Below are 69,242 nucleotides of genomic sequence, written 5' to 3'. Positions count from 1 at the left end.
CTGAGCAGTGCTGGATTCCTGCTGCCCCTGACTAAAACCCTCCTGCACCACTGCAAGGAGCAAATAAGATCTTGATGTGCAGGGTCACAAATAATTGGAGTTTTCAGAAGTCTCATTCCTTAGTTCTTCAGGTATTTGAAACCACTACTAGCAGGCAATTAGTAGACCAGTAATGAACACCTCCTTTATTTTCTTTTGTGTAGGCAGTATTGTCACCACTTTATTTGGGATATTGTTTTCTCTGTGTTGATCTGGGAATACAGGAAGGTGCAGGAAGCTGGGTGTTTGATGGGTTTATTAATTTGCTGTAATGACCCTTGAGCAAGCTGTAATTAAGCCCCAGCTAGAAGATACTCACAGCATGCATCATGATGCAAGAGATAAGTAGGACTACTTCTGTTCCAATGATGGATCTTGTCAAACAATTCTGTGTCAAACAGGTTGCAATTCAAAGGGTTTGATCTGTTTTGCAACATGCTGAATTCTCCAGCTGTCTATTGCATAAATGCATGTTTAATTAGGACAGTTAGTACCTTTGAAGGCTGGGGGTTTTTTTGGATCATAAAAGAACGTTGTATTTTGAATCTCAGTTTATGTAGATGAGCCGCTTTGCTTTATAATTGCTTTCATTTCCCCCTTATCCAGTCATTTTATCTTAATTGCCTTTTTTTTAAAAAAAAGAATATTTTACCAATATTCCCCTCCTTTAAAATTCTAGGCAAGTATGTGTTGCCCTAACATTTCCCTCCCAGAAGTCTGTTGTAAACCTGGCCCAGCAGAAAATGTGAACAACTTTAATCCAGATAGCTGCACTTTAGCAACAACTCTTGATTTTATTCCTTTTTTTTCTCTCTCTGCATTTCAAGAAATAAGTGATTTTTGGATTTCAGACCTGTAGCTAAAAGCTGTTTTCAGGGGTGAACAAAGTTTGCTGAGCAGTGCTTTTCTCTCTGCAGCAGGAGGAGGAGGAGCCCCTCTCCCCCCCCAGCGCGGCGGCGACGCTCGCCCTCCCCGGCCCCCCCTCCCCGGCGCCGGCGCTCCCCGTCCCTGCCCCGGCGAAGGTACCTGCTCGGAATGGGGGGCTGGGTTCAGTGCCTTCCCTCTGGGAATGGGACAAGGAATGCCCTGCTGTCAGTTCCTTGGCTCACAGCTTGCTGAGGGCACTCTGGGGTGGGTGGTGGGTGCGTGGCCTGGGTGGCGCTGGGTGCCCGTAGCAGATCCTGAATCGTGGAAGGGCAGATCGGGGAGTGCTTTGGGTTGGGAGGGACCTTAAAGCTCATTCAGTCCCACCCCTTTCCACGAGCAGCGACACCTTCCACTAACCCAGCTTGCTCCAAGCCCCATCCACCCTGGCCTTGGACATTTCCAGGGATGGGGCAGCCACAGCTTCTCTGGGCAACGCATTTTAAATTATTTTAGTTGAAATTTTTAGAAGCCTTGAAGGAGTTTCCTTCTAAATTCTTAGAACTTTTGAAGGATTTTAGTTGAAATTTTAAGAAGTTTTAAAGAATTTTAGAAGGGTTGGGTTGCGATTCACCTCCTTGGGTGAACTGCAGGACTGATTGTTCATTCTCTCTCTCTCTCTCTCTGCAGGTCTCCCTCCCCGCCCCCTCGCAGACGCTCTCCCTCTCCCCGGAGATATTCCCCCCCTATCCAGAGGCGATATTCCCCATCCCCACCTCCCAAGAGAAGAACAGCTTCCCCTCCTCCCCCTCCCAAACGCAGGGCATCCCCTTCCCCGCAGTCGAAGCGCAGAGTGTCCCACTCGCCGCCGCCAAAACAGAGGAGCTCCCCCACTGCCAAACGGCGCTCCCCTTCCGTATCTTCCAAGCACAGGAAGGGGTCTCCCCCCAGCAGGTCCAACCGGGAAACGCGTTCCCCGCCCCAAAACAAAAGGCATTCACCTTCGCCACGGCCTCGAGCTTCCCACCCCTCTGGCAGCCCAGCGCCGGCGCGGAGGGGAGCGTCGGCATCGCCCCAGCGCAGACAGTCCCCGTCTCCCAGCTCCAGACCCATCCGCAGGGTGTCCAGGACGCCTGAACCCAAGAAGACAAAGTAAAAGCATCCGTCTTTGCTGCTTTGGGGTTTCACCGGGGTTTGGGGTTTGGTTTAGTGCGGTGGGAACAATCCGGGAGTCAGCTCTGCCCCCCTGCATGGTCCACTATCCCAGGTTGCTCCAAGCCCACTTCAACCTGGCCTTGGACGCTTCCAGGGGTGGGGCAGCCACAGCTTCCCTGGGCAAACCTGTGCAAGGGCCTCACTACCTTCTGAGTAAAGAACTTCTTCCCAATATCCAATGTAAGCCTGCCCTCTGTCAGTTTAAAACCATTCCCCCCTTGTCCTGTTACTGCCTGCATAAAAAGTGTCTCTCCATGGGGTCTCTCTGAGGCTTTAAAGAGAAATGAACTTTATCTTTAAACCTGACTGTGGAAGGGAACCAACACTTCTCATCAGCTCATAAATAATTTTGGAGGTGGTCATCTGAGAGAAACTACTAAAACTTGGAAATCTTTTTGTGTGTAGTGTGATGCTGTTGTTAGGAGCAGATAGTAAAAAATACAGTGCTGGCTTATTGTTTTGGGAAGATGGAGCTGAATGGAAAGCCTTGCACTCTTCACTGGGTGATACAATAGCATTGCTGTTCTCTTGACATTTAATGGATTAGTGATATTAGGAAGGCAGCAATCACTCCTGAGCAGCAGCAGGATTGTTTACCAGGCTCTCAGGCTGCATTATCCTTCTGCATCACAGACCCACAGTGCTGCTGGATTGTTTGGCCTTTCGTATCATAGCAGCAAAGCAAATAATAATCATTCAATTGGCAGCTTGACCAAGCCATAAGCACCCATATTCATTTGGCTCTTGGGTTAATTTTCACTCGTGTCTCATCCCTGACTGTGCCTCTTCTGTTTTTCAGGGCTTCCACCCCCAGCCCCCGGCGCGTGTCCTCGTCCCGCTCAGCCTCGGGCTCACCCGAGCCAGCCCCCAAAAAGCACCAGGGACCTGCATCTCCTGCTCGCTCTCGTTCTCCCTCTGCCAACTGGTCACCTGCAAAAAAGGCCAAAAGCCCAACTCAGAGCCCCTCACCTGCCAGGGTAGGTGTTTGCTCGTAAAGCCATGCTGGGTTATGGGGTAAGTTACATTCCTGAAGGCCGAGATTGTTCACGGGAGGGGTGGGGAGAAAAATCCTTGGGGTGTTTCTCGTAGTTAAAAACGGTTTGTAACGTCAGTTTTTCAAACTTAACATCTCAGAGTGTGAATAAAAGTGCTATTTATATAGAAATTCTGGAAGAAAAGCCCCATTTTCTGAGTCTACATGAGTTTTGTGATGTCAGGGTTTATTTGTGCTTAGTTTTGCATGCAAACTTTAGGCTGTTCCTGGCAGGAAGAGAAGAGATTGTTTGGCATCCTCACCTGAGGTGTTTCCCAGGGACTCTTCCATTCTTTGCCAGAAAATCTGGAAAACCTTAGGGATGAGCTGTAATAGGATGCATTGTCTCTTACAGAATTCAGATCAAGAAGGGGGCGGCAAGAAGAAGAAGAAAAAGAAGGATAAGAAGCATAAAAAGGATAAAAAGCACAAGAAACACAAAAAACACAAGAAGGAGAAGGCGGCGGCGGCCGCAGCGACCGCTGCTGTGGCTGCAGCAGACACCACCTCAGCACAGGAAGACCAGGAAGCGGAGACAGAACCCAAAAAGGTAGGAATTTGGTGCCTGAGCTTTCCTTTGTGAGGGTTCCAGAGTAAGAAAGCAGGTGGGGCTGGGCATGACTGACAGTCGTGGTTCCAGAAGGAGCCTCGAGGGCCTGGCTCGGTTTGGGTGTTTGAAGCAAAGCTTTGTGCTTGTTTGTTTGTTTGAAGGAGACAGAAAGTGAACCTGAAGACAACCTGGATGACCTAGAGAAGCACCTGCGAGAGAAGGCCCTGAGGTCCATGAGGAAGGCGCAAGTATCCCCACCATCCTAGGCCCAGCCCTTTGATATAATGTACATTTTATTTGGTTTGTACTCAGAATTCAATTTCAAATTGCTAAATGTGTTTGAGCTTTAGAATATAACATTTGTTGTAATAATTGCTAGGTTGAGGTTCACCATGTACAAAAGGGCATGGATTTACATTACAAAAGGTGTCCACAGTGTACTAGTGACATTCTTTCATTGACAGCATAATTTCATTTAGAGTGAGACTTCTTAGAAGCAGTAGGAATTTTGTTTTGAAGGTTTGAAACATGACCGTCAGTCCCCTCGTTTCTTTGAACTCCAACAAAGCCCTGAGCATAATTTGTGAGGGTCTCATTTGACTTCTTTTGTATCCACTTACATGATGCTACTAACCCTTGTGGTTTGTAAGCTTGCCCAGGAGTAAAACCACTGCAGAATTCCAAGGAAGTGCATCTCTATTTTAATGCTCTCTACTGTTGCCTGTATAGTCTCCATTTAAAGCCAATCAAGAATAGCAATTTAGAGTGGTACAGAAAATGAAAGCATGTTGTTTACCAGGACACTGTGGGTTTATCTTGATGTTAACATGTTGATTTGGAACACTGGAATTTCATTTGTATTTTTATGTTCTTTTTTTTAAAGGGCAGTTTCCATGATCAGCAGTCCCAGAAAACAAACAAACAAACAAAAATTTCCTTCAGTTCCATAAATTTTGTTTGTGAGCTGTCGTTGCCCCAATTCATAAATCTTGTCTCGTTACGGTTCTTCGGGATGGTCAGAGCAACTTTCAGAGATGTGGTCTTTGAAAGTTTGAGGAACCTGAACTTTGGATATTGTCATGTTTTCACTGTTCTTTGTTTTTGTTTTTTTAACTAAAGCTATATAAAGCTTGTGGATTAAACAAAAATAAATTTCTAAATTTAAACAGATGTTGGCTATTTTTATATGGGCATTTTGCATTTGCTAATCAGCTTTCTTTTGTACAGGCTTAATGAATACTCAGAGATGAAAAAGTATTTGATCCAGTGTGCTGGCTCTGGAAAAATTGGGGCTTTTAACTGTCCTGAGGGAGCAGGAAGAGCCCTTTAATTAGTGATGCTCCTGTTGTGTTTCTTGCAAAGCAAGAGTCAAACAGCCTTATCTGCTCAGCACTGATAGGATGGAGAAGCTTAAACCAAACCAGATGTGTGCTGTGGAAATGGCTTGTCAGAGCAAGTAAAATGTTTTCAAAGGTCCTGCAAAAAAAATGAACAGCAGGTTTGACTTGACTTAGTGCAACTCCAGCTGTGCTCCTGAAATCAAGTCAGCTCTCAAGTCTGGGGCTCCTCTGGAAGGAGGAACGGGACGTGCTTTTAAATAGGTTTTCATGTCCTGCATCTGAAGGAGATGTGATGTGTACAGTGCAGTGGAGATATTTTGATGAGTCTTTTTACTTGCCATCCTGTAGGGTTCTGAACTAAAGCAGGGCTGCTGTAGATCTTGGGGTGGAAGGGGATATTTCCAAGTAGCTCCTGCACTTCCTTACATGCTGCATCTTTGTTTCTCAGCCTAAGTGTCATTGTGTGCTCCAGTGCTTGTAAACCTTTCAGCAGCTTGAATGTCAAGTGTCATCTGTTATTAAAATGTCTATAATAAATTCCAAGAAGCTTCTGGACAAAGACATTTCTCAAAGTCCATCTGAGTGGATTTGGTGCTTCTGAAACCACAGACCTGGACATGGGACGTGCTGATCTGGGGCTCCTTCCCTTGGATTTTCCCTGGGATGTTCCTGGGAGGCACATCCCGGGGCTCTGCAGCTCCCCAAGGGTTAATGCCTCCTCCTTTTATCATCCCAATCTTGCTTCCACCTGGGTTTGGTGACCTCCCAGTGCCTTTTAATCTTAGCACTAATAGAAGTTCTTTAAATATGTTCAGCACCTGAGTCACTGCTTATCTTCCCTCACACCTCTTTCCATCTCCTGCCTCCAGGACTCTGATAAAGGGCCTCACTGCTGGTTTTGGATGTTCCCCCACCTCTCTCCTTGGGAGCTTCTATTGTTGGTGCTCCCTCCTCTTTTTTCATCTATCCCTAAAGAGTGGTTTGGGTTTAAAAAGAGCAATTAAATGTGCTCTTTAAGAGGAGTGTGACTGCTAAGTTGTGTTTAGCTGAATGTTTTAATTCCTTCCTACTTAACCCATTCAAGTACTAACATTTAAATACCACTCAAGGAATAAACCAGCCCTCTCCTGAGCTCTCACTGTTCTTGCTGCTCTCAGGGCTGCTGCTTGGATGTTTTTCAGCACAGAATCTCTGCTGGGCTGATTTCCATTTGTGTCCATGCTGCAAAGCTTTGTCCTGGGAAGCTGCTGACTGACATCACCGAATTCACTCCTCATCCCCTAATTGACATCCCATCATCCAAACCCAAACTTGTCTGATCCCTTCACCGCTCCAGCTTCTTGGTTAAAACCTCTTCTCTCTGGTTTTCACCCTTTGATTTGTAGCTGCTGTAGTTGAAGAAGTGGCTGTGCAGGTGCCTGGTGTGACGGGGCAGAAGCTGCGTGGATCTCACTGGCTCTTTTTGTGGTGGATCTGCTGAACGTTGGGGTTTTGATCCAGGCCATCTTCCTGAAGTGACAGGTACAGGGTTTAGAGGAAGGGCTTGCTGCAGGGATTATATCTAACTGCACAAAAAAAATAGCCTCACTCAGGTTTAGCCGGCTTAAATAATTTAACCCAAGATGAGTCTGCACGAGCGAGGCCGGAGTGAGTCATGGACAGGTCAGTCTCTGTAGCTCCCACAAAAGAAAGATGTGTTTGTTGTGTCAACAGGTGGGACAATGGCAGGTGTGTGTGTGTGTGTGTGCAAGAGTTCAAAGTTTATAGAAACTCGGTGCTGGATTATTAAATTTTTCCACTTGTGTGACTTTGGCAGTTGGCCTGGGAGTCCTGTGTGGGTTTACATTGAAACTTGGGTGGTGAATTGCCTCAGGACACAGAACTGTTCAGCTGCTGCTCTGGACAGGGCCTTGTGCTTCCTGCTGTGATGTCAGAGAGAAATGGCAGCACTGAGGCAGAGCTCTGTGCTCAGAGCCATCACTAAGCCTGGCTCATCACTAAGCCTGGCTCATCAGGGCTCCCTCATGCTCAGCCCTACCGTGTGTGACCCAAATGAGGCTCCCCAGCCCAGGGCTGGGCAGGGAGGGCTGCAGGGAGGGCTCTGGGCTGGGAGGAGCAGCTCAAACATCACAGTGCAGTTTTGCACTCTGATTTACTGCATTCCTCAAGCACCAAACCTCCAGACATGTGAGTTGTGGTATAAAAAGCAGCTCCTGGAGGAGCAGATCTCAGCAGGGCACAGAGCTGTGTTTTGACTGAGTTTCAGCTGCTGTGTGTGGTAACTTATGATTTAGCACAGGATCATCCCATAAACCCTTGAATTGTCTGCTCAAAGTCCATTGTCGGTGTCACCAACGTATCCAGCGAAGCAGTCACTGCCCTGACAGTTCCAGTGGAATTCTGTGTCTCTGGATCAGGCCTTACTCATTCCAGTAAATTACCTGGATATCTCCTTGAGGACAATAAAAAGCTGATTAAAGCTGAGCACAATGGAACAGGCCATTGTGCATTTCCAGACTTTAATCAACAGCCTGACTTTTGGACGGGTGGTGTTGTGTGGATCCCGCCTGTCTCCCAGGCAGGGAAGATCCTGTGGAATTCTTCCTTGGCTGGGAGTGTTGGATTTTGCAATGGGGCCTGGGCAGCTCCCGGGGCAGGTGAGTCAGCGTTGGACACCCCAGGGTGGGTGACTGAGGCTGGGATTGGGGGGCAGGTGACTCTTGGGGATGGCAGCCACGCGGTGCCATCCACGCCCCTTTGTGCCATGGCATTTGGCTGATCCCAAAAATCAGCACTGCGGGATCTTGGCTCCCAAAGCAGGGCTGGGGTCGGTGCTGGGCCTCGGGTCGGGGTTGCCAGAGTGGGGGGTGATTGAGCCTTCAGTGCAAGAAGGTGTTTTCATCATCAAATAATCACCTGTAGAGTTCCTATTGTGGCAGATTCTGGTTTTGCTCGTTTGGGATCAACCCCTTGGGAATTGTGTGTTGGACACCTGCCAGAGCCAGTGGGGCAGCACTTGACCTTCGGGCCACGAGCCAGGACTGGGGGAGGCCGCCCAGCCCAGGAGGGGGTCAGGAATCATTTTTAACTCCCCTTCTGTTTCCCCAACCAGGCCGGGCTGTGTGTGCTGGGATGAGCCAACACAGCAGGGATGAGGAGCCGGAGCCTCCTTCCCCCCACACCAAGGCAGGATGATCCACCCCACGGATCCCTGGCACCCACGGCATCAATGTGGCCTTTGTGCGTGGGATGGAGCTGGAGCTGCGTGTCCCGAGCAGCGGCCACGGCTGGAGAAGGGGCAGGACACGACACGGGAGCAGCGGTGCCTGATGCAACCCCCGGAGCCAGCTCTGCTGCTGCAGTGAGGTAACCAGTCCAGGGAGCAGCAGGTGCTGGAGAAAGGGAGAAGGACGTTGTCCAGCAGATACTGGAGAGCTCAGGTTGCTCTTTGCAGTGGTGGGAGAGGAGCGGGGCTGGTCCCCCACCGGGCAGGGTGGGTGACACTGCGGATCCTCAGCGTGGGAAGCTCGGGATCCTCCTGTGTCACTTGAAAGAAAACACGGAAAACGGCTGTCTTGGGAAAGCAGCTCTGGGGGGGGAAGGGAATTGCTGGTTCCTCCACACAAAGGCTTTGTGTTGGGCGCAGGGGCAGAGCTGCAGCTTGTGTAAATTGTTGTGGCTGTGCCGGAGCGAAGGGAGCTCTGCTGCCGACTCAGCGCGGGGATGGCCCCTGGAGAGAAGGGTCAGCCCGTGGGGCCGGACTCTCCACGCACGTGCATCACTTATCTGCTCAGCCAGAGCTTCCTTTCGGGATTTCTCCCCACCCTTGACCTGCTCCAGGCTGTCCCCGAGCTCCCAAAGCTCGGCTGCCTCTGCGGTGCCCCTGCCCTGACCCAGCACGTGTGGTGGGAGGAGGGAATGTCTGTGATGGGACAACCTGGGCCTGGGCTCTGGGTGCTGCCTGGGAAGCTCCTGGAAGGGTGTTTGCCTGGGAGAGGGTTGCTGTAATCCCTCACTTGGGTTTATAGAGAATTGTCTACAAGCTTCACATGAAACAGAAGCCAGCAGAACGTTGTGAGAAATGCTGATCCCTTTTATGAATAACCCCCCCAATGCTTCCCCTTTCCAGGAGGGAGGAAGCTCCCATTAAAAATTGATAGTCTCCCCGTCAGCTGGATTTTAATTCAGCAAGTGGATTTGACTGCTGATGTGAAAAAACTACCTTTATCACCGGGCTGATATTTTTTTAATGAGACAGAAATGGTTTGGCGCCTTTCCAGCTTATTAAAATCTCTGTGAGTCCACATGCACTGGCACAAGGGGATGAGGAGGGAAAATTACACTGAGTGCATGATTGGCAAAACAAAATCAAGCTCTTTTTTATTTATATATTTTTAATCTGTTACAAGCCTGTGAATGAATCCTTCTATTATTTATGGGGGAGGATAAAGGGAGCCGTCCCTGTGGCTGCAGGAGGAGGCAGACTCCGCTTTCAGTCCAACTCTTCTTTCCAGACAGGCAAGTGAACACCTCCCTGTTATCCAGGGCAGAGAGAAGTGAAGGTAGTTGTGTGAAAATGGAGGAATTCACGTGTTCTGTGGGAGAACAGGGCACTGCCAGGAGGAGAGGATCTCCACGGGGACGGGGCTCCCATCAGCGGTCTGTGGGTTCCCTGGATTCCCGCAGGGTAAATCTCTCTGCTGAAAAAAAAGCCTTCCACCCTCCCCAGAGGATGAGATCGTTTCAGCCCCTCATCCCAGGAGTTAAGGCACCCCGGGGTCTCCACCCTGCCCTGGATCAGCTGAGGGAGCTGCTCTCCAGGGCTTTGCTGCATCCTCAGCCGAGGGGCAGCATGCACAGCTCCTCGTCCCAAGGTCGGCCACGTTGCCAGTGGGGATTTGGCCCTTCTCCAGCTGCTGCTTCCTTCCTCCCTGCCCTCAGCCCAGCACAGCAGCACGGCACAGGCACTGCAGCAAATGTTAATCTAATTTCCTGCTCGCTGTCCTTTCTGGGTGATTTTTGCCAGGGGAGGAGGAGGAGGAGGAGGGGGCTGGGTCTGCTGACACTGCAGCTCATGGGACCACCCCCTCCTGCCTCAGTGTCCCCAGCGTTCCCTGGTGACTTCACCAAGACTCCTGGTGATAAAATGCTTGATGAAGCTCATGTGATTCACATTGTGTTCTTCTGGCACTTCAGGAGGAGCATTTTGCTGCAGAGAGGCCAAGGAGCAGCAAACCTGCCAGTACCACTGGGCTGTGCCAGGGATACCCCGGGGCTCCAGGATGAGTTCCCTCCTGTAAAGCTTCTCCTCATGTTCCTCCAGGCACCCAGTGCTGGGCAGATCCCAAACCTGGATGAAGTTCAGACCTGAGAGAAATGAATCTTTGCAGCTGCAGGGATAAGAGCAAGTGGCAGAAGAAATGCCCTCTTAGCCAGGCCATTCAACCCAAAAACGTGGGACAGGCCCTGCCCAGGTCCTTTGCAGCTCCCTTTGCCCTGCTCGGCCTGGCTTTGGCACCAGCTCTGCTGGGCCCTTCCCCAGGTCCCTGAATGCCTCTGTTGTGAGCCCTGCAGGTGCCCAGCTCTGACAGGGAAGGGGCCCCAGCTCCCTGGATTTTTGGGTGAAGCCAAAACAGTGCTGCAGGTTAAAATTCCCAGGCTGAGCCGATGATGCCCAGTCCTGCATCCTGGGAGCCCCACACTCCCAGCTGCCCTGAAGCTCTCCAGGTTATAAAAGCTCCACTTCCCCCTGGCTGGAGCCAAACCTCACACAGGTTTGCTGGGCCAGAAAGGGGGACTTGTCCTGCTGGGCTGAAGTTGTGCAGGTTGAACTTTCCCCCTGGATGGTGCCCATGGACGCAGAGCAGGCGCATTCCGAGGTGCCGGGTGGGTGAGCAGCAGATGCCAAGGCAGATGGTGGGCTCAGGGCTGCAGGGACCTCCCTGAACACAGCAGAGGTTTGCCAGGATGCTCTGGGAGCCCCTGGGATGAGTCCCCCTAAAGCAGCCCAATGTTCCTGGGCACATCCCCCTATCCTCCTGGGAGAAGGGGATTTCTACCTTGGATTTGGGTTTATCATCTGGAAGCTGCACATCCCGCTATTAATGAGCAGCCAGGGTATCATTTGAATTTAAATGACATCACAGATGCAGCTCTGCTAATTGCTCATTTGCTTATCCAGGGTAAGTGGTACCTCAGTAAAGGAAACCTGAATCACAGAAAGCTCTTTGTGCAGCTCATTAGGATGGGTCTAGGGAAGTGTGTTAACCCCTTCCCTGGCACTGGCTCAATTTCCATCCCATTGCCCACCTCGCTGCAGGGATTGGATGCAGATCACCTGGAAATACTGGGATTCATGGCTGGGATGGAAGTGAAGGATTTAAAAGGTGTTCAGGGCAGGCCTTGTGCTGGGCTGGGCTGGGCTGTGGGGCAGAGGGATGGCTCCAGTGCTCTGTTATCTGTCTTGGTGTTGTGCCTAAACTTTTGGCTCCAAATGCCTCTTATGGTTACTTAGTGGGAGCCCAAATAGTGTTTCAGAGTGATCATTGCACAGAAACGCCACTGGGGTAAAGAGGTGATAATTAAACTTGCAAAATCCAATAACCCAGCGATCTGAAATACCAGAATTTCAGCCTGAGCAGGTCGAGCGTGTGCTGCAGATAACCGGGGAGGTGGGAAGGTCTGGGGAATCTCGGGCCCTGCCCCGCAGGATTGTTGTTCTCCCCATCTGCAGGGCACGAGTGGCCTGGCTGAGCACTGCAGCTGCTCTTTAAATGGGTGACTCAGGGGGTTGGGGCTCAGTTCTCCCTCCTGCTGTGGCCACACCGGGGCTTTGGGACGTCATTCCCTCGGCCCTTCCCGTGCTGCCTCGGGCTGTGAGGTTTGGAGAAGGTGGAGGAGTTTCTGTGCCCGTGTTTGGAGCGCTGTACGTGCAGCCGCAATGCAAATAACTTTATCAAAGAGATTACTTCTAAATCCTGCTAGAACTGAGAAATCTTGGCTTCTGTGCCCTGATCATGTTTCCTTTTCTTTCCCGAGTCCTTTGAAAAAAAAAAAAAATTAAAAAAAAATAAGGTCTGGCTCCTTCCCCTGTGAGTCAGAGAGGAGGGAGATAAACCCCACATTCCTCATGTCCCTGCCTGAGTCACACCGGTGCTTACGCCACTGGAGCAGGTTGGCTCAGGGAGGGGTGTTCACTCTGTTCCCTGTGAGGAACATAATTCATCTTAGACGTGGACTTTGCCCAGAGAACCACCTGGAAAGCTCCAGGGAACTGGGATGCCTCCTCGGTGGTGCACGAGGCCCCTCGGTGGAGGGTGCAGGGCTGAGCTGGGGCAGCAGCAGCAGCCTGGGAGGGTCTGGTGTTGCTGCAGGGGTAATTCCACATTCCCACTGGGGGATCACTCCCTGAGCCCTCCTCCATGGGCTGTGCCTGGGATTTAAAGCCTCTTTTGCAGGGCTGCAATAATCCTGCTGTCCTGATGGGGTAACAAGACAGTTATAAAGGTGCCATCCTTGCCTTGCTGCCTGCCAGGCCTCGAGGGGCAAACACCTCCAGGGAGGTAATTTGGGGCCCTCAGTGATTCCCAGAGCTGCCTCATCTGCAGAGGGATTCAGTGGGTGCTTGTCTGATGGTGGAGGCTCCGTGCTGGGAGCACCCAGAGCCCAGGGAAAAGACGGGAGAGGCTGCAGGAACAGCATCACCAGCACAAAGGGCTGCTGTGCCCACGGCAGGAGGGTGTTCAGCCGGTGCCACGAGCAGCTCTGAGGCTCAGAGCAGGGGGAGCAGGAGGAGGGCAGGGAGTGTTTTCCTTACCTGGGGCAGGACAGAGTGACAGGGACTCATCTTCAGCTGAGCTGTTGGCTTTGTTCTCTCCCTCCTCTTGCTGGTGTGAGGTAGCACCACAACCCTCACCAGCTGTGCGTGTCTGGGAGCCTCCCAGGAGCAGAGAGCAGCCCCCTCCTCTCCTCAGGGGCTTCTGCCACGCTTGAAGCTTTGCTGTGGAGCCAAGAACGTGAGCGGGGAGGAGAAAACGTGGTTGGTATTTGTGAAGGTGACGGTCTTGCCGTAAATTGGGAGGGATTATCAGGTGCCTACACTGATGGAATCCGAAAATCATGGGACAGTTTGGGATAGAAGGGACCTTAAAGACCATCCAGTTACACCCCTTGCCATGGGCAGGGACACCTTCCACCTCACCAGGCTGCTCAGAGCCCCATCCTTGGGCTCTTCCAGGGATCCAGGGGCAGCCACAGCTTCTCTGGGCAACCTGTGCCAGGGCCTGCCCACCCTCCCAGGGGCGAATTTTTTCCTAAAATCCATGGGTTTGGATTGAGTCAGTCTGGGAATAGAGAGAATTGGGTGTTGGATTTGGGGGTCTGTGTTGTGTTTTCTCTGTCTGATGTTGCCCTGCACCCCGGAGAGAAGCTGCAGCATCTCGGTGTCATTCCTGTAACCGGAGTGATCCCCTGCAGATCCATTTACAGGGGATGAAAGCTGGGAAGGAGCTGCTGCTTCCCCTGCCTGTGCACACACAGAGGAACCCCAGGACACGGAGGCTGCTCTGCCTTTGCACCCCCACCTTCCCCTGGGGTCACACAGAACCTGCAGATCATTAACCCCCCACATCAAACAGCGCCTCCTGCACTGAGGCTTCGTGACAGAAGCCACTCCACGGTGTTGAAACCCAGCTGGGATCTAATGGGCCGAGTTCATTATGACTCCCAGCAGCTTCCAGGCTTTCCAGAGGATGGAAATGCAGCAGGAGAGCTCGGTGGTGGCGTTTGATTGCTGCACTTCAGGGCAGCGTGGCTGATTTAACCACTTAAAGAACCACAGCCAGGCAAGCCTGGGATTGTCATTTTGGGAGAAGCAGCTTGTGGAGGTTGTTTTTTTTTTTCTTAGGGAAATCACTTTATCAGTCCAGGTGTTTGAATCACCTGCAGACAAACCTTAAAAGAAAACAGCCAATACCTTTATTTATTTGCTTTCAGGCGACTTCTATACATAAAGGTGGGGAAACACAGATTTTAATCAGGAACAGGAAACTTTTTTTTTATTTTTTTTTTTGATCCCCCAAATAACTTTTCAAAGCAGAATTGCACTGGATTTTGGGTTTTTCTTGAAGGAACTTCATGTGCATTTGCACAGTGCTGCAGTGGGGATGTGCCCAGGGAGGTTTCCCAACACCCAGACTTGACTCCCAGCTTCCTTCCCAGCAGCTCAGGCTCCAACTCTGCCTCTTGGTCCTTTCCAGGTCGCTTTTTACGAAAGGGAGAAGCCAAAATCTTCGTTTGCTGATGCTCCCAGAGGGAACAGGCTAGTGTCTGGATCTGGAAAGTAGGGCAGTGAGAATCCCCAGCCAGGCAAGCAGAGCTTGGCAACAACCTCCTGCTGCAAGGGCAGAGCGGGCCACTCAGTCCCTCCCGTTGTCTGGGTGGTTCTGGCAGCCAAATTCCCTTTGCCCCTCCGTGGATGTCACCTCCAAGCACAGGGAGGTGACAGTCAGAGTCACTTCCCTGGGGGGTTCCAGGAGGGAGGGAGGGGGAAACTCTGCTTGAGTCAGCATTCCCATAAAGCTGCCCCCCACGGTGCCTCCGTGGAGGGGACCCAAGGCAGCAGACCCAAACCTGCAGACAATGCCTGCTTTGTCCACCTCCCTTCTCCTCGGGGCGCCGGGAGATGCCGAGTCCAAACATTTAACCACAAAATGCATTAATTACCATCCAGCTCCCCCGGGGTAAGGCCCATATGCCAGGAACCAGGGAAGGGAAAATAAAAAAAAAAAAAAGGCACGGAAAGTCCATTGATTGTTAAATGGCTCTGACTGCAATTACTGCCGTTACAAGTTCTTGATGAACATTTCCTAGAAACATTCACTTCTCCGGCCTCTGTGCTTGGAGCGGCGTTAACTTGGGCCGTGCGAGAGAGGAGTGACCCAGAAACTGTGGGATGAAGACAACTTCCCACATAATGGCATGGGATGTGTCCTCTGCTCCTGTAATCCTGCCTCAACCCGCAGCAGAGAGCTGTTTTCCACGGGATTTTTCCCACCCGTGGCAGACGCCAGGCTCGGAGGAACACGGTGTGTCCTCAGCTCTCACTCCAGCTCCTGAGCTGATGGGTGATGATGAAGTTTGGCATCCACCCCGGGTGGAAATGAGCCATCCCAGGGACAGCTGCTTGGGAACTACAGCAAACTGCAAACAGTCTGACAGCAGCAGAAGTTTGATTTCCCCCGCACTGCCTGCAAATCTGGCGGGCTCGCACCTTCCAGCAGCTCCAAACCCTCTGCTCAGAGCAGGGGAGGAGAACAGGAGGGAGCAATGAGAGTGGCTGAGGTGGCAGGTGACGGATGGAGCCGGAATCCCACTCGGTGCCTGGATGGGGGGAAGGAAATGGGAGCTCCATGGGGTAGCTCTGTTAAGGGGGCACCACCTCAGCAGAGCCCCAGGGACACACCAGCTCACTGCCCTTCCGCTGGAAGTCTCCAGGGAAGGGCTCTCAGCATCCCAGCCCGGGATCCCGAATTAGCATTGGAATGGGAGTGCTGGTATTTTTAAATCAGGGTGTGGCATTCCTGCCTTTCTTTTAATAGGTGTCCGTGGGCAGGTTCTTCCCACAGCCTCATCCAGCACTGCTGCAAGGAGCTCTGATGAACCCCGGGGTCAGGACAGGCTCTCACTTCCAGCTGGCACGGGATGGTCTGTGCCTTTCCAAACTTCCCCAGCACCTTTCTCCTCACAGCGCTTTCATTGCGCTTAAACCCCAGGATGTTCATGCTGTGCTCCTACTGACCCGTGAGCTGAGCTCCTCCAGGGCCAGAAAAATTCCCTCTAGAAATAAAATTCCATTTTTGGAGCCCCCTGGGGTCGATGTAGCAGCGAATTCCACTCCTGGAGCAGCGAGGGCCGGGGTGGGAGAACCCCTGCTTTGATATCTTTAACATCTGATGCCTTCGCTTTCGACAGCACTTGGAAAGTTTGAGATGGAAAATCGCCGCAGAAAGGCCAAAAGTGCTGGAGAAGTGAAACAATAATACGTTGTTTTGCTGCCCTGCCAAATGGAAATGAACCTCCTCAAGGCAGCATGAAATAATATCAAGGGAGTGACCCACTGAGCGCAGGTGGGGGGCCAGAATTGCTTTGTTCCCACTCCCCTGGCTTGGTGCAAATTCAGCTTTGAGTAAGTCACTTAACTCTCCTGACTCATTCCCCACCACTGTCAAGGTGGGTGATGCTCATTCCCCTACGGATTGTTAGGAGGGCTGGTGGTTTGTTATGTAAAGCTTGGACAAATTAGGTCTAAGTGTTCTCAGAAGAAAATAAAATAAAGAATAAACCTCCCAGAACAATATAAGCAGCGATTACCGACCTGGGAAAGGATCGAGAGCTTTCAGTGTTCTGGGCATCGTTGGGGGTTTCTTTGGAACGGGGACTGTGAGGGGTTTGGGAGGTGGCAGCTGCAAAACCAGGCAAATGTCATCTAAAAGAAAAATAATTGAGAAGGTATCAAACGAGAGCCGAGGCTGGTGCAGCGGGGTATGAACCAAATGAGCTATTAGCTGCTCTGCGAGATAACAGCATGGGAGCAGCTTTTGTTAGAGCAGAAATGCAGCCCTGGCAGCTCCTTTGTGGGGCTGGTGAAACACAAAAAGGCCCCGAGCGCCTCGCAGACCTCAAATTTGTTGCTCTACACCCACCTTTACGGGCGCCGTGGGAGAGCTGTTTTCTTTGTGCTAAACCACTGCCTTTTGGCGGGGAGGTGGGGCTGGGCTTTGGGGAGGCTTTTAAAGGCTTGAAATTCTTCGCAAAAGCCTGGGATTCAAACACTTTTGGTGGAGGAGGAGGAGGAGGGCGAAGCAGAGAGGAAGGCTCAGCCGAGTGGGGAGCACCTGGGCTCGGTGTTCCTTATCCTGGAGAAAGGACTCAGCTCCTGCCTTTGCCATCAGACAGAGGGTGCAGCTTTCCCTACCACGTGCTGCAGTGGCCTCACAATAAAAGCCCCTCATTAAACCAGTTCCTGAAGCTGCTGGGGACATTTGGCCCAACTGGGGCCAAATTTCTTACCCCGCCATGACACAGCATGAATGGAAGGCCCAAGATTGATGGATGAATGGATTGAATGTTTCTGTGACAATCCCATTTAAGGGATTTTTTTTTTTCCCCTCCCCTCCATCCCACCCAAGTTCCAAGGAAGGTGACGGTGTCCTTTTGTGGTAGAGGCTGCAATTAATTAATGGGCAATTACTGAGGGAGGTTCCTGGCATGGTCCCACATCGGTTTGGTTGCAGTGACACGCCGATTCCCAACTTAGACTGTCCCACCCCGTGAATCAGCGAGATTCCTTGGACTCCCTAGAACAAACAGAAACGAATATTCCACTGGCTCCCAGGGAGCCGGGGCTGTACAGGAGGGAACTGCAGGAATGGGACTGAAAAGGACTTTGTCACATCGGTGGCCCAGCCCTATCAGCTCCGGAGAGGGGCCGACAGCAGTTTTTCCTGCTCGGGATGAATCCAAGGGCATTCAAAGATGGTATTTGCGTAAAGACATCCGGTTATGCAGAACCCAGGGCAGCAAAACGCCCCGGAGAGGAGGAGGTTTTGTTATTACCGTTGGTAACCATTCCATCCGGAGCCATTCCTGGCTGCAGGGATGGATTTGGGTACAAATTACAGGGAGGTTCAGCCCAGCGCTGCGTCTCCAAGTCACTGCGGGGGATCCCACAGCCCCGGCCTGCCCTGGGAACGGCTCTGCCCAGACGTTCAGGTGCAGCTGAGCTCAGACGATTTAAAAACAGAGTCTGGGCTCCCAAAAAAAAAAAAAAAAAAAAAAAAAAGGAAGGAAGGACTGGGAGCGAGGGTGGAGGGAGGAATAAAAGCCGCTCTGTTCCCGCGGCCCGTGCTCCGCGAGGCGCGAAGCCGCATGGGGAAAATGTGATCCCAGGCCGGGCTATTTTGGTGAAAAGACTGGGAGAAAAAAAAAAAAAAGCTCATTTTCCTTTCATCCCGATGTGTCACCCAGTTGTCCCACACAGATTTTCTGTCCGGCTCCTCAGCCCCTGACCTTAATAGGGAGGGAAAAACCAGGCTGGAGACTCTGCTGCCTCTTGGAATGGGTTTTCCTCCCCGCCAGGGAAGCAGCTGTTTGTGCTGCTCTGGCGTGGCGGGTCCATGAATGGGGGAGTCTGTACATTTTAGAGTTTTCCCTGAGGGGTGAGGCGGGCTGAGGGGACACACACACACACCTCCCGACCACCTCCCCGGCTCTGGCAGCGGCACCGCCAGGGCCGCTCCCAGACGTGAGGTCATCGGGCACCGCCGGGGGCGTCGCGGGCTCACAGGGAGGTGTCCCCGCCGCCATGAGGGGTGGGGGAACAGTGGGGACCGCACGTCCCAGAGAGGAACCCCCGACCCTGGGGGGACTCTGCGCCCACCATGGAGCCCCCTCAGCGCTGCCACGCCCCTTTCGGGAGGCCACGCCCCCTTTCTGCGGAGGTCACGCCCCCCAGCCCAGCCACCCCAACGGCGCTGCCCCGGGGAGGCCCCGCCCCTCCTCGGGGAGGCCCCGCCCACCCCCGCGCGGCCCCGGCGGGCTCCGGGCGCGGGGCGGGGCCGCGCTCAGTCGCGCGCAGGGCGGGCGAGGGGAGCGCAGCGGCGTCGCCGTCCCGGCTGTGGCAGCGGCGGCGGCGGGCGAGGCGAAGGCGGGGCGGGGGCTGCAGGAGCGGCGGCGGTAGCAGCAGCAGCAGCAGCAGCAGGAGCAGCGATGGCGCTCTCCGTGCCGGTCAACGGGCTGAAGGAGAGCGACAAGGAGCCCGTCATCGAGCTCTTCGTCAAGGTACGGACGAGGGAAGGGAAGGAGCGGAGGGGAGGATGGTGGGGCCGGGGGTGGTGAGGGGGTCCGTGTGGGCGCCGAGCGCGCGCGCGCTCCGACCGTTGGGCGCCGCCGCCCCCTCCCCTCAGCCCTCCGCTCTCCCGCCCGGGGGGGAGCTCCGAGTCCCCCTCACGGCTTTCTGCGGACCCTCCGCCCGGAGACCCTCTCAGAACACCCCGTGAGGTGCGGGGCGGCCGCGCACAAAAGCGGGCAGCGATCGAGGGGAAGGAGAGCGGGAGGGCGGCAGGGCGTGTGCCCGGCGCCGGCAGCGGGGTGCGGGAGCCGCGGCTGAGTCAGTGCGCGCAGATGGAGCGGCCGATAGCGCGGACCCGGCGAAACTGGGGGGGGGAAAAAAAGTCACTTCCAGCGTTTTGCTGGAAGATTCTCTGCCCGGCCCGTGCGTGGCAGGACCGCGGGCAGCGGAGGGTGGAGGGCGGAGGGGGAGCAACAAGCTCGGCTCGCCACAAAGCATCGCCCCCCGCGGGGTCGTCGCCCGGCATTGTGTGCCCGGAACGCGGCGAAAAAGGTGCCAAAAACACCCGGTTACCGCTCGCTGCCCGCTTAAAAAAGTCTACTTTTGTGTCCAAAACCCATCGCCAGTTTTGTTGTGTTTTTTTTTTTTTTTTTTTTTTAAATTTTTATCCGAACCAGAAGAATGAGCATGTGTTGTGCTGCCCTTATCTGGCGGAGATACCATATGGTATCTCCACATGTTTTGCATTCATTTATTGCTGTATGATGCAATATTTTGCATCCTCCGGGCCTCTGGTGATGCGGCATCTCACTTTTGACTTCGTATCAAAAGTGCACGGAGTAATTGGTGTTAATCTTCTCTTTCTGTGCTTAAACGCCCTTTTAATGAAAAGCCTCTATAGAAAAGTATTTAAATTCTTCAGATGAAGTTTCTTTCTGTTGCAGTGGGAAAATGGGAGATCTCTTCATCTGAGATCTTGGGAATTGCTTTGTGTGAAAGCCACGATGACAAACATGGAAATTTCCAGCAGATTAGGTAGATCTTTGAAAATAAGTTATTCAATATATATCTTATTTCTTAAATGATACTCTAAAAGTGTCGTATTTTAACCCTTTTCATAGTTTTTAATAGTATCAAGAGGAAGTAATGGGACTAAAGGAAAGCAGTGGAGGATTCTAGACCTGATTTTAGTCAGAATATTTAGGCTCTTAGTGTAGAGGTTAGAACTTACAACTCCATCAATTAAATTACAGATGACTTTGCATTACGTATAGCAGTGCTTCTTTAATATAACATGCCAACTTATCTGTCCTGAAGTTTGCTGGCCGATTTTTTCTTACTTTTTAACAACTTAGAGCAGTGATTGATGGCAGAAGGATTTGGGGGCAGGGGAAATAACCTTTGTGGGTGTGTTTTAAGGAGACTATTTCATGCATGAGGAGTGGCATGGAAGAAGTTGTAAAAATAGTTGTGAGAAAGATGTGTTCATTCTGATTTAATCAGGATTGGACCAATAAAGGTTGAGACTGTACGAAAGGGGATGATCAGTGACATTTTTCTGTCCCTCTCCTTTTTTGGCATGGGTTTCAGAAGGCTAAATTTGGGATTGTCAGTGAGTTATTTCTTCCTCAAGGAAACCTTTTCCCAGTGACTGCTGCACACTGTGCACTGCCTGGCTTTAGGATGGAGTTCAGGTTAAAAAAAGGAGTTATTCTTGTCTGCCTTCATGATGTTCAGGTAAAGATAAAGGTTATTCCCTATAAAATCCTTCAGAGGAAGGACAAACCCCCTGCCCCAGCAGACAGACCAAAACAGCTGTTTCACCTGGGTGTTGCTGCCTGTCCCAGACTTTATTGAAGCTGTTAAGCATTATCAGGGGAGTGTTTTTGTAAAGCCTATAAAAGTCTTATTTTCTGACTCACTCAGATGGTCACTTCAGCAAAGGCAAGCAGAAAATATGGTTGTTGAATGGAACTAATGGTGTCTGTCCAGAGGAGCACTGGATTTTGATTTAGTCACTTTTCCCCCTGTAAATGGGCAGCTCGGTGTCTGGTCCACTTTTCCACCTGGTTGTGGCTGCAATTAGAAAAAAATAAATCTGAATTTCCAGGGTGGTTTTTGATGTAGCCCATCACTGTTCAGGCAGTGTCTGGGCTCTTGGTCCTCCCTGAGCACTGTTAGGCAGCGAAGCTCTTGAGGCAGAGGTGGAGGAAAGGACTTCTTGACCAAAATCCAGCTCTCTGCCAAACGCCCGCGGCCCAAGGGCGGTAACTGCATGACCTGAGCACAAAGGATTGTAGCAGCCCAGACTGAGATGAAACAAAGGTACGGATTAAAGCTTGAGAAACAAACCTGCGAAGCAGGAGAGAAAAGGGCTTGGCTCCGTGCCCAAGACGTTGGGTTTGAACCTCATTAAATTGTGATCAGTAACAAAATCGGCCGTGGAGGAGCTCACACATGGCTGGCTTTCAGTTTTGAAGAACTCCACGGGGCTGTTTGTCACCGGCAAAGCGATTTTTTTAATCTCCAAAGGCAGTGTATCAATCTGCTGTAACTTGTATTTTCGTAGTCTGCGGTGATGACTACCCGCAGAATTAGGGTGCTTAGGTAGGAAAATATGTGACAGTGCTGAGAGGGAGGTGATTGATCTGCTCCTCGGTCTCACAATGAGTAGTTTCAGCAGTTTTTCATTACAGAGCCGGTGGGCTGCCTGTGGTCTCTTCTAAACCAGCTGTAAATATTTTTCAAGTCTTTTCTCCTGAGAGCTGATTAGGAGAAACCAGCGATGTATCTGATTTCATTTCGTTTCCTTGTGTGTCCCCATGTTTTATTCATGAGGGAGGCCCACTTCCATTGTCTGACAGGAATATTTTTCTGTGCCCTAGTGGCATTTGGGAGGAGTGAAGGCTGCATTGTGGGGAGTGTGCTCGCAGAAACTTGAGCGCTGCGATCTGAACGCAGCTCGTGTAGGGCACTTGGAATAATCGCTGCAGTTTAGTTGATCGGGTGTGGAATTTGATTGTAAATAGAAAAGCGTGGTGGACTGACTTGGTCAAATAGAACAAGGAAGTCACAGGACAGAGTTACAAAACTCCTTGTGCAGCTCCTGGAGGGGAGTGTGCAGAGGAGATGGGGATGGAGCTGCCCTTGGTGTTCTGGAGGCTGGTCAGGGATTGCATCTTCCTGTAAGAGCGAGGTGAAGACACGCAGGGTCAACGAGTTCAGTGGTAAAGGCAAAAAACAAGACCCAACAAACAAGAAATTCACACTCTGCTGGCACGAGATGGGGCAGAGTAGATGCAGGTAACTGTAGAGGAAGGTGCTCTCCTCTCCTCTGGGTGACATGTGTATACTTGCAGATCAGTTAGACCTTGGATTTCTGGCAGCTTTCAAATGTCATTGCGAAACTGGGCACCTGCTTTGAAAATCAGATAGTGGCTACTATTTATTTACCTGTGGATTGTACTCTCAGGAGAAAAAACCCTGCAATTTCACATTTCCTAAATACCCCGCTCTGAAACGCTCCCAGTGACTGTCAGAGAAGCTGCTCTACATTTTTGTATATCTGAATTAAACAGAGATCTGGCAGGTGAACTGTTTGTCTTCCGGGCCCTGGGTCTGTTTTGTTCAGTTCAGGAAGGGGATGTGTGGATCCTGCATGTCCAGCAGCAGCTGGATGTGAGCTCAGGGCTGGGCTTTGCCTGGATTCAGGTCTGCCTTTGTCTCACTCTGCTCATTCTCTTACGTAAGCTCTGATGTGTCAGTCTGGAGCCCCAGAGTTGCTGTAAGTTGGTCCTTAACAAACCATCCCATGATCTGGTTTGTCATCAGGTTTCTCTCCCTTTTTTCACCTGCAGTGTAGCTGTGCAGTTCAGAGGCACGTTGATACAAGGAAATAACAGGACTGCAGACATGCAGCGTTGCTCCTCAGAGATAGAGGGCTGTTGCTCGATAATCTTATTAGATAAGTCTCCTCCTTACGTAGCAGATCATCCTCTGGAGGGTTTGATGTAATAACCTCAGCACCTGAGAACCTCCTCAGCCTTGATGTGTGTCTGGTACAGACAGCAAAGTGTCTCTTGTGAGCAAACACTGGGCTGTTGTAAAGCAACCCTTCATAAACTGAGGGTAACCATCTTATATCCTGTGCTCAGGGGTTATAAATCAATCAGGCCTTTCCTTGTATCCCTTTAAATTCTGCTTGGGGAAGTTCCCACAGCCACAGACACCCTTGGCTTTCTGGTTGGGATCTGACTGCTCACACAGAAACTGGTGCACTTGGTACAGCGCTGTTAAAAGTACAGAGATGGTCTCCTGTGTAAACGTTAATTTTTTTTGCAAAACGTTGGTAAGTAAGCCTAAAGCCTGCTAGCAATCATTTCCAAAGGGATTACACAGATGAGTTAGCCTTCCTTCAGTCAGGAACTGCTGCTGAGCACACTGCAGCACTGATGGTTGTATTCCCTGGCATCCATCCTCCCCTTTCCAGTCATTAACATCGACACAGCTCTGACTGTCAAGAGAACTTGTGTTTTACTTTGCAGCTTAAATAAGTCTTAAACACTTGGTGCACTTTTCCTCCTTTTCCCCCTCAAAGGAGCCTGAAAGCTGTGTGAGTTGCCAAATTGCAGCTGCTGGCCCTTGGCAGGCTGTGGATCATCCTGGGCTGTGCAGTCATGGGCAGTGGTGCTTGTGAGTCACTCGCTCCATGGTTCAGACAAGTGCTCTGTGCCACAGAGGCATTCTTGGAACACAGATACTGCTATAAAAGACAAATGTGGCCTCAGTTTTCCCAGCTGGGATTTCTCAGGGTGTGTATCGAGGCATGAAGGGGAAGGAAAGGCTCTGTGTGTCAGAGGACTTGGTGTGGGACAAACTTTAGGGCCTGGGTGCTGTCAGAAGTCAGGGGATCTGAGCCCTGTCCTGATGCTTTTGTGTGTCAGTGAGGAATCCACAGAGCAGGGACTTCACTGAACACCAAAATTCTTGTGAGAACGTATGAGGAGAAGGAGAATCCTCCCAAAGAGAGCCTTGTCTGGAGGTAGAGATAGTTGCTGGTTGGGAAGTAACAGGGAGATGTGAGGAACACTTACATAAACTGGGTTTCGCTGGCAGGACACGGGTGGGAGGTCTGGGACAGTAATAGCATCCTAAGAAGTTAATAATCATCACCCTCCCAGCCTGAAGTGACTCAGTGTCCCTGTCTACTCCTTCCCTGGTTATCCTGACCTCATCCTGTGGATGGAAAGGGAGTTCCTGATGTGAGGGCTAAGACTTGTCTTCCAGTTGGAATGGAGTGAGCAGGGAAGTGATTGGTTCTGGAGGATTTTTGAAGGCTGAGTTGTCCGTTACAGAAATCTGTGCTTGGAAGAACCTAATTTGGGAATTCCTTGAACTTCTAGCTAAACAGTAAGCTATGTACTCTGGAGAGCGACTTTTGGACTCTGGGGGTTGATTTTTAAAAGTGTTCGTTAGCTAAAAGGGACAAGAAAAGCCCTGGTCTGTTATTTTCTCACCAGTGTGTGCTCAGATTCTCTAAAAACAAGGCATTTATTGTGATGGGACAAACACAAGGCCTGCCCACTTTTATAGCAGTGCCTGCACCAATTCCAACTCCTGGCTGGGCTGGACCTGCCACTTAAAAATCCACAAGAACTACTTGTAAGGCTGGATAACTGTACTTGCCAGTGTTGCCTTTCCTTGGGAGATGTTCTCTTTTCCCTTGTAACTGGGCAGTTCAATTCTCTAAAGCCTTCACTGGGCAGCGTGGGAGAAAACAAGGTGGTTTTTGTTTGCCAGTGCAGACACTTGGTTTGTCCAAGACAACAAATTTTAATTAAGGTACTGGTTGGTTGCAAATTGACGGTCCATGGAAAAATAACTCACATCTGCATTTGTCATCCATCTCATTTGATTTTTATCTTCAAAGTTCTTTGTAAATAACCCATAACAAACAGCTTATTGTCCTAATCAGGTTTTGATTTGGTTTTTTTTTCCCCTGTGTATCCTTCAGTGTGGAATGATAGAATTTCACTCTTTTAAGAGTTGCAAGGTGCTCATTTGTGGTATGAAGAGTTTGTGCATATTTTAACAGTTAGAACACCCAAACCCAGGATGATTGTATTCATGGGAGTTTAAATAGAGGTTTATTTAGAATATTTCTTTCCCTAGAAAAAGATAACACCTAATTTTTTTAAACTTGTTTTGTTTTGAGTAGTTAAGAGGTTTTTTTTTAATTCAAGTCAAACACATTTGTGGCACAATCTGATTTTTAGGGCTCTGAATGCCGTGTTTGTTTATGCTGCAGTGAAAAACAAGCTAAACTCTATTAATTACAAATGTCTTTGTGTGCGAGTTCTCTGAGGGTTCAAACTTATTCCTTCTATTGTTGTCCAGGCAAAGGGCAAGGAACTTACCCGAGGAAAGGAAATGACTTCGTTCTGAACACTGAATATCCATATTAGGTATAAACTAAATATAGGAGTGTAATCCAGGAGTGAAGTCATATCTGTGTGTTTTCATGGGAAGAGCTAATGGGATCAGTCAGAGCTACTGGATCAGCTTCAGGCTTTTTTGGCTCTGTGGAAACATTACTATTTTGGCTGGAGTTTGCTGCTCTGTACTTTGGGGGAGCTGCTTCTCTGAAAGAAAGGAAATCAGGTTTTTTTACGTGGTTTTATCTAAAAATAAAATCAAAGCAAAGCATCAGGACCTTTCTGTAGCCTTTCAGAGGGGAGATGTGCTGTCCTGGAGCTCCAGGAGATAAAGCAGAATGTCCCAGGGGAGGAAGTTGTGCTGTGGAACAGCAGAGCTGGGATCCCATCTCCCGTGGGATGTGGGATTCAGGGAGGTGCCTTTGTCACTTCACGTTGCTTGTGTCGTAGAGAGTTCAAACCTTCCTCAAACCCTCCATCCTGCAGCTGCTCTAAAGTAAAAAATTCCAACCCCAGTTTTGGTCTTTGATGATGTTTTTCCTTCCAGAGCTTTGGAATGTGCTGTTAGCAAGGAACAGGCTCAAAACTGCACTGATTTTTGAGGGACTTGGGAGAATTTGGGCAAGTTCTTTGTTCCTGGGTTCACTCCTCTGGGGTGTTGCTGTTTGCAGTCTGATTTGGAGGCAGGTGTGGGTTTTTAGCTGTATTTCTGATTTTAGCAGCACGTTGAAGCTCCCAGGTGGTGGCTTTGGGCTGACATTTGGACATGAAGCTCCTCTGGGCTCTCCTGCTCCTGGTGGGGTTGGGTCCAACTCATCCAGGCCACTGGAATGACCTGCCTGGAGCAGCTCTGGATGGTTCCTCCCTGCTGATCTCCCCAACTCACTGCTCACCTTCACTCTCCAAAATACCCCAAACACAGTTCTTTGTTTTTCTGTCCTGCAGAAGGGATGCAAATCCAAAGGTTTATTTGAAAAACTCCTAAATGCCAAAGGTACAATTTTTTACTTCTGAGCCCCAGCCACAATGTTTGCAGTTCTTTGCTGTAATTTTGATGCTTTGCTGTGTGGTGGTGGGAGATTTGGAAATAGGTCTCTTGGGCTGTAGCCAAAGCACACACTCTGCTCCCTTAACAAATTTAACAAGTCTGGGGAGACAGAATCATTGTCATATAAAATACCTATTCCAGGTTTATATGCTGGATACCCAAAGGCAAGTTTCAGGTGTTATAAAGAAACCCTCAGTCCTGGATAGTTAATTGTCTGTCTCCAGCTCCCTGCTGTGCTGAAGGGGCAGCAGAGATGCCAGGCTGCTGCCACTGGGGAATAATTGAATTTCCCTGGGCCAGGTCAGGAAGTGTCCTGTGTGTGTCTGTCCTCAGCAATCCCAGGGGTTTGCATTCATGTCACTGAGCTCGTTTCTCCACTGAAGAAAGGGGTTTGTAGTGTTTAATGCAGGTTTTGCTTCTGACTCTTCATCTGATTCTCCCAGAGGATGAACATGGGATAATTTCTGTTCTCCAAAGGACTGGAAGGGCTTAATTAATTTCTGCTGAGTTGTGAACTTACTTTAATCCATCGTGGAGATCCCACAGCCCTTCCCAAAAGCTTTTCAGTGAGAACTGGGTATCAATGAACAAGAGTTGCAGGGAAGTGTGTGAGACAAGTCTGCTCATTATTTTGTCAGGAACAGCATCACAGGGCTAAAAATACCAGCATCCCAAAATGGGCAGTTGCTGCTCCAGTCAAATGTCTGACACAGTGGGGGCTTATCAGAAAGGTAATAACTGAAGAGGCTGCTTGAATGGGCTGATAAACATTCCTTCCCCTGGTGTAATTGCCAGATCTCCAATAAATGCAGGGACTTCAGTTAATGTTTTTTAAATTTTTTTAAGCTTGTTGAGTTTAAAGGAGTTTCAGCTGACGTGGAACTCGGTTTGCTCACAGATTGCACAGAGGTGACGGAGCTCATGAGGGGACAGTGGTAACTCAGGGTGGTGTTGATGTCAATCAGCTTATGGGAAATATAGACTAATTATCCTGGGCTTTTGGTGTTTTAGGGAATTCCAGGTATGAGCACTGATCTTCTGCTTTTTAGTCTCTATTTTTCCTATGTTTTTCTCAATGACCTGGCTGTTTGAGGTAGCACTGATGGCCTAAGCTGTTCAATATTGTAACTGTTTAAATGTGTGTGTGTGTAGGTTGTGATTTGAGAGGTTAAGTCTAACTTGATACAGGGTGGACTTGACCCAGTATTCCCTTTTAAAAGTCAAATCAAGGGGTTGCACTGATCAGTGCAGCTCCTGTGAAGATAAGACTGAGAGATGCAGATGCTGGAGGCTTCATTTGGAGCTGTCTGAGGGCAGCTGTGCAGTTTGGAAAGGAATGCACAGACATTGTCATGTTTTTAGATGGCACATGATGAGGGATTTGCTTATTTTGTCATTTTTTTAAAAAGAAAAAAGTTGCCAGTTCAGTTATAATGGCAGCAAGAGACCAAAATCACACAGAAAAGACATAGGGGTGGTGCTTGGGCTCATCCACTGCCAACATACAGGGAACCCAGTTGATTTTGAGGGGCCAAACTGCTGCCCTTTGAGGGGAGGAGAAAGGCCTTGGATGTTTTATTTAAAATCTTCTTAGAGTTGTGAAAGAATTACAGGAGTTAGCTTGCTTGTCAGAGACCTTAATAGTGTGAATAATCTTATTAATGGTTGCTTAAATCTTATTTTGCTCTCAAACTGAATCTTTAGTGACTTTTTAACTTGCTTTAGCAGTAAATGTGTAGAACAGGTCCCAAAGTGCTTAAGAAAAGCTGTGCTGTGGAATCAGCTAAAATCTTCACCATTCTGTCCTCTTGGTGTGTGGACTTTTTCTTCTTTACCTTTACAAGGTGGTCCCCGCTCTGCAGCTGGGACCCCACACCACAACTCTGGGACACCTCTGCCTGTTGGGCATGGGGTGTGTAGGGGGTGGTTTCCAGGCCTTTTTCATTCACCTTCCACGTGCATGTGCTGATAGCAGCTCACACTGGATCATTATTAAAGCAAGAGGATGTTTTCACCACGTTTATGGAATGTTTATTGCTGGTGTGTGTGTGGTGGGAGAAGAACAATTGTGCTGGCAGGGAGTTGTCCAAGGTTGCTGTTGGGTTTGTGCTAGCAGGGCTGTCCTGTTGAGGTGTTTGCATAGTACAGAGCCTGACACTGTATTTTACTTCCATTAATTTATGCTTATGATACCTTTAATTTTCCTATTTTAAGGTGGTTTTTCAGTGCTGTGTTTTACACTTAGCAGGACAGCTGAGTTTGAAAGGAAAATCCCACGGGTCAGGTTTCTGCACACAATAAATATCAGTGTTCCTTGCTCACTGTCACTGCTGTGAGGATGATGAAAATGAGGATTTTAAGTTCCTGTCTGTCCCCACAGTGCCTGCTGCTGTTACTGCCTGTGGGTTCCCAGCAGCAGCAGCAATGAAATGTTTGATCTGTGTTACACATGGCATGAAGGTCCCTCTGATACTCTGAATCTTTTGCAGGATGTGGTTTTGGGGTTCTGACCTTCCCTGGGTTTGTTTGTTGGGGCAGGAAACTCCTCCAAGCTGTCAGCAGTGTCAGCCCTGTTTGCTGGAATGTGCCACTCTTGTGTGTGGAAATGTGTGTGTTTGATGTGACACCAGGACACCTCCCAGAGGAAAAGGCATTCCTGTGGAAGTTGTGGCACCAGCTGTGCCCTGTCCTGGACAGGCAGAGGAAGGGGGAGTTGGGAGGGAGGGTGAGTGACAGGAGGAAGTGTGGGCTTGTCATCCCTCGGGATAAGGCTGGTTGGACAGGATTTAGTGGCATCCCCATTCAGGGCCTGACTCTCACTTGCTCCCTGCCCTCTTCCTGCTGGGAAAACACAAACCAGCTCCCTCCTCAACCCACACCCTGAGAGGGTGAGCAGGAATCCAACACCATCACTGCACACCCTCCTTCGCTCCTGTCTCTGCCCTCACTGCCTTCTCACCTGTTCTGTTCTTTGGATGCCTCTTCACCACAACTGGGACACTGAGAGCCCCTCACAGATGGTTTGGTTGGCAGAGAACATCCCACAGCTCCTCCATCCACCCTGAGCAGCCTCGTGGAGCAGCTGGAACACCGTAGGGAGGTGTTTGATCCCTATGCCATCACACACTGGCACATCCTCCAAGGGTGTCACTCCCCACATCTTATCTGAAACCCCCTCAGTGAGCAGCACAGAATCCTGTTTATTCAGAGCCTGCAAGGATTGGGGTGATATCACCAGCCCCTTTCAGTATTTCATGTGTGCAACATCAAACCACTCCCTTCTGTATTCTCTCCTCCTTTATCTCAGGAGTGTTGAATTGCTGCAGGTTTTTCACTTGAATCACTTTGTTACCTTAAACCATTTCCTCTCAAAACAGTAATCCTTATAGGATTATTATTAATTACTCAGTTTTTGAATGAGCTTACTACTCATTAAACATGCAAGGCTGATTGTTATCTTCTGGTTTGAGGCCATGGGTTTGCATCACTCTGCTTTGCTCATGTAGTTTTCTCAGCAAGTTTTTTTTTTATTTATTATTGCTACAACTAAGGCATATTTCCAGATTTTCCAATTTTAACTTTGAAAATCCCCTCTCATTTATTTGTCTTTTCCCCTCTCTGTCTTACCCTCACAGGGGCACTTTGACTCTACAATTATTTCTGCAGTTATTTGATCCACTTTGGGAAGTTTCAGAGGGTGCCTTTTCCCTTGTTGCTCTTTGAAACAGTTTTGCAGACCTTTGAGGCCCGAGATGTGTGAATTCTGCTCTGCCCTCAGGTCTGCCCTGCACAATAAGGGCTTTGTGTCCCTTTGTGTTTCTTTGCTCGGCTGTTTTTCCTGTCAGTCTTCCACAAACTCCAGCTCCACCTTGGTAAAGTAAATCCAGGCAGGTTCTTGTGCTGGGAGTCAGGTTAATTTTTATGCAGCTGCAAAGACAAACATTTCACAATACAAATTGATTTTTTTTTTTCATCACTTAGCTTGTTTAGCCACTTAAACAGATGCATTTTTACTTGTACTCTCTGGGGTTTTGTATTTTTTTAACAATCTCATCTGAATGAAATCACTGCTCCGGGGGAAGAGAAAGGGAGGAGGTGGCTTCCTGGGCTGGATCAGCTCTGCTCAGACTTCCAGACAGCAGGATAAGTCGGTTTTTTTCCCTGTTTTTTTTTTTTTCCCCTTTCCAAGCCTCTGGCACTCTTCCCCGGGCTGAGCTGCCTGGCATTGGGAGTTGCCAGTAGTTTTACTGTGGCTGTGATAAACCCGGGTGACGTCTCAGCCAGCAGACTGGTTTGTTTGACTGCCTCGTAACTCCCTCCTTCTTATTGGAACTCACTTTCTGATTTGAGTTTCCTTAAAAAGCAGCTTTGTTTGTTTCTCATGTGACACTGGAGGGTGAGTGCCCTGCTGGGGTTTTGCTCAGCTCTTTCCCTGCCCCATCTTCCCAATCTGCCACCTTTTCACAAGCTTTTAAATTACAGTTTGTGGAGAATAACACCCAAGATAAGTCAATGTTTAATGTTTACTTTACTCTGCTGGTGATGAGGATGACACTGGAGATATCTGGAATATTATGGCCTGGATTAAAAGACAAGGCAGTGACAAGTTTCTGGCTCAAGCACAACTGTTCCGTGATGAACCCCCCACACCACGAGCCGGCTGGAATTCCAGGATATTCCTGCAACAGTGAAAGGTTTGGAGTTCTCTGCCAGCACAGCTCTGGTGGAGAAAATCAGAGTCTTGCAGAAACATCCAGCAGAGTGGTGAGGCTGTGGAGGAGATCCCGAGGGATTGAGGGAGTGCCGTGTCCCTGCTCGGGGGCTGCAGCAGCGCCCGGTGCACCAAACCCAGCGCAGAAAACGGGGCCTCTGGGGCAAACAGTTACAAGGCAGAATTCCTCGGCTCAAGAGCACTGGAGCCAAAAGCTTCTTGGCATCCTGAGTGCATTCCTTTTCCAGTATGTGCTCAGAATAACTTGGGACTTTTTGGAGCAGAAGTGGGACAAATGTTGGACTGGAGATGGAGGCTGAGCTCGGTTCAGTTGCAGCTTGGGAAGCGCTGCAGGTTTTGCTCGTGGCACTGGATGTTGTGTGGGGCTCCAGTCCTTCATTTCTGAGTCAAATAATCCAAGAAGCCTGTCTGGCCTAAACAAGAGCAGATGCTCTCTGTTGTTTGTCGGGTTTGAACGTTAAACTGGCGTTGGGAGAGAAGGAAAGTTTCGGGACAAGTCGGCTCTGCAGCCTAAATGTGTGTGACCTTTCTTGGTCCTCACTGGGCACTTTGACTTTGGCTGAGGAGGATGGACCTTAATGAAAGCCACAGCTCTCTGCTGTGCCTGAACTTTTAAACACTTCTCCATTCAGTTCAGTGATTTTTTTAAAGTGGCTTTGCTTCGGGTTCCAGTGGGCTGAGTGAGGTAAAGCTCAATGGGCTGGGGGCATCCAGCCTGTGCTGCTACTGTGGTGTCACCTCAGGGGCTTTGCTCTGAGTAGCTTGCTTGAAGTTGCCATAAAACTTGAAGATCAAGATAATTTCTCAATCAGAGGTTTGTTTCTGCTTCATAATGTGAAGCCTGTGTATTTTCCTTAGATGGGAATGAAGTGTTGTCTTTTTCAAAGGTCAGATAAGATCTTACACGTGGCAAAAAAAAGGCAGATGAGTATAAATCTATAATTTACCTGTAGGAAATGTCTGTTCAGTGTAAACACAGCCATGTAAGTCTGGAGGGAATTGCTGAAATGCACCCTGCTATCTGCAGGACAGCAGTGTGGTTAAATATTAACAGCCATAAAACACAGCTGGCAGACACGGAGTGCAGAGTGAAGTGATTCCTCATGGAAGTGTCTGCTGAGATGGGAACACACAAATCCACCTGGCTGGAATCCTCACAACAGCCACACCTACCTGTTGTAAGAGCAGAGTGCCCAGAGTAACCAATCAAACTCTGTTTGATCCTTTCTGAGATGCTTTTGGAATTTGTTCTCCTGAACATGAGAAGTCTCGTGGCAGCTTGTAAGACAATCATTAATCTACCACCAGTTTTATGCTTTACTTTCCAAAGATAAAGGAGGCAATTTGTAATTTATGGCAGAAAGACAACTTCCTTTTTCTTTCAAGTCTTCATTAATGACACTGATAAAGGTTTGAACAAAACCAGCTCTGTTTATTGTCCACAACAAAGTATTGGGAAGGGGAGTCAGAGCTGACAGGAGGGACACTTGTGGAAAGTGCAGGAACATAAATGAGTTTGAATCCTCCTGGCCTGGTGTGCAAAGTCTTTCTTCATTCTCCCCACTGTGATGATGGAAGAACTGGCCAGGTTTTGGAAGTTGTGCTCATTAAAATTACTCTTGGAAGGACCCAAATAACAATAAGCAAAATCCATTGAAACTCATCTGATACAAAGCACACCTCAAGATCTGCCATTTGCAGCAGCTGCTTTAACTACTGAGCCAGTTTGCTCTTCAGAGGATGGAATTTTATACCAAGATTCAAGGTTTCCAGTGCCTCATTCTTGCCCACTTCAAACCCAGCAGTGGGTTTTTCCAGCTCAGCCATCCATCCCTCATTGTCAGAGCAATCATGAGATCCATGCCATCACTGGCTGCCCTGGGGGGCTGCTGCTGCTGCCTAATGGACCTTTGTTGTGGCAGGACAAAGCCTTTACTGAGGAATTGTCTATAAAAAAATGGGTTTGGGATATGAGTGAATTGTCAGTGAAGTCTCTATGTACTCACAGTTGTGTTTCCTGCAGTGCCATCGAGGTTCTCAGTGCCTGGGTGCAGTTGGCTCCCTGCAGCCTGCACAGCCACTGACAGAAGCAGCTGCAAGAGGACTCCAGGCAATCAGCAGTGCCTTGGAGAAGAAGGGGGGAAAAAAAGGATGATAAAGAACAATATTGGTGTTGGGAAGCTGCCATCCCAAGGTGTGGCTGCTCAGAGGGAGGTGTTGGATCATCCTCAGTGAGAGGGAATTTGTGTTGACTGAAATATTGTTGGGCTGTGTTTCATGAGGATGTGACGGCTCAAGGGGTTATTACTTGGCTTGACAAATGTGAGAATTTCAGCTGCTGCTCGGTTTGCCTGTCACTAAAACCCCTCAGAGCCCGTGGGCATGTGGGGGTGGCATCTCTGTACCCCCTGACCAGTGCTGTGTTCTCTCTGCAGGCTGGCAGCGATGGTGAGAGCATAGGAAACTGCCCCTTTTCCCAGAGGCTGTTCATGATCCTGTGGCTGAAGGGAGTGGTGTTCAGTGTCACAACAGTTGACCTGAAGAGGTAAGAAATACCTGATTTATGGGGCAATCGGGTGCTCTTGGGGTAACAGGGGTTTGCAGGGCTGATTCCCTGAAATTGAGAAAAATCAAGTGTCTGTAAGCAAAAAGAAGGAGTCTGGTAAATCCTCTTAAATTTGCTCAGTGATGCTCCTGGAAAAACAGTTCACCTGAACATTATAACTGACATAGAAATGTTATAACTGAATATTGAATCTTGCTTTGCTAACTTCACATCAAGTGTAAACTGCTGGCTGGGTGTTTTGGTCAGATCTCCAGTGGTTATTGGATAACTGTCACAGATAATGTGCACCCTCCTCCTTTTCTGCAAGACTTTAAGATGATTTTGCTTATTTTGCTGTAATAATAATGAAAAAAAAATACAAGCCAAGTGGGTAGGAATAAAATGTGGAATATTCTGGCTCTGTGCAGTGTCAGCCTGATATGTCACAATGCTGTGTGTCACTTAAAAAGCAGCTTCTACACTTCCAAAAGGTGGGTGAGGAAGGTGGGAAGTGAATCCAGGAGTCTCAGTTTCCTAAAGTTGGGTGTTCATTTTTTTTTTTTGAAATGTTAAATTCAGCAGAGGCTTTGTGTTTGCTTTTGGTGTGAAGTAATGTTTTCCCAGCACTCCTGGAATACAATGTTGGTCACTGAGCTACAGAGAGGGGGAGGCTGCCAGTGCTTCCAACCCTGATTGTCAGGAATGAAGCCAATGGAAATACACCCTGCTCTCCTCTGAACCCAGCAAATAAGGAAGAAATCACCCTGCTAGACTTAACCTCTTAAATTTCCTTTTTTTTTTTCTTTGAAAGAGGTGGTTTGTTTGGATTTAAAAAAAAAACAAAACCACACCACTGGAGTTGCTGCTTCGGGGCTGGCAAGGAGTGTTAAAGACTTCCATGTGTGGTGGGGCTGAGGCAGGAGGAGAAAGCAGCTTTTGTCAGCTGTGTGAGCATCTGTAGCTGCTCAAAGCCCTTGCCTGCAGATGTTGGAAGGCAGTGGAGAACATCTTCCATCTGTGGTTTGGGGGGAAACCTCAGGAGCAGAACTTGTGCTCCTGAATGTCTGTAGGTTTGGACTTCCTGTACAGTTATTGGGGTGATGGGGGATGAGAGGAAGGTGAAAAGATATGTTTTAGACCTGGAAGAATTTTTACTGCTGAACCACTCAGAGATATCATTAAAATGATGAATTGGCTTTATTCGTGTCCCTGTAGCAACTTGGAGTTAACTGGCTGGGGGAATGGGGTGTAAGAGTAACTTGTAGTGGAGAAATTGGTTGCAGATGTTTAAAGTTGACCTTTCTTACACAAGGAAAGCTTTCTTTCAGGTTTGGGGTTGGGTTTTTTTAAATATCAGGGAGGGGAAAACACAAAATAAGTGCAGAATTAAGGAACTGCAGAGGAAGAGGCCAAATAAATTCCCTTTTTGTTGTGCACTGGAGGGATTTTCTGGTGAGGGAAACCAAGGACCACTGAAACTAATTCAGATTTTTGAATAGATGTTGATACAAACTTAATTCCTTTTAGACTTCAATTAAAGCTTCATAAATACAACTTTAACATTCTGGATTGACCCAATATCCTGTTGAAGAATAGCAGAATGTCAAATGCACTACCTGCTCAGTAGGAAATGTTTGATACCAGATGGGGTTGTTTTCCCTTGCTATCATTACCAGGATGATAACAGCTGTAGGTGTTGCCTTAATACTTCTAATATTGTCACAAGAAACTGCTTTTCAAGCACATCATTCATTCAATTATCTCCTCTGCTTTTTGTTCCTGCTAAAACCTCTCATTGAAGAGCACAGTAGCAACTGTTTTAAGCATCTGAATTTATTTTATTAGCAAAAAAAAAAGGCTTTCCTTGCAAACCCTGTCTCTGCCTTGTTTGTGCACAACAGCAAGGCCAGCTCTGTCTGTTTGTGAGGCTTAAAAGGTCATGGTTGGGTACAAAAGTTCACCAGTGGGGAACTTGGGACGCTGGAAAAGCTGAGCCTGGCGTGGCTGAGTGCAGGGTGGGCATTTTTCCCCTCCAATGGTTGCTCTGCACATCACTCTGTGCTGACAGAAAGGAACGTTTACAGTTCTTGACACACACACTCACAAATATGCCCAGGGGGCAAACAAAGTGGCAAATCCCACCCTTCCCAAGGGATTGGGCATTTCTTGCTTCTCTTGGGGCAGACAGAGGGTTTATTCTTCCCCTTCTCAGCAGCATCTCAGAGCTCTGACTTGTTGTGGTGGCCAGAGCAGAGCTGCAGCACAGGAACCATCCGTGGGGCCAGTTTGCCTTCAGCTGACATCTCAGCTCCTGTTCCAAACATCTCATCGCAGTTCTGTTGACAGACAGAGTTTAAATAATGACATCAGTAAATGTTAAAAGGTGAATCCACCTCAAGCTGCTGTGGAACTGGGCACAGGGGGGGTTATTGCTGATTTTTCCCCTCCTCACTCTTCAGCCCCTCCTTGCAGTTCATGTGTCATTTGTAAATCACTGCAGCACACACTGCATTTGGGGGCTGGATTTTGTCTGATCTCCAAGAAATGATTTGCATGCCAATTGCCATCCTGGTTTGTGGCAAAGCCAGGAAATGTTAACACCTTATTTCTGGTGCTCAAGAACCTGCCCACTTCATTAGGCAGTGACAGCCAGATCCTTCATTACGTGGCCCTGCCTCCAAAAACCCAGGCAGGAATTATTTGGAGTGCTTATTCAAGGTTTTTTTTTTTATTATTAGTTTTAGTTTGGCTTTTTTTTTCTTTTTAAGCTCTCCAGTTTTATCTGTAAAGTAAAACTTCACTGTGATTTTTTAATGGCCTTGTTGTTTGACTGTTAAGGGAATTTTCACTCTGAGCCTTTTAAGGCCATTCCTGTGTGCTGTGACTCTTCTCTGGTAAACCAGGGTTTGTTTGTAATCTCCTGGCAAGAGAAGCAAACTGGAAGTTTAAACCCCTCTGTGATGTTTGGGCCTTGGCTGGGGGATATTAAATCCCTGCTCTCTTTTTCCTTCAAAGATCCAGGTGGTCTGGCTGGATTAATAAAGTGCTCTGGGGTCCTTGAGATGCACTCTGGTTCTTGGGAACACTTTTTTTTGGTTAGTTCATCAGACCAGTCTGCTTCTGAACTAAATCAGCCTTGCCTTTGATAGTATTGCTGCAAATCCGGTGGTCCTGCCTGTGTTTGTTTTTAAAATAACATTCCTTTTGAGGAATTTTATCTCTTGAACATGCAAAATTGGAAGGGAGCCACCAGGACTTCCTGTAATTGTTGGGAGTTACAAAGCTGTATTTAAATGAAGTGTTAAGCTACTTAAAGCATTAACCAATGACAGGCTTCGAATCCTAAAAGTGAGAGAGTGATGGCAACTATTCGTGAGAAATAACCTCTTTGAAGGTTAAAAATTGAAAATAGCCAAATTCCTGTATTAATAAGACTTGTGTCACCTGGCATGAAATTCTGGCAGGGGATCTTCATTTTGGGGAGAAATGGAAAACAATATTTATACTGTGCTTAGTTTCCAGAGTGCCCCTGACAGCCCTGCTTTGTCCTGCTGCCCTCCCTGGCTGTGTGTGTGGAGGTTTCCCTGCACAGCCAGGAGGATTTCCTGTAAATCCATTCCTGCCCCAGGTGTGCTGCTCCTCTTTGTAAATAGCCCTTTTTTTACTGGATGAAACTTGAAATGTGATGGTTAAAGCATCTGTCAGCTTGTCCAAACCAGATGCCCTGAGCACGTGAGAAATGGTTTATACACACTGCTCTCTATCAGAGCTGCTCATTTCCAGAGCAGGTCTGTGTGAAGGGGGAGGATTATCACTGAGCACAGATTATTCTATATATAAACCTTTCTGCAGAGCTTGGGAAAGAGAGAGTGTGTCTGTGTGGGGAGGGTGTGTGTATAAATATCCCCCTGCCAGTCAACATTGTATTGATTTGAGAATAAACATAGCCAGGGGTGGGAGGAAGCAGTTGGTTTAAAGTGTTTTAAAATTGTTATGAAGTATATTCCAAATGCTAATCAGGTTGTAAACTCGCCTTTTAAAAAGCAAACTGGTGATGTCTTTTTAAGACTGTGAGGATGGGAAGAGCTCAGGCAGTGCTTTTGTGGTTGGAGCAGTGGAAGGGTGTCCCCTGCTTACTCTGGTCTTGGTTTGTGTTTCACCCTAGAAAACCAGCAGACCTTCAAAATTTGGCTCCAGGCACTCACCCCCCCTTCATCACATACAACGGGGAAGTGAGAACAGATGTGAACAAGATTGAAGAGTTCCTGGAAGATGTTTTGGCTCCACCCAAGTAAGTGTTAAAATGATGGTTTGCCCCCTTAGATAAACACTGTTCTCACAGGGATCTCCTGCACCAAGTGATGTTCTTCAGCATCAATAAACTGAAGACATGGAAAACAGTTTGGGGTTCTTGCTTGTCACACCTTCTCCTCTCCAGCTCCCTCATCCCTGTATTAAGAACTGTTTTCTCTTGGAGATTATTTTCCAGTTGTCCTCTGTGGGGTCCTGTCCCCCTTCCTGCAGTTCCAGGCTCAGTGTTGTCCTGCTGTGTCCAAACCATGCAGATGAAGACGAGTCTGCTCTACAAAGCTTAGTCCTGACTTGCAATGAGCTGCAGAGGGGCCCTGCTGTGATGTGTTCAGGCTTTCTCAGAACTCTTGGCTTCCCTCTCCTCAGCAAACCCAGACACTGCCTCTGACACACTGTTTTGTCTTTTTAGTGTGGCGAGACTTCGCTGGTTTTTGTTAAAAGATTTGGAATCCACAATATTCAGGAACAGCTGATGTTAATTTAAGTGGAGAAGGCCATCTGATATTTATTTTTATGTACAAGGAACAGACAAGTGTGTTTAATTAGTTACCTGCTTGATCCCTGACTATGAACTGTTATCTGCTTGAAGCAAATGCCTGATTCAGAAAGCAGGGTTATGCTCTGGTGATCTTCTGAAAAGTGATTTAAAAGTGGGTTTAAAAATCTTAACTCAAATGGGAGTGTGTGATGTTACATTTCAGAAGCAACTCTGAGAATGGATAAACTGGTAAACCTACATTATATAGAATATTTTTAGAAGGGCCATTTTGTATATATATATGATGTTAATATATATGATGACCATCATTGTGCTAAGTGTGCTGTAATCTCCTCCTTTCTGCCTTCCAGATACCTAAAACTTTCACCAAAGCATCCAGAGTCAAACACTGCTGGGATGGACATATTTGCCAAATTTTCTGCATTTATCAAAAACTCTAGACCAGAAGCTAATGAAGGTGGGTCACTGGGGGGCAGTGCCTGGGCACAAGGGCTTTCTTTCAATGGCTGGTGCTTTTCAGAGCAGCTTTGCTGGGAAGGGTCTCACTGCCCAATTGAGCTGTGTGTTGATGGACCCCTGGGAGAGCCTCAGGAATTAAATCTGTGCTTTAATGTGGTTTAATCAGAGATTCCAAACTTTGAAAGAGACCTGCAGTGAGTGTTCGGTCAAAATGTCAGCAGGGTTTGGAAATACCCTCTGGTACTGGATATTTCCAGCCACTCCAAACTCTGGAATGAAATATAAACATTTTAACATCCAGAACCTGCAGTGTCTGTGTCACACCCCAGTGCTTGGGTTTCTATGCATGCTTTTGCACTTGATCATTTCACCTCTGCAGGACTGAGGGCTCCATTCAGAGTTCTGAGCTCAGCTCAGTCCCTGTTGCTTTTTTTAAGGGATTAAGACCTTTGTGTGTGGAGGGAAAACGAGTCGATGCAACACCAGAGATCAATAGGTGATAAAGAATTCACAGCTGGGCCTTCAAACAGTTTAGTCCAAATCTTTCATCCTCGGTGTGCTTTGAGGGAAAACCAAAGCCAGGAGTGTTTCAAAGGGGGAGATGCAAAATATTTGTAAAGAGCTGAGGAACAATTTGGGATTTTGTGGGGTGTGCTGCCCTCTGCTGTTGCATTCCAGAAACCTCCTGGGGACTCTGGTCGTGGCTGTTTGCTGAGCATGTGCCATTAAACAGATTATGTTTAAATGTATATAAACCCCAGCATAGCTTAATTCCAATTCTAATTCTTAATTCTAAGCCAGTTAGGCACAGTCTTAAGGAACTGACATAAGCCACTTCTTAAACCAAAAATAAACCCTTGTGGACAGTCTTAGAGTATTTTAAATCAGTGTAAACTCGTGTTTTAACCAGCTTTTAAATAACCTGCATGTGTGTGGGGTATTTAAAGGGATTCTGGTTCAGTTCCAGTGTTCCTGGTGACCACAAAGCCACCTCCAGCAGTGCTGATACCACAAACACTGCCCGGGGGTTACAAACCCCTCAGTGTACGGGCTGTGCTGGGGAGCTGCTACCAACATTATAAATGAGAATCTACCTTGTTCCTAAAAACAAACCCTTAAATCTCCCCCTGCAGCCTTAGAACGTGGCCTCTTGAAAACCCTCCAGAAACTGGACGAGTACCTGAACTCACCCCTGCCCGACGAGATCGACGAGAACAGCATGGAGGACGTGCCCGTGTCCACGCGCAAGTTCCTGGACGGCAACGAGATGACCTTGGCAGACTGCAACCTGCTGCCCAAGCTGCACATCGTCAAGGTGAGGCCTTGGAGGGGCTGGGAAAGGCAAGAGTTTTTTACCCTTATGGCTTGTGATGCTCTAGAGCCCAGCAAATTCCATCTGTGATGTTCTAGAGCCCAGCTAATCCCATCTGTTTGTAAACTCCCGTGTAGGTTTTTAATTACGGCATTAACAGCACCTGAAGCAAGGTTTGGGTCGTGCACAAAGGGGCTGGAGCAGTTGGATTCAGTGGGGTGTGAACCTGTAGACAGAGGGTGAAGTGGTAGAAGCCAAACCCCTTTTCCTGCCCTGGTCACAACAGGCAGTTTGCAGTGCTCAGGTCAGTGAGGTGGAAGAAGGAAGGTGGAGATGAGGTGAGCAGCTGATGGTGGGAGTGGATGACTGCTCACTCCTGTAGGGAAAACTGCCCTGTGTGCAACCAAGGAAATGACACAAGGTGAAATAAAAGGACTGTATTAAAACACAGAGAGTTGGAAGTCCAGGAAGAGGCGGCCTGGGATAACCAGAGGAGTGCAGGTGTGTCTGTATGGCCGTGGTTTGGTTTCTCTCCCTGTCTCCAGGGACCTGTGTCAGTTCTGTACTGCAGATGGAGCCACAGATCCACTTTCTGCCTGGGTGCAGAAGCGTTTCCTTGGCTGAGGACAAACCCAGAGGGAGCTGCCAGGGCCGGGTGTATCCCTGAGGAGCAGCTCCTGCTGGCTTTAGCAATGACTCTGAGTGCCCTGCCTGGAAGGACAACCCCACAAGAGAATGACCAGCGACAGAAAAGTGCTTTAAGTTGGAAGATGCAAATTCATAACCCGCTTCTTTTCCATTTTAGGTGGTGGCCAAAAAATACCGCAACTTCGAGATCCCCAAGGAAATGACAGGGATCTGGAGATACCTGACGAATGCTTACAGCAGGGATGAGTTCACCAACACCTGTCCTGGAGACAAAGAAATTGAAATAGCCTACAGTGATGTAGCCAAGAGACTCACCAAGTAATCAGCACTTGCAAAAGGATGACTTCCTGCATATTCCATAACAATGCTTCTAACAGACTGCTCCTTCCAGATAAGATATAGCAATTTTTTTGTTGGTTTGTTGTTTTTTGTTTTGCATGAACTTGCAGTTATTCAAAGTTACGGTGGATAGACCAGGTACAGTAATTACCTAAAGTTTGCAGAGTTAATTATAGGCTTGTTTTTCCTTCCCTCCTTTGAATATCATTCATGCAGTCGTGTTGCACTGAGGGAACTCTGGATTCTCCAGTGTCAAAGGATTGCCTTGCCCCTCTTGCTTTCCTCTGTAAACATTTGGTCCCTGTCCATGAGTTGGTTTAGGACACTGTCTCGCTGTATGGTACAAGGAATATTTATGTATTTTGGAATTTATTGCTTTTCCAGAAGATCTGTACACAGTTGTCAGTACCTGTGACACGTTGAACTGTACCTGCTTGTCTATCCTATTTACATAGAGAAGGGAACTTATTATCCAAAAGAGCCATTTGCAGAATATTTGGCGATTTTGATTTTAATGTAAAAAAAAAAAATAATCTCTTGGATTTGAAGTCACCATAATGGTTGGGAATGGACTCGATGTGGAGCTTGGATCTGAAGGACCATCAGGGAAGTTGGAATTTAGACTTGAGTGCTGTAGCAGGAAGTTCACAGTTGGTTCTTTTAGTTGTGTCTTCAAGAGCCTGATGAGACTCAAGCAGCTCCTTCTGTCCTGAATTGTGAGCTGCAGCAGAAAAACACTTGTCAGGACAGCCCTGGCCACCAGGAAACGGCACAACTGGAACTGCCACCCGCTCACCCGGAAAACTGCAAGTGGTTTCTTTTTGGTAGTTAAGAGCCTTTGTTTTGTATAGGTCTTTTTGGTGATATTTACTTAAAAACCAACCTGTTCTGTCATAAACCAAGTCCATGTAAACTGTAGTGTCCTAGTTGTGAATAGCAGTGCAATGATTAGTGATGTGCAAAATGCCCCGAGAGCCACGACCTGGGAACCTTTGGGCAACTTTTTTTATGCTCTTTCTTTCCTCAAGAAAGCTGAAGTGACCTTTGAAAGACAACACTTGCCTTAAATTTTAGTATGCAGGCCTGGATTTTTTTTTTTTTTTTTTTCCTGAAAGGAAAAATCTGTTGATGACTTTTGTAAAGAAGTGGTGGGGGGTGGGGTGGGTGGGATCCAGTCCTTTCCATGGAATTCATCCCAACTGCTGGTGTGTGCACCTGGACTGCAATTTTTGCATGATCATAATCATTGCACTACTATGCAGAACCTTTTTACAGCAACGCTGAGGGAATAGCACTACAATTTTTTTAAAGAGCAATTTTCAAATGTTTCTAAACCAGGGAATAGTTTTCTTGTTTAAAATTAATGATTTTGATGCATGAAGTGAACTGCTAGGTTATTTTTAAAAGACCATCATAAACAACTCCAAAGAATGCTAGACTTATATGCCTATTTTTTTGTAAAGATACTTTTATATTTAACTGATTTTAGAAGCTGGAAAGTGCTATTCCTGCTAGGTTGTTCTTGGAATATTTAACATTCTGCAATAACGTGGAAAATGCTCACATAAACACTTTTATACACTAATTTTTTTTTGGTAAGCACTGGCTTTCTGAAAAGCAGCCTGACTTTTACAGGCCTCCTGCTTTTTGCTACTTTATATACCCGTGGAGTTAGTTTGACATAGAAGAGGTAGAGAACCAGATCCAGATTTGTATCCATGGCTTGTGGTGCCTTGTCTTGCCTTCCTAGAGCTACAATTCCAGTATAAAGGCAGTTAGTAAATCCTGTAACTTGTCTTTCAAAGGCAACTGTATTAGATACACTTAGACCCTGTTCTGATTTACTGCAGGGGTGTTCAGGCACAGAAAGGAAATTCTGCAGAGTGACCTGGTTAGGAAAACCTGAACTGTAGCCTTTTAATAATCACTGTATTCTGATGTCACGTTCTCCTCCTGAATAAAGTTGCTCAGCCATAATAATCCTCTGTAGGGGCTCAGTCTTTGCTGCAACGTGACATCTAGAACAAGGAATGTCTTTTTTTTTACTTAGACAACAACATTTTTAGTGACTAGAGAGGGTAAAAAAAAACAAACAAGAACAACAATCCCCTCCCAGCCCTCACTGGTTTGGTGCTCTTTGCCATCGTAGCTCACCTTTACAAACTAAACTGTAGGAAGCAACAGTTGGGGGCATATCTTAAAAAAAAATAATAGATGAGCTGGCCCTTGGAATTTGTAGGAAGGGAGGTTGAGGAGGCCTTTCCCAGCAGATGAGCCGAGCTGTGCCCACCGTGGGGCTCAGGCACCGGGCAGGGCTGGCAGCACCGAACGCTCGGCCGCGGTTTCTGGGGCGCAGCTGCTGCAAACACAACCCCAGCTCCTCAAACACCCCTTGGCCCGTGGGAGATAAAACATCCTCTCTGCTTTTTAGGCAATCTCCAAGCCCTTGTAACTCTAAGGATTGTGCGTGAGAGCTTGTAAACAAAGGCAGAGCTCTGGCTGGGACTGATGTGTTTCTTATCTCCCGACGGGGTTGGGATGGCTGGTAACTGTCCTGTGTGAAAGCACTCGGGCTGTCCCTCGGGCCTCCTGCTGCGCAGTTTTGTTGTGGCAGGAGCTGCCCAGCCCCTCCTGGCTTCGGGAGTGAGCAGGAATGTCCTGGAGAGGAGCTGCTCTCTCCTCCCTAGGTGATCCCTGCAGAGCGCCGGGGAAAGGCTCAGCGTCTGGTGTGGGCAGAGCACTTTCATCTGGCCCCAATCACCAGCTCCACATTAATTAAAAAAGCCCTTTCATAACTATGTAAATTCTTGACTTCTGTCAACTTGTTTACAATCTGATCTTTAAATGCATTTTTAATTTCATCAAACAGCAATTAATCTGCCCCCCTGTTTAAATTTAAAATGCTGCTTCAAGCCCCTTGTACAATTTAAAAACAGCAGTTACCCTTTCAAGTTGGCATTCCAGTTTGCAAGTTGGTTGCATGTATTAGCATGCTGAATAACTTACTTTATTCTCAAGCTGAAATATGCTTAAATTCGCATTAAAACAGGTGACTTGTGTATTTCCTGAACACAAAGGGAAAATCCATCATCTGCACCCTGTTTTTGTGTGGGAGAGCAGATTATCCTATATATGCATGATTAGGGTTATATTTTTTTTTTTCCCCTTAACAAAGCTTTCCTTCTCGAAGAGATCCCTTGTTTGGAAGGGCTGCCTGTGGAACAAGAGGCATGTGAACTTCATGGAGCAATTCCACGCCCTCCAGAGCCTCCCTGTCCACCTCTTCATGGATGGACGTCCCACACCGCACGGTCCCTGCCTCGGAGCTTTTTATTTTCCCATAAAATTGCTGGGTTTTTTTTTTTTTTTTTTTTTATTTCCACAGTGGGCATGCCTGGACTGCGTGCAGCTCCGTGATAAGAAGAGAGATGTAATCAGATTTTTATGCTAAAGTAGCAAATTAGCATTTGGTATCAAAGGAGCACAGACAGGAATAAATTGAGGCCGCTCGAGCCAAACCCGCCGATGCCTATCTGGGCTCGCAACAAAAACGTGGCAGAGCACAAAGTCAACTTTGCTGGGCTCTTTTGCCACTCACAACTATCTGAACACATCCAGGTAATGTTTGCAGGAGGAGGCTTGACCCCCAGCCAAAAAGAAATAGCTGATCTGCCTCAGAAGCTCAGCTCCTCACACTCCGTGCTTCGGGAGGAGGTGGGAGCAGAGCTGGGATCCCCAGACGGGACATCGAGGATTGGAGCGTTGTTTGCAGAAATACTTGAAGAGTTGATACAATTTATTGTAGTTTTGCTTAATGTCTTTCACTCTCTGGAACATCTTTTACGGATATACCAGTATACTGCTGGCAGCTATTGTTAAATAAAATTATATTTTCACTACCAAGCAGGTCTTTCTCTTATTTCTGCGTGTGTTTGGAGCTGATGTTTTAGATACCCACCTCCTGGCACAGGAGTGAACCAGTTTGTCAGAGGGTAGTGAAAGGAAGAAGAAATCTGGACAGACCTTTGTTTTCAGTGGGATGCAAAGGGACAGGGATGGAAAGGGAGCTCACTGCAGGTGGTTGCCCGAGGGCTCTCGGGGTTACAGTGGAAGCTGAGTGTGAGCTGAGTGTCTGAAGGGTTTTGCTGCCTCTGAGAGTCTCCAGGAGAAAGGATGGATGCAGTGACTCACTGATCATGTTTAACTGTAGTGGCTCCCAAACTCTTCTCAGTGGATCACAGGAGGCCAAGGAGAGCCTTTGATGGGCTCACAGACCAGGGGATGGTGTTACCAGGGTTCATGAGGAGCAACTGAGTTTTTAATCACAAACATTTAGGAACTGCTGCTCCAGGCCTTGGCTTCACTGAATTCACTGCAAAGCAAGATCCCCTGGATGTGGTGACTGATTCACTCCCGATGCTTGGGTTTGGGGGGGGTCTCCTGAAGTCCATAGGCAGACTGAAAACAGTTTAATCTCCAGCGGGATAAAACGCGGCAGCTCGGGCAGAGACAAAGTGTTTCAGTCTGGGTTAGAGTTCCTCCCAAGGCTCCCAAAAGTTGTGGTGTCTGAGCAACTTGGGGTCGTGGTGGCTGTGTTCAAAATGAGGGAAATTAGTCAAGTGTTGGGAGGTAATTCCCAAAAAGTCTTGGTTTGAGGTGACAGCCAGAGCCTGGCTGGTACCTGGGAGAGGAGCAGCCCTGCAGAACCTCCCGCCCTTCTTGGCCTGCCTAAATTTGGGATGAGCTCTCAAAACTGATGCTGGATGGTTTCCAGAGCTGGAAGAAGAGAACTCATGATTCTTTGACTCAAGAGGAGAACTGCTGCCTTCTTACCACTGGCCAGAGAGATGAAAACACTTGCTAAACGAAGATCAAACATGTGAACTTTATAAATAAACAAACAGAGCCGATGCTAAGGGACGTCTCAACTGCTTTGCCTGCGGCGAAGGGCTTGGCAGGACCCAGGAGAACGACTTTGTCAGTTTGCACATGGAATTCTTATTTTAAGGAGCCTGATTGGAGCGATAGTGCTGCTCTTAATGAGTCTGAGGGCAGCGCTGGTTGAAAACGCCCTCCCCTGTCCACGCGTCGGCCCGGGCAGAAATCACTGACGGGGCTGAGCTCTTGGGGGTAGAACGTGGCAACGTTTGAAACGGGGTGTGATCACCAAAGCTGATTGTGAGAAGCTTCTGGGAGCACTCAAACACTCGGAGGCAGCAGCAGGTTTGAGAGGGTGCCAAGCAGGGAGCTTACTCAACTGCGAGCGGCGCCTGCCCGGCCGAGCGCGGCAGCGCAGGGCTCGCTTTGATCTGCTGTGCCTTTCAAGCCTCCCTGTTCCAGTCCCTTCCCACTGGGCAGAAGGGGCTGTGGCTCACGGAAGTGGGATTGCTTGGAGTGGGGAGCAGAACCCAGAAAATACCTGAAAATACCAGCTGGGGGATGTGAGCTGGGAACGGGAAGCTTTGTTGGTCAGACTGCCCGGGGCAGTGGTCACAGCACCAAACCTGCCAGGGCTCAGGAAGAGTTTGGCCAACACTCTGAGGCACAGGGTGTGACCTGGGGGGGTTGTCGTGGGCAGGGTGAAGAGTTGGACTGGATGGCTCTTGTGGGTCCCTTCCAACACAGCATCCTGTGACTCTGTAGCTCCTGCCCAGCACTCAGGCTGGACTCTGCATTCCCAGCTGGATCTCCCATCCTTGACAGCTTCTCCTCCTGTTTCTCCCTTGGTTCCATGCCCCCATCCTGCTGCAGCCTTTGCCCTGTGATGCCTTTACAGACTTTGCTGCTTTTGAACACAAAGCTGGGCCCTGTGAACAGCCACGCTGTGCTACTGCTCTGCAGCTGCACGGTTGTTGGGGGTTGGTTTTGGGGTGCAATTCTTGTTGGGAAGACTCTGAGGAGGAAGAAGGGTGAACAGCAGTTCCCTGGAGTTGATTCTGGAGGCCTCCAATTCATTTCTTGTCCGTGTCAGGTAAACTGTTTGCATTTGTAGCAAAAACGGAAATTAAACTGTAGGGTAAATGATTCCCCTTTTCTTATTTTTTTTTCTTTTCATTTAAATAATTTCAAAAATCCAAAGGAATGATTTCCTTTGAAAGACTCTTGGTAGAGTTTTCCATCTGTAGCTCCCAACGAGGAGACTTGGACGTATCACGAGCAACCCTTTGAGATCTAAATGAGGACCCTTTGGGGGGCAGAGCTTGGCCAATGAAGCTGCTCTGGCAGCAGCACCGGGGCCTAAACAGGCATGTGGAGCTCCAGACAAGCCCCAGCTGCACCTCAGGAGCTCCTGGGGTGAAAAGGGGAGCTGAGGCTGCTGCCCTGGAGGGGGTTTGAGTGAGGACAAGGGCAGGTGCCCTGAGGAAATCAGCTTTTATTGCCTGTGCTGGTCCCAGGGGCTCCAGTTTATCAGCTTTGTTGGGGACTGGCAGTGACATCCCAGGAGCATCACAGAGCCCTGTGAGTGTCCAGCCCCATTCTGGGGCTTTGCAGCTGAGCTTGTTCCTTTGCCCTGGGTGGGCTGAGCCGTGTCCTGCTTGTGGCTGTGTCTGAAACACAACCCAGGGATGGAGCTTGTGCTGCTCTCTCTGTCCTTTCGGGGCACTTGGCCAACCCAAACTGCTCTTTGCCCACCAAGTGCCATCCCCTGTGACACGGGAGCGCCAGGCAAGGACGGAGGGGAGGGAAATGCTGGCAGTTTTCACAGATCCTGCTTGTGTGTGGGCAAGGCATGTGCTGCTTCAGCTACTTCTGAGTTTTAATTCCCCCAGGCAGTATTTCTTATAGGGACTGGGAGTTGCTGCAGTCTGTGTTTTGTTGGGTTTCAAGGCAGTGGTTTCGCTGCCACCCACTCACCCAGCAATCAGGAGCCACAACAGCACACAAGGGGCATTTACTGCAGGCCGGGTGGGTTTGAGGGTTCTGGGTGGGATTTCTTCAAGGGGCTTTAATTTCTGAGCTCCTCGTGGACTTGGAGCCAGAATCAGCACACGAGGGGTGTGAAATAATGCAGCTCTGACCTTTGGGGGAATTGTTCTCTGCTGGGTTCCCTGAGGAGGGAAATTTTGCACACTTGCAGGCAGCTCACAGGGCGGGGATTGTCCCTGGGTCCCTCCAGGCACCAGAGTGGGACAGACCAGCTCAGTTGGTCTGAGACCCTTTTGTCCCAGTGGGCAGTGAAAGATGCACATGAGGAAACTTTCTCACAGTGGGACTTTGCCCACAGGGCAATGTGAGACAGAGATCAGCGTCCAAATCCCTTCTCAGGCTCTTCCCCTCCAGCCCACACTTCCCTCATGGCCAGTTAGTCCTTACAGCAGAGCTTGCTCAGCTTTCCCATGGCACTTCTTGCTCCAGAGTGGATCTGTGGTGGCCACTGCGCTGGTCAGAGCCAGCTGGCACTTCATTTTCCTTGGGAGTGAAGTGTTTGGAGAGGGCTGGGGTCAGGAGGAAGGTGCTGCCGTTGCGGGTGAGGAGGAACTTGCTGGGGGCTCCTGAGGGCAAATCCTGCTGCAGGTGCTTCACTCTGGGTCCAAACGCTTAAGCTCAAGGAGGGAGAGGCTCCTGAAAGTGTTGGATGGTTGGAAGAGAAGGATCCCGAGTATCCTAACGCGACTCAGAGCACCGGCAGCCTTTGAAGTGCTCTCCTGACATCCCTCCCGGACCGGCCGCTTTCATCCTCCGCCAGCGCTTCCCCAGCTGGGCCGATGAAAGGGAAACTACAGAAGCCATAAATCCTGGCTGGTAACGTCTCCAGTGGGGAGAGATTGCACAATGAGCCCGAGCTGCTGCACAAGATAAGAGAAGGCCTTGAAAGCCAGGCAAGCTGGGGCTGGTTCCCAGGAATAGCTGAGCTCCACAGCTTCGTTGGGGGTCCCTCCGGGTTAGCGGCGCAGGAGCTGCCTCTGGGTGCCCTCCCGTGAGTCACCCGGTGCGTGTCTGGGGCAGAGATCCCCGGCTCTGACCCAGCCCCAGGGGTGAAGCCGTGTTTTTGGGGCTGTGGGTGGGTGCCAGCACCCCACTCAGCACTGTCCCACCGTGGATGTGCTGCTCCCACGGGCTGATCTCATCCCCCCAGCTGAGCTCACAAACTGCACCCACCTCCATGCAGGGTGGGGGCGCAGGTCAGGGCCCCCCTTGGCAGGAGGGCCAGGGGGGAATTCGGGAGTCCTGATTCTCTGGGATTGGCCACGCTGCGTGCTTGGAACAGGCGATGAAAGGCGAGGGCTCTTTGAGGGAGTCGCCGGAAGGCTCCCAGCTTTATCAGGAGTGTTGGTTCAACAGAGGGGAAAAACACAGCCCGGACTGCCAGACAGCAAACAGGAGCAATTCCTGGGAATGTTTCCTTGGGTGAATGGGAACGCTGTTAGTGGGCAAACTGCAATCAGTGTTGGACTCCTAATTCTATTTACACCCTCGCTGAGATGCTGATCCCTGCCCAGCCTGGGAGTGATTCTGGGCAGAGTTCACTTGGGAATAAACACTTGGCTCTGCAGAAGGTGCCAGTGCATCAAACTGGCTTGCCAGGCTGTTCATGGGACACTTCTCCTCGTGTCTCCACAGCACCAGTGCAGCACATCTCCCCTTTGTAGCAGCAGACCAGGAAGGAGGGATGGGTGAGAAGTCCAGTGACCCCTGTGAGGGGGCTGGTGGCCTTGTGGCACAACACTCAGGGAAGCTCTTGAGGCTCCATGTCAGAGGCTCTGTTTTCCCACTGCTTGTTCCTGCACTTCCCACCTGCAGTGGCGCTGGGAGAGAGAGAACCTGCCCTTGGAGCTCTGGGTGTTGTGCTGCATCTGCAGCTGCTCCAAAGCCCTTCGAAGGGGCGGTCATGACATCTTGGTGGCACAACTTTGGCTGGGCAGCTGTGGGGGAACCTGCCAGTGCTGGGACACAGGCTGGGCCCGTGGGAGAGCAGTGGGGATGGGGTGAGGGAATGGAACAGCTCCTGCCACATCCAGCCAGAGGTCTCAGACCTGCAAACCGTGTCATGGACTTCTCTCGCTCTCCCCCCGGGGCTCTGACCAACCAACCCTCCTTTTGATTTCCTCCCTCTCAAGTCCTGCTGGCATCACTGACCCCAACTGCCCTTCCTGGGGTGTCCGTGTCCCTTCCCGTCACACGCCGTGCCGTGGGGCAGCCGGGGCCGGCCCTGGGCGTGCGGGGAGGGCAAAGCGGATCCGGAGAGCTCTGGAATTTGGCACCGACACCCAGACAAACCCAAGGCTTTGAGGAGGCAGATGCTGTGTCTAGGAATTCAGATCAGCAGCTGTTAGTGCAAACCTCAGCCAGGCAGGAGGCTCCGGAGCTGCCGTTGCCCTCCAGGGATGACTTGACTTGGCTCCGTCGGGGCGTTCGCTTCGCCCGCTCGGGATTCCTTGGAAAAGGAGCCTCAGTATCAGCTACACCCATGAGATACTTTCCTCCCTTTGAGCTGAAAACCTCACTTCCCTGCTGTTAACTGGGTGCAGGATAAGCCTTTCCAGGCACTGTGTTAGTGCAAAGGTGTGAACAGTCCCGTTCAAGCAGATGACACGGATTTTGGGGAATCAGAATTCCTGGCCCTGAAGCTCTTTCTTCTGTGCCCAAGGGGCTCCTCAAGGCATGGAAAGCCCTGTTGGACCAACAGCTTCATGCACTGCGAATTTTCCCTTTCTGTAGCACCCACATCTCTTGTAACCTCGTAATTTCTGGAACGAGGGAAGGCAGCAGTAGGGGGATGCACAGCAAGAAGCCCTGGATGTGTCAGGAAGGTGGAGAGGAGAAACAAGCCCAGGAGCTCCTGTGCCCTGAGCTGGTCGCTGGGACACGGGGGAGGCAGTCCCAGATCCCAAAGGTGCCCGCAGCTCCGGTGGCACCGGGGCAGCTTGGTGGGGAAAGGGCCCCGTTTCTGTTGGTACATGTTTGGGAATGTGTTCCAGGTGCTGCTGGTGCCGAGGAGCAGCGCGGGGCTGTCATGATCCAGGCGGCCTGTGGAGGTCAGGCTCGGCCCGGGGAATCTCCTGGCAGCTCCCGGGACCAGCCGAGGGCTCCGGCTCCTGCCCCAGTCAGGGCCACCTCGGAGGCTCTTTGGGCTTGACTTAGAGAAACGTTTGTTGCCGTGTTCCAGGGTCTGCACCACACCTGGGGTGTGCTGAGCTGTGTCACACTCGGGGGATGCCACAGATGGACATCAGGACCCCTCTTGGTGCTTTTCTGTGCTGAAGGCTGGGTGATGCCTCCCTCCAAGCCCTGCCAGGCAGCCAGTGGGACAAACACCTCCAGTTATGCCGTTTAAGACCATCCCTGTCCCGCAAGGCACGTCCTTGTCCAACCCCTAATGTGTCCCCACGGGGATCCCAAGCATGGCTGGATCCTCGGGAGTCTGTGCAGTGCCCTGTGCCAATTAGAGCTGAGTGCAGGCTCCTGGAATGACCTTTGCTGCTGGACTCCTGTGTCCTGCCCACGGGATGTGGCTTTGGTGCCACTGCAGTCACCAGGGGCAGTGACTGTGGCTGTTGTGGGGAACGGGGTCACTGCAGCTCTGACACAAAGATCCCCCAAGCAACCTCTGCCTTGCTGTCCCCTCTGGCAGAGGTTGCTGCTGATCCCTCTGCTCTGGCCCCAGCAGTGATTTGGGGTGCCAGGTTTCCCTCTGGGGCACGCAGGAAATTCCCGTGGGGAAGTTCAGGAGTTTCCCTGGAGCTGAGCACTCTGGGTGTTACCAAAGCAATAATCCTTCCCATTTCCCACCTAATCAAGCAGGGAGACCCTAAACAGTGTGGATGCTGTTGGTAACACAGCAGATGCTGCTCCCTGCCTGGGTAACTGTCCCCATGCTCCATCCCAGCCGGGAATACACGGGGGAGGTGGATTCCTGTTTCAGCCCAGCTCATGTTCTTTGCTACGAGCAGGTTTCAATAGATGCCACAGAAAGCACGTTATTAAGCAGATGAAAGGCCAAGGAACGAGTTTGCTGTGCTTGTGCATGCCCACGGGCTGAGCTTTCTGCCCCTCCCCGGTTTTTGTGCTGGATCCATCCTGCATCAAAGTCCCTCCGAGGAGCCGGGGAGCTCCCAAGGCAGGGCCTGTGATGGTGGGCATGGAGTGAAACCACAGCGTGTTTGGCTGCCTGGGGAGTGCCCAGCTGGTGCCAGGCTGAGCAGAGTGACAGGTTCATGTTTTCCTTCCCTCAGCCTCTTGTTCTACCAAAAAAAACAAAGGGCATCCCCCTCCTTCTGGAGACCCCTCCACCCGCCCCGCTCCTTCGCTGACCTGTGCACTCTTCCTTCCATGTTTTATAAAGGCTGATGGCCCCAGCTGGAGCTTGGTGGGACTGGGCAGGGAGTGACATCCCTGGGCTGATGTGGCTGCTTTGGACTGGGGAATGCCGGGGGTTTTGGGCCCGCCCTGGCCAGTCCACGTGAGGGCAAATTTCAGGAGCTCCCCCAGGGTTTTCCTGCCTCGTGCTGTCCTGTGTGCCCGCCCTGAGAGGGGCAGTCAGGGCTGGAGGCTGCAAGGTCAAACCTCAGGGGTGAGTGACAACTCCTGGAATTTCACAGGAGAGAGGAGAGATTGGGAACCTGGAGCAGGACAAAGGAAAGGACAGGGAGCATCACCTGGAGAAACCAGGCAAGAATCTCAGTGAGGGGAACTGCTGCCCAGGCAGAGGAAGGCCAGAGGTGCAGATCCAGGCTGGATGTCAGGAAATGTCTCCAGTTGCTGGGGATCTGCCCCCACGGGGGGTGAGGGACGTGTCAGAGCTCTCAGACACGTCTGTCCGTGTAAACACCGGCGTGCCTTGGGCGAGGGAACAGGTTTGGTGACTCCCTGGGCTCCAGCCCCGGCTCTCTGGGCTCTGTGGGCTCATCCTGGCTCGGGAGTGTCCCCTGTGCCCCCGTGAACACCCACCTGGGACCTGCAGCAGGAGTTCAGATGTGTTCCCTTCCTCCTGTCACCTCTTTCTAGGCTGCAAAACAGCTCCTGGCCATGAGAAGGATTATACAAATGGAGCTGTTGTAGGACTGTAATCTCAGAGGGTTTGTTAGGTTTTTATTTTTCTTTCTTACCATTAGATATTTTTTTTCCCTTTTCTTTCCCCTTTACTAAAAAAAAAACAAAACCAAAAACACCAACAAACCCAAAAAACCCTTCTTTTGTGCACTTTGGACTGAGCTTGTCATATTTCTTAGAGCCTCCAGTGACTCCTCCATGCTACAGACTTTCTGGAGTCCTCCTTGTTAGACTCAGGACTACATGATTCATTGTGTGCTGGAGATTTAATACTGCACGTAAAACAGCCCCAGTTCAAATTTGTTTTCTTTTTTTCCCCTCCCTCCCCCTTTTTTTTTTTTTTTTTAATTTCTTGGCTTCTCACTCACATCCTGGAATTTTTTTTTTTTTTTTTCACGAGATATAAAATAAATGAGTTCCCAAATATGTCCAGGAGGAAATGATCCGGTTAGATTTTTCAGCTGCTGTTTTAAGGCCTTTGAAAAAAACACAATTTGGTGCTGTTCAGCTTTCTCTGGGTGTTGGGAAGACCCTCTCCCACCTCTCCTGGGCCTCTGAAGATCCACGTGGCTCCATGAACATCTCAGCCTCTGCTGCTTTTGGAGATGTGTCTTCCTGACTGGAGACTTTGGGGATTGCTTTTCCAACGGTGAGACGTAGATTTTTAACGCCAAAAGGGACCTTTTTTTGGGTTATTCAACCTGCTGAATGCCATCCTTTAAGGTCACATATCCCTCTGGGCCTGATGTCACTCGAGAGCAGTGGCTGGGATGGGCATTTTCCCAGGATGAGATGCTCTGAGGGGCAGTGAAGTGATGACCTGAACCCCGGGAAGAATTAGCTGAGCCCTTTAATTGCAGGTTGCCCCAAGCCTGGTTGCACTGAGGTGCCTCTGTCCTGCCCCAGCTCCTCTTCATCTGCATTCGTTAAACACATGGTAATGAATTCCAGCCCTTTTAGCCATGGCCTGAGAATGAGTTTTTCCAAGGAGCCCAGGGCTGGCTTTCCCGGGATCTGGTCCTGGTAACGAGCTCCGAGGACATCCCTTGGCCTTTCCCAAGGCACTGGAGGAGTTTGATTCCTGAAAGGCCCTCAGCAGGGTCAGCCTTGCTGCCCAAGGAGCCCATTCCCAGGATGCAGCATCCCTGGACAACCAGAGGACGGGGTTCCTGCCCCCAGTGCCATCCCCAACCCTGCCAAAGCTGGGCAAGGGAAAGTGGGGACGTGGTTTGTGCCAGCCCAGTGCTGGCCCCGTGGCTTCACTTCCATCTCTCTTCCCTCGAGCTCTGCAAGAGCTTCTTACTGAGGAAAAACTGCTCTGCAGGCTGTGCCCACCCTTTGGACAGTCCAGAGGTCACCTCCAAGAGTGCTCCTTGTGCAGGTGCATCCACCACGTCCCCCTCGGCCTCCCCCCCCACTGCTCCTGCTGCTCGGGGGCTGCTCCTGCCGCCATCCCAATCATCATCCCCAATCATCATCCCCGATCATCATCCCAATCACCCAGCCATCGCGGCGGGGAGCCTGCGGATCCCGTGGCTGCCGGGCTGGCTCGGCACAGGCTCCCCAGCCCTGCTTTCATTGCCCAGCCCGTAAACACGGCGTTGCTTCCATGTGGTTCAGCCATCGCCGCTGTGGGGGCTGCAGCTTTCCCGGCCGGGGTGGGGCCGGCAGCTGGGGGCTGGAATTGCTTCAGCCACCCGGCTTTAATCCACCTCTGTCGGTGAGTCAGAGCCCCCGGGGGCTCCAGTTGAGAGCTTGGGCTCACTATATATAGTCAGTGGGGCTGCTCGCAGGCTCCTCGGGAGTCTCGCCCCTCCCCGGGCACCGCGGGCAGGGAGAAATACCCCGAGATGGGGAGTTAAGCAAAGCTGTTCCGCCCAGACGAGGAGCCCATCTGTGGTCTCCCGGTGCAGTTCATCCTCAAACCACTTGAAGGATTCCGTCCTAGGACGCGTCTGCCGGCGCTGTCTGGCGGTGCAGCCCTGGCAGCCACAGTTCACCCTCCCACCCCACGGGGTCACCGCGCTCTGCTTCCAGCCTGGCGTGGGGGGCTGCCTGTGTGTCCCCTGTGCCCTCAGCCAGGCTCTGCTTCGGGGGGCCAGGTGTCCCCATCACCCCCCAGCATCTCTCCCCTGTGCTTTCCGTGGAGCTCCCGTTTGCAGAGGGCAAATATCTGAGCTGCCCTGGCAGCTGTGCCTCAGGTAGAGCCAGCCCTGCGTGGGATGCAGGTGCCCTTTAGGGCTGAAGCTCCTGAGCATCAGCAGAGAGGACCCAAACCTCCCTGCCAGCGAGGTGATGGAGAAGATGGCTTCAGATTTGGGTGCCTGCTGAGCGCAGCTTGGCTGGTGGCAGCGATGTAGCAACTCCCCAGCACCACATGTTAGTGGTTTTGAGGGCTAAATTGGACCTTGAGAATTAGCAGCCTTGTAAGTCAATAACAACAACATGCCCTAATGAATGCAAGATGTCCCTGGGAAATGGAAGCTCCTCTGCTCGACTGGGATCCTGCGACTGGGAGAGAGGATCAGTAAACAAGCAGGAATGCTTCCACTGGAGATGGGCAGGAGATACAAACTCGACATCTAGATATTACCAACACACCCCAAATGTGGGTGGTGGCGGTGGAGGGGGAGCAGGAACCATTTGCAGTTGTGAAATGCAGTGGTGCCTGTCTCCTGCCTGTCCCCTGGGTCCCCCTCGGGTGGGCTGGGCTCTGGGACACGGCTGGGAAACCCTGGAATGAGCAGTCCCAGCACTGGGGACAGGGAGGTGCCCTCTGTCACCTGCAGCCTGGCTGCTTTCAGCCCCTTCCCACCCTCGCTGCCAGTGCTGGTTTCACCATTTGGCTTTTCCACGTGGAAGTTCCCCCCCACCTCCTCAGGCCTGCAGACATCCCAAGCGTTAGCACTGCCCTGCATCTGGAGTTTTTGTCCTCCCACAGCCTCAAAATGAACAGTTTGATCATTCCCTAATTGCACCCGACACGGACAGGGGGCTCTGCTGTGCCAGGAAGCATCAGGAACATCTGCCCAGGGCTCTAATGCCTCCCAAAGTGTCCTGGGCCATCCTGGCAGCCCAGTGGTTGCTCCCAGGCAGGCAGCTCGCTCGGGTTAAACCCTGCAAACAGGAGGTGATGCTCAGGGGAGACTGTGCCTCGAAGGAATGGGAGTCTTCACCCCCCACAGGGTAGCAGCAGCGGGATTTTGGGATGGGGGTGGCCCTGAGCTGCTCAGCATCACTGGGAACACTGGAGTTCATGCTCTGCACGTGCAGCCAGGGCTGTGCTGCCTCCTTGCACATCACCCTGGGTCAACCACCCCGTCCTGCCCGGCCAGTTGGCGTGGTGGGGACGTGGGGCCCTGCTGGTAAAACCACCCCAGGACAAGATCTAGGAAAAGACCAGCCTGGTTTCACCACCCTCTCCTCCTCCTCGCTCTGAAGTCACTGCAGTTTCAGGGAAGTTCCACAGGTGATTTGTATTCACCACCGCTCAGGGCAGCGCTCACCGCTCTGTCCTGCAGGCTGGCTGCACACCACAGGGAGCTGCTCCTTGACCCCGAGCTCTCCTCTGCCCAATTATCCTGGTTAGCTTGCAGGCAGCCTGGGGATCGGGGCAGGGAGCAGGTCACACCGAGGGACTCATCCTCCCCTGACCCTGCCTGCCCTCGGGCTGGGGGCAGGTGCTGGGCAGGGTGCTGGGCAGGGTGCTGGGCAGGGTGCTGGGCAGGGTGGGTCCTGGGTGGTGGCAGATCCCAGCAGCCTCAGAACTGGTTGGGAAGAGGAAAGTTCCAGTCTTGGGACACCCCACGAGCACCTGCACTGGTGTGTGTGGCACACCCTGACCAGGCTGGTGCTGGCCCAGAGCAGCCCTGACCAGGCTGGTGGAGCGTCACCAGTGCCACGTGCCCACAGGGCGGGTGACATTCTCCTCACAGGACTTTCTCCTGTGGCCACCTGGCACCTCGGGGTACCTGTGCTGAGTGGCCAGAGCAAGTGCTGGGCCTCAGGGTTGCCTCTGGGAGACGGGACCTCGTGGCTCCCGTCCCTCAAACCACCTGTTTGCCCCAAACCCACCGGAGCCCAAGGCCTGCAAGACCTCACCCAGCTCTCCCCGAAGCTGCAAATGGGCTGGGGCTGTTTCAGCGCTGTAATTCCCACCCAGAAGCCCCAAAGTGGGCAGGGGGGTGAAACTGGAAGACCCGAGACCTGCTGCCACCCACGAGCAAGGAAAGGGGACACGGGAATGGCGGCACTGCCCAATCCACGCGCGTGGAAATGAACTGCTTTGTGTGCAAAAAAAAAAATAATAATACAAAAAAGCCCTGGTCGTGCAGAGGCGCTGGGTGTGTGCGAGTGTGGGTGTTCAGACTCTGCAGGAGCAACCTGGGATGCCTGGAAAAAAAAAAAATAAATAAAAAGAAAAATCTCCTTTGTGCATTTAATTAGCGGTAAACTCCATTTACATGCGAGATGCCTCTCGGTCTGAAGCTGCTGGGTGATTAGCAAACTGCAGCCCCGCTTGTACCGCGGGCTTTGGTTGCCTCAGCCCCGCAGCAGAGCTCTCTGCCTTTGCATTTCAAAGCCGGGCAGGGGCCGGGTGTTATTGCCCCAGAGGGTGCCCCCGGGAGTTTGGTCCCTGCTCCCTCTCACCCCCACTTTCCCTGTGAGCTGGGGCGGTGCAGCCGCTCAGCGCGGGATCAGCCAAGGAAAATGGGATGGTGGGGCTGCAGGGCACCGGCAGCGAGGGGACAGGAGGGGAGGACAGTGCTGCTCTCTGGCCGGTGTGCCAGGCAGACGTGGTGCTGCACCACGGCTCCCAAAACACGCCGGGTTTGCTGCCGGGAGTGGGAAGGGGCTTCTCCAAGTGGAAAGAGTCCTGCAGAATCTCGGTGTGCTCAGAGGGGAATGGGGGTGCTCCACAGGCACCACTGCAATGGTCGGTGCCTCCCTCCTGCCTTCCCGCTGTGCACTGCCCTGGTGATGCCACCCCTGCCACATCCTCAGCCACGGCAGGGCTGTGACCCCACGGCTCTTGCCGTCCTGCTGGGGGCTGTGGCCCCGCAGAGTGGCTGGGGCAGCTGCCCAGACCTGTGTGTTGCTTCCTGTGGTCACTGCAAACCATTCCCAGGAAACCAGGAGAGTGTGGTTTTTGGTTCAGGTTCCTCTTCAGCTCCTCTCTCCCCTCTGGTGCCTGTGATGATAAACCAGGTCCCCTCCACGAGCTACATGGCAAAGCCCATCAGGCTGTCAGGGAGAGCCAGGTCTGGTCTAAAGGGAACTGCTCCTGCCTCCTTGTCCTGCTCCCAGCTCCTTGCCTGGAGCAGGAGCTCCAGGAGCTGGACCTGGAGCAGCTCAGCCTTGGCACCGGCCCCACGAGGCCCTGGGTGACAGCCCGTGCTCCCACTTGCCACCTAAACAAAGCAGGAGCCCCGAGAGGGGAGCGTTTCACCCAGTTCTGCAGAGACACAATGAGATGAAAGCAGCTGCCCCAGGTCATTCCATAAATCCGGGGCAGAGCCCAGATCCGAGCAGTGCACCCTCCCTGTCCCCACATGGCCCATCTGGGGCAGGTTTCTGTCTGCTCATCCTCTCCCTTTGTCTTGTCCATCACTTCCAAACACTCTCGGGTGCTTTGATCTGCTCTCGGTGCCCAGGGCCAGCTGGGCCCGGGGCAGGAGCCCTGCCCAGCCCCAAGGGTTCACCAGCTCCCTCCTAAGCTGAGTCCCTTGATGCTCTTTTGGCTTTTCCCACCTGCTCCAAGTCCTCCTCACCACAATTAAAGAGGTGCCTGAGGAGGGCAGGAGGCAGCTGAGGTGTTTTTGTTGAGCTGCAGAGGGACAGGCCTTCCCCTAGCCCTGATGCCCAGGTGCTTTAGACCCTTTTTGAGGAAAGAGGGGTGATCTGAGAGCCTTGTTTGGTTCCTGGTAATCACCTCTGCCAGGCTGGAATGGGCTGAGGGTCCACTGGGAGGGGATGGGTGGGTACTGACAGGGAGAAGGGGTCACTAGCATTTTTAGGCTGAACCTCTTTGTACTTTTGTTGGCAAAAGCAAAAAAAAAAAAAAAGGGAAAAAACCCCAATCCAGTAAAAACAGCTGATTCAGATCCTCCATATCTTGATGTGGCAGAAAGAAATTAGTTGTTGCACGTGGGGCTGGGAGAGGTTGTTTGTCCAGGAGAACAGGGGCAGGGAGCAGCTTCCTTTCCTTAATTCATTTCTTTTTTTTCTTTCAAATTTTATTTAAATGACATCTCCCTGCTTGCTGCATTTTTAGCAGCCAGAAATGTACTGGTACAACCCTGCCAGTGGCTCCTGCTCCCCCAAAGCACCATCTGCCCTAATTCCCCCTGCTCCATCCCCAGGAACCCTTGGGTGGGCTGGGGGGGTCCTCAACCCTTTCAGTCTGAGAGGGGAGAGCAACCAATAAAATCAACAGTGCCAGTGGTTTTGGAAGAACTCTGGTAGCACCTGAGAGGTGGATGGAGAGGAAATAACCAGGAAATAATAGGATTATTTATAATATGTAAGATAATGGGATGCAATGTAATATAATATAAATAATGTAATAAATAACACAATATAATGCAATATAATGTTTGAGCCTGACTTCCAGCTCTTTCCTTTAGGCCTGATTCCTATTTTCCTCCAAGCCCATCCCAAGCATCTCACTCTGCTGCCAGAGCAGATATTCCATCTGGGAATATTGGTCCCTTCTGGAGCAGCCCTGAACTCTCCATTAGACCAGTCCCTTTCTGATTCAGAGGGTTAAGAAAGAGTTAAAATTCATTCCATCCACCTGTATATTTTCCCAAGCCTTCTGATAGCAATCAGGAATGCAGGAAATGGTGTATTTAAGGGGTCTGAATTTGCCAAAACTGTGCCACAAGTCAAACTTATAAAGCAAAGTTTATTTGTGGAGTTACAGAAGGCTGAAGTATCTCCTGCTGAAGGGGTAAGTCTCTTTAAACCTGCCCTGGGATAATTTTTCCACCTCTGCCTCTTAAAACTATTGGGCTCGGGAAGAGGGAGAGGATTCATGAAGAGGGGCTTGGTTTTAATCTAATAAGTGTTTTTTTTCCCCTGTAGGCAAGTGCTGGAGCTCATCAAGGCCCAGCCCAGCCCTGCTGGGTTATAGAGGGACCTTTGACTGTTGGCTGGGATCATTTCAGCTTGTTTGGAGCCACGGGAGGGACCCGACAGGGCTCAGCGATGCCCCAGTGGGGGCTCCCCAGCTCCAGGGGGCTCAGCACCACTGGAACTGGTGTCCATCTCTGCTGGATGGTGGGAGGCTGCAGTGGGAGGCTGTGATGTGTCCACAGCCACACAAGGACCACGAGCTCTTGGCCATCAGCCCAGCCCACCCCTGTGTGCTGCTTCCCAGCGATCCTCGAATCCCTGAGGGCTCCGGGAGGGTGTTCCATAAACTCTTCCTGTGCTGAAGTGGCAGCTGCCTCGGTGGTCACTGCACCCCGAGGGCAAGGGCAGCACATCAGACCTGGTTAGGTGTTAAAAAGTGGATTGTGTTTGTATTCCCTGTGGGATGCAGGAGATGCTGTTTGACTCAGGGTCTTGGGGGGGCTGGGAGGAGGCTCTTGTTGTTCGTGGTTTTAACCAGCCCTGTCTCCTGTTCAGTCACTGCCCACCCTGCAAGGGGAGTGTATCCATCCCATCCTTTTCCACCCTGGAGAGGCAGCAGCACCTCCTGCCTACGTGAGCTCTGGCAGGCTCACTCCAGAGCCTGCCCTTCCCATCTCCTGCAGCTCCGGGACCTGGGGCAGGAACACGGGATGGGCAGGGACCGTCACCCGCTGTGAGGGGCTGGGGGAGCCCAGGAACACCCTGGTGGGGGCAAGGCAAAGCCTGAACTCCATGTTGCTTCCCAGCCCTTGGATACCCTGCAGGGGGAAGGGGCTCATCCCTGCCTGCAGCCCTGTGGCCAAGCTCCACAGGGAATGGAACCACATCCCGTGGAACACCAGCCCCTTCAGGTCACACACAGGGACACTGGCTCGGGGAGCAGCTCCAAAACCAACCAGTGGCTGCTCTTCCAAAGGCGTTGGGTCAGCACAGCAGGGTTTGGCTCCTGCTGTGCCTGTGCACATCTCCCTTGGGTTAATTCACATCCCTGTGGGAGGAATCAGTGATAAACCCAGGCTGGGAGCCCCGCAGGTGCTGCCTTGGCACGGCGCAGCCACCCGCCGGTGGCACGGGGCCACCACGGGCTGGGTGGCCCTTCCTTGGGTGGTGACTAATGACTTGTAATTGAGATGAGGCTTTAACACCCAGCAGCAGGTGAGCTGGCACACCGTGGGGAGGGGGAGGGAGCCGAGATAGGGGCGCACACGGCGTGTCTGGGTGCCACGGGCACCGCTGGGCCGGCCCGACCGGTCCAACCAGCCCCGAATTCTGGCCGGGCTGACACCTCCTCCTCCTCCTCCTCCTCCCCGCCGCGTGCCCGGCACCCCACTGAGGAGGATGAAACGGGGGTGCTCTGGTTGTTTTTGCTGCCAATAAAAAAAAAAAAAAGCACAAAGCCACCTGAAAGGCCAGCTCAGTTTGGGTTTGCACGGAGCTGCCTCTGGGCGAGGCCTGGGGGTGACACCGGGGCGTGACGGGGGCTGGAAAGGCAGAGAAGGGCAGGAATGAAACTCTTTGCAGAGAACAGTGGGGATGGTTGGGCCCTGGAGACACCAGGCACGATGGGGTGGGAGTGAACCTTGGCTTTAGAGGGGACATGTGGCTGTCCCAGGCCATCACTGCAGCACGTGCAGCACCTCCTTGGGCACTGCTGGCACCAAGTGGAGTTGGGTGTGATGGGAAGGGATATTTTCCCCCAGTTCTCTCTGAGTCCAACCCTTTTAATGTCACCTTCAAAAATGCAAAGGCCAGAAATCAACTTTACACTCCCCCCAAAAATTAAATTTAATTACATCAAAAGGCTGATGCCATGTAAAAGGGGATTTAGAAAAGCACTCAGGAGCGAGGATGGAACACGGTAATAAAATCATCCCTTTGGGCAAAGGCAATGATCTCCACAAAGCCAGTGATGACTTAGAGGGTTGGAAATGCCTCTCAGCTCCCTGAGAAAGGTGCTCAGGGATGTACGTGGGTGCCTGCATGTGCTGGGTGACCCGGCTTCCTCTCTGTGGAATAAAATAAATCATTAAATACCCCCCTTTAAGAAAATTCCTGCGAGCATTTTCCACACATTTCTTCCCCCCCCAACCCCCCCAAATGGGGGTTATCTCCTCTGGTTCCAAAGCCACAAGAAAACATCATCGTATTTTTAAACCCAAACCTCAAGGTAAATAAAGGCAAGGGTTTGGATCTGCATCCAACCCTCGCCACTTCTATCAGGGGAAAAAAACCCCACACCGGTGCAGTTCTCTGCCCATATAAGATAGAAAGGTGGAGAACATTTTTGAAATGTTCTGAAAACATTCCATCATCTATAGCAATCAAAGCCCCATTGAAAGCCACAGAACCCCTCACATTCGAGGGTTTTAATGAAAACCAAATCTTTTTTTTTTCCCTCTTTTTTTCAGGGCCTGTGTTTTTCTTTGCGAGGATTTCCAGGGGAATACAAGCAGAGCTGGGGGGGTGGATGGGGAGAGCTTGGCTGGAGTTCCTCCTGCCCCAGTAGGGCTTTCAGCTGGGGGGGGGGGATTTTAAAATGGTTTTAAGATAATATGGCCTCGTAATTTTTTGGGGGGCTTTGTCAGAGCGCTCTTTCTTGCCCTGGATCAGTGCTGGGTTACTTTTCACTGGAAAAGGAATGATGGGGCAGGAGCAGGAGGGGAAAGGGGGGGTCTTGGGGGCTTTGCCGTGAGGGGAGAACTCCCCAGGTCAGGCTGCCAGGCTGCTGGCAGGAAAGCAAAAACCAAATTTGGGGCTTAACTTTTAACAGTGTGGAACTGGACAAAGTGCCTGCCTTCTGTACCAGGGGGGAACATCCCACAGCAAGGACCTTCCCTCGGGCCTCTCCCTCAGCCACCAGTGCCTGAAATCCCCTGGAGCCTCTCCATGCCCCCAGTGGGGCACAGGGAAAGGGAGTGGGTGAAGTGCTGTTGCCCACCCAGGCAGGGACAGTGGTGGTGTGGCCGGTGCTGGACCACACAGCTCCGAGGCAGCAGCAGGGAGGGGTTCAGGGAGCCCTAAAATCACCCAGTGGCAGCAGGGGCAGCCTGGGGACCCTCAGGTTTTGCAGGAACATTTAATCCCCTCGTTAACGTCCCCCATTAGAACAATTCATTCTTTCACTCGGGCTTAAACACCCAACTTTACAGCTCATTTCATTTATGACTGAGAAATGAAATTACTGTATCGATTTCACGGCAGACAGCGAAAAAAAACCTGGGTGTTCCCGGTCGTAATAAACCCATGGGCTGCAAAGACAAACAGCAAAACCTGCCAAGGAGGGGGGTCTGGGCTGCAGCCACCCCAGGGACTCGCTGGGAATGGCACCGGGAACAGCATCGGGACTGGCACCTCCGGGTCCTCCCTCTGGAACCAAACCCAGAGCTGCTGTGGTTACTTCCCTCTCCGCCTTAAAAAATTCTCTGTGTATGTTTGGAGGGACCCGGGGGCTTTGCAAATCGCTCGGATGGAAAGGAAATATACGCTGCCTGGTAGCACTGGTGTGAAATATCCCTCCTGGAGCGCCGCCAGAGCCCGGGCGGGGGCTGGAGAAGGGGATCGCGGCACCACCGCAGCGGGATCAGCAGAGCTCTGTGCAGGGATGGAGAACCTGCTCCTCGGGTGCCCACCCGATGGGCATCGCAGCGTGGACAGAGCCGGGAGTTGGCAGCTCCCGAGGCCAGAGCTGAGCATCCCACGGGGAGCAGCGCGTCCCTTGCGGGGCCCCGGCTGCGGGAGGTGCCAGAGCGGGGCGGGCAGGAGGCGGTGGGTGCTGCCAGGTGCCTCGGGGTGACCCCGGGTGCCGCGTCCCCCGCCACCCCGGCGTGCCCCGTCACGCGTGAGCGCTGCCCACGCAGGCAGGTGCTCGCCCGGGGCGCTCACCTGGGGATGCACCGAGCACACACGGAGACAATGCACACACACACACACACACACACGGGATGCACCCGCGTCTCCCCTGCCCCTCCTGCCCTAATTAAAGCCCGTTATCACCCCATCTCATGCAGTTCCGAGGTTAATGAGGCCCCGCGCTCCATCCTCCCCTGCCCCGGCTCTTTGAAGTGGAGCTGCTTGCACGGCCCGGTGTGTCTGACAGCCCGGGATCCCGGCACCCTGTCGCTCACATCATTCTTAGCCTCTGTGGGTTAGGCCAAGAATAAAGACTCACATGAGCCTATTTTAATTTAAACTCTTCTGATCTCCCCGGCCCAGCCCAACCTCTGTGCAAGAAAACACCTTCCCTGCATCCCGACCTGCTGCTGGCAGGAGCCAACAGTTACACCGGGACGCTTGGTTTGAGAGGATTAAATAAAAATACTGCAAGTGATTAAACTGCAGAGGTGTTTCAGGGGCATTTTGAGGTGGAGTTCTTGGGGCAGCCAGCAGTGGGGTGTAGGTTTGGGATGTGTGCCCAGAAACATGACCCTGCTTGGTGATATCTCTGTGGGGTGGGAGGGATTTTTTAAATTATTTTTATTTTTAAAATTTTTTTAATTTTTGAACTGGGGAGAGTCCTCTGCAATACATGGAAGGATTTGGAGTTGATTTGAGCTGAAGGGGCTGTGGCACAGGGTTGGATGGTGGTGTTGGGGCGGGTTGAAGCTGGGGAGAAAGAGCTCCCTGAAAACCCCAACAACCTGAACAAAAAACAGCTCCTGTGACGCTGCAATGATGTTTTTATTGGGTTGGTTTTGTATTGCACCAAATCTGAGAAATTCTGAGTGATCAGGAATGAAGGATTGATGGGGTTTTTTTTGTTTTGTTTCATAGTTTGGGCACTGGACCCGCCCTCCACCCCTGCTCCTCTCCCAGCTCCCATCCTCGCCAAACCTTTTGCCAGCCAGCACTGCAGGAACAGCCAGACGGGGATCCTGGCCAGCAGGTCCTGGATTGTTGGTGGATTTGCCCTTTGCAGGCCTTGGGTCAACAAATCCTGCCTTTTCCAAAGGGTGGGAATGGCAGTGGTCACCTCACAGTGATGCTGAGCAGCAGGGCTGGCCCCAAGGGGTGGGAAGGGGACAGAGCCCACCGAGACCAGGTGAAAGGGGGCAGTGAGTTTTGAAAAGCCTGTGAGAACCAGAAGGTCTCCCTTTTGTGCCTGTCTGGGACTTAAATGGAGAGAAACTCCCCCTCCCCCCCACAACTCCTATATATAAAATATACATACAAATACATATAAATATATATCTCCCCCAAGGCGTGAGGTCCCGCTGAGTAAGTGGATGTGAATGACGTGTAACCAAACACTTTCCCAGACACCCTAATGAATTTTCCATGTTTTCCATCATTTAGCTTCTAAATAGGCAGTATTCAAAAAAACACCCACCCCAACCCCAACAAACCCCCCGTCCTTTCCAGCAGGAGGCCCTGCAGGAGGATTCACCCCCATGGAGATGATGCCAAAGTGGGAATCTCACACTGGACCAGGAGATGGGTGTCCCTGTTTGTAGGTTCAGGGTGTCCCTGGGGATGCAGGATGGCTGCTCTCCACCTCTCTTTGGCCCTATTTCAGAGGAACAAGATTAGGCCTCATTTGTGCAAGGCTCGTTAAGGGCTTGATGAGGGCAAGGGATGGTGTAGCCAAGGCAAGAGCCAGGATCCTTCTCCCGTATTCTGCGTAGCCTCCAAGTCTTTGCAGGCTAAAAATTATTTACTGAGGCACAGTTTGGACACAACAGAGCCATTAAAATAGAGGCTGGGGTTTAGAGCTCAGTCTGGAATGAGAATGGAATAAGATTTTTTCTGAGACTTTTGTTAGTTGTGATCTCAAAGGAAATAGTCTTCATTTTTCCTCGGAGATTTTTCAGCCCGAACTCCAGGCAATTTAATATCTGAATGCTCAAAAAAATAGTCTTCCAAGCTCCAGTGATTTTTTTTCTTCCCCTTTCAGTTTGCTGTTGCAAAAGAAACCCAAGCATTCCTGCTCTGACGGCCCCAAACTGTTGCTTCAGTCATGTTTTCCTGCGTCCCCCGGGAACAGCAGGAACCCTCGGGTATTTGGGAGCTTTTGGGAGAGGCTGGTGCACTCCACACCCACAGTGCCATGCTGGGATAGAGCTTTCCCATTTAAATCCATTAAATTGGTGCAAAACTTGTGTATAAGCAAGATGCAGTGGCAGCACGTTGGATGCTGTGCACGGTAGGTGGTCCATATAAAAGTATCACCTATATAAAAACATCACCCATATAAAAATATCACCCATATAATAATAATAATAATAATGCCCATATAAAAATAATACCCATATAAAAATAACACCCATCTGGCCCTCAGGTGTTGGGTGTACTTAATACCATCACCTCCCTGGGCCTCCCAGCTGGATTTTAGCTGCTGCCATGTCCCCCCTGCACTGGTTTGGTCCAGCCACATCTTCACCCCCTTTGCCATCACCCCATGGGTACCAGCACCAAAACCACTTGGCAGAGGGCTGGCACCCCAAAGATTCCATGGATCCCACGCATGTCAGCACAAGAAAACCCTTGTTATTCATCCTCTTCTTCTTTTCCCTTTCCTTCCCCTTGCAGCTTTAAACGAGGCTGCGAGAAAAAGCGCAGCTCAACTTGGAACAGAAAGTTCCTGTAAATAACAGCTACACCTCGGGGTGTTTCCTCTCCCAGTAGCTGTGAAGAAAAAGGCAGCTATGTCTTGGGTTTGCCTTGGAACACATTTCCGCTGGCCAGGGCTGTGGAGCCAGGGCTGAGCATTTATTGTGGTTTGGTTTGGGCTTTTCCTAATTTCTCCCCCCCCTCCTCTTTTTTTTTTTCTTTTTTTTTTTTTTCCCCCTCTCTTTCCATGCAAACACTGCTGAGGGCTGTGCCCACGGAGATGCTGCAAAGAGGAGGCAGAGCCCTGGCTCCAGCACGTCCTGCCTGCTCTCGGGCACGGCGCTGGCACGGCCCCGGCGTTCCTTCTCCGGGATCATGAATAACTCCGGCGCTGAGTGACTCGGCTCCTCGGGAGCCCCAGCCTGCAGCGCCTTGGCATGGGCTGCTATTGTAGGCTGGGATTTTTTTCATTTTTGCCTTTTCAGTCATTTGGGTTCTGGAGGCGAGTGGTGAGTGCTAAAGGGTTTGGGCTTGGACCGCCTGGGAGTTTGGGTCCCGCTGAAGATTTGTGCCGGAGCTTTGGCGGCTCGGGAAGCGGCGCGGCGATGACAGGCGGAGGGCAGGGAGTGGGGCGCTTGGCTGGGATGCAGAGATCACCTTGCCAGGTCTACCCCAGTGCAAGGTTAGTGGTCCAGACCCACCTTGGAGAAGCATAAAGGGGTTTTCTCAGGGCCCATCACATCCCTGCCCGCCCCCTCCCTGGCCACCCTTACCGTGCCTCCTTGGGCCAAACTGCGATTGAGACCCCCCCAAACACCAGATCTGGGCACTGTGGTGCTCAAAGAGGTGCCAAAATCAGACCCTGGAGAAAAAGCAGCGTGAGGAACCTTCCTGTGTGGCAGCTGCTCCCCCGCAGCGAGAAGTGAGCAGGCAGAAGGCACAGGGCAGACTCGTAACCATACGTTTATTATTCCACATGGAAAGTCATTAACATGATTACATGGAGGCCTGGCTCGATAATCACGTACATTGGATAAGAACATCGACACCGATACCAGAGAAGCAGACCTGACCACTGTGCCATCCCCAGCCCCTCCTGACGGAGCCCGACTGTTCTCAGGGAAGCCACAGCTTCTTCCAATGACTTCAACAGGAGCAGACCCTCCTCCTCCTCCTCTCCCTCCCCCTTCCCCCTCCCCAGTGACAAGTGCTACAGGTTAAAAAGTTGGGCTACATATTAAATATAGGGCATTACCTTCAAGTAGGGCTGGTATATTACACAAATAACCACATTTTTTTTTTGGTATCACTAGCATTTTTTTTTTAATGTCCATCGTAAGACACCATTGGAAAAAAACCTCAAAAAACTTCAGCCTTCTTTATCTACAAAGATCTTTGTTCTCATCTCCTTAGTCTGGTGTTATTTTACCCTGCACATACAGGTATTAGAAGCATTATTAAGAATCGTATCCTTCAACACGTTTAAGAATTATATTATTATAACAAATAAGACCAAAAATTAGATTTTTATAGTTAAATATTCTGTGAGCCAGACAAAGGGGTTTTACTGTACAAGCGATTGTGCATTTTTTTTAAAAAAGCAAATTATAGTGCAAAGCAAAAAACATTGGCCTGTCTCGTGACCATTTGCATACAACAGAGGTGCATCTATTTACACCTTCACATGACAATATGTCATAAAAACAACATCCTTGCCATTCTTATTATTTTCTCTCTTTAAAATCCATTACGAACAGTCTTAAATTAACCTAGTACTACGAATGCCTTGTTTCCTTTGTGCTTTCAATCAGTGGATGACAAATGTAAATGCATCAAACACAGGCTGCCGTGGTCCAGTTCCAGAGCCGGCGAGCGCCGCTGGCGCTAAGGCAAGTGAAGGTTGCAGTGTTGCTGGGGTAAGGCTTTTTATTATTATTATTATTTTATTATTATTATTATCATCATCATTATTATTATTTAAAAGAGTTGTTCTTCTTGTTGCTTACTGGGCTCGTGAGTGGTCATTGCAGCTCTCCAGCTAAGCCAGGGTGTCTTGCTCCAGTCTCGATGTGGTAGTGCAATTACAACGCTCTGTGCCTTGACCGAGGGCTGACAAGCTGCCAGTTGAGATTTGGGGATAGGTGATGGGGCTGTGATGGTGTGACTGAGGCAGAGGGGCCCAGGGTGGGCAGCTTTGGGGTTTCAGTTTTCTGGTGTTCATGGTAAAAACATAAAAGATGAAGGCTCGGTTACTGGTGGCACTGGGGGCTGGGGCTGTGCGTGTCCCCTCGCTGCAGGGGAGGCTCTACAGGGCAGTGGGTACTGCAGTAAACACATTCCCCAGGAACCCA

At 50.5% G+C, this 69,242-nt stretch overlaps 2 protein-coding genes across 18 annotated transcripts in view; both read left to right on the top strand.

Annotated features, from left to right (window-relative positions):
• SRRM1 (serine and arginine repetitive matrix 1) overlaps positions 1 to 4,867 on the top strand; it is a 16,458-nt gene extending 11,591 nt beyond the window's left edge. For 15 of the 17 annotated variants that reach the window (XM_050326548.1, XM_050326555.1, XM_050326547.1 and 12 more), the window contains 5 exons: positions 957 to 1,061; positions 1,594 to 2,055; positions 2,918 to 3,095; positions 3,507 to 3,701; positions 3,863 to 4,867. In XM_050326548.1, coding sequence (XP_050182505.1) covers positions 957 to 1,061; positions 1,594 to 2,055; positions 2,918 to 3,095; positions 3,507 to 3,701; positions 3,863 to 3,967 — 1,045 coding nt within the window. In that variant the 3' untranslated portion in view covers positions 3,968 to 4,867. The remainder of the gene's footprint in view (positions 1 to 956; positions 1,062 to 1,593; positions 2,056 to 2,917; positions 3,096 to 3,506; positions 3,702 to 3,862) is intronic. The other 2 variants (XM_050326554.1, XM_050326546.1) reach the window with 1 other exon arrangement.
• A 13,864-nt stretch (positions 4,868 to 18,731) lies between these two features.
• On the top strand, positions 18,732 to 45,120 carry CLIC4 (chloride intracellular channel 4). Its single transcript, XM_050326574.1, has 6 exons — positions 18,732 to 18,880; positions 33,540 to 33,649; positions 37,815 to 37,940; positions 38,810 to 38,916; positions 40,052 to 40,233; positions 41,036 to 45,120. Exons 1-6 carry the CDS (start codon positions 18,809 to 18,811, stop codon positions 41,198 to 41,200), a joined length of 762 nt encoding a protein of 253 aa, XP_050182531.1. The 5' UTR covers positions 18,732 to 18,808; the 3' UTR covers positions 41,201 to 45,120.
• The last annotated feature ends 24,122 nt before the right edge of the window (positions 45,121 to 69,242 follow it).

The sequence above is a fragment of the Myiozetetes cayanensis genome, unplaced genomic scaffold (genome assembly GCF_022539395.1).
Source record: "Myiozetetes cayanensis isolate MyiCay16 unplaced genomic scaffold, myiCay2020 scf31, whole genome shotgun sequence".
In the NCBI taxonomy this organism is placed as follows: domain Eukaryota; kingdom Metazoa; phylum Chordata; class Aves; order Passeriformes; family Tyrannidae; genus Myiozetetes; species Myiozetetes cayanensis.
Note: the sequence above shows the minus strand (reverse complement) of the source record. Positions and strands in the feature narration are given on the sequence as shown.

Excerpts from the sequence above, each read along its gene's own strand:
- CLIC4 (XM_050326574.1), top strand. The coding sequence starts at position 18,809 with ATGGCGCTCTCCGTGCCGGTCAACGGGCTGAAGGAGAGCGACAAGGAG. Across the intron at positions 18,881-33,539 it reads TCATCGAGCTCTTCGTCAAG|GCTGGCAGCGATGGTGAGAG; the intron begins GTACGGACGAGG and ends TTCTCTCTGCAG. Across the intron at positions 40,234-41,035 it reads CCAAGCTGCACATCGTCAAG|GTGGTGGCCAAAAAATACCG; the intron begins GTGAGGCCTTGG and ends TTTCCATTTTAG.